Source organism: Suncus etruscus, chromosome 9, assembly GCF_024139225.1.
Source record: "Suncus etruscus isolate mSunEtr1 chromosome 9, mSunEtr1.pri.cur, whole genome shotgun sequence".
In the NCBI taxonomy this organism is placed as follows: Eukaryota; Metazoa; Chordata; class Mammalia; order Eulipotyphla; family Soricidae; genus Suncus; species Suncus etruscus.
The window spans coordinates 104,209,573-104,281,661 of NC_064856.1; the positions used below are offsets into that span (position 1 = coordinate 104,209,573).

A 72,089-nucleotide genomic window follows, 5' to 3' on the forward strand; every position below is an offset into this window, starting at 1 on the left:
TAGGAAACAGAGTTTCTGTCTTTTCAAACATCTTTGGTGATTATTCCTTTATCTTGAATAAAAATGTGAGTCTTACAAAGAGCAGAGTTTGTAGATGAATGTAACACATTCTATTGGCTCTAATGTTCATTATATAGTTCTATATAAACTTAAATAAATATTATTATATTTATATCAATAATGTTATATTTATATTTTATAATAAATTATATTTATTTTTATATATTATATATCTAGAGATCTATATAAACTTAAATAAAATTCTCAATTCCTAATCACCAAGGGCTGCTTATCTTTTGCTCTAAAGAACTTCGGTTCACATTATTGTACAGAAATCCATGTGCAAATTAAAGAAGGTAAATAAATGCCTTAGGGACAAAATTCATGTTTCCTCTCCCTCACTTAGGTGTAAAGGAAACCCAAAGAACAGAGATCATTGGCATTTCTTCCTATCTTTTCATTGTTGTTTTTCCTGCTACAGGGGTGAAGAAATGAAAAATGTAGATTCCCCTCTTCTGAGAGTTGTACAAAACTATAATCCATTTTTCCCCTCCCTCCCCACTATCATCCCAATTGTAGGTTACAGGGACAAAACACAAAGATAATGGTCTGAAAGGACCTTCTTTGACATGTATATAAAACAGAACAGAGTGACTAAAATGACTTTCAGAGTTAGTTGGTAGAGTAGGATGGCATTATCTAATAGGATAAGACCTAGATTAAAAACTTGCTCTGTTCCTAGTTCTGTTATTCAATAGCAGCAATTCTGGTTATTTCCCTTCTATAGGATGCATTGGACACCATTATCTTTAAGCTTCTTTCAGCTGCTCTCAAGAATGCTGAAAATATATAAATCTCTTCCATTAGGAGACTTCTTCATGAGAAAATTATAGTTATCTCTTAGACACAGTAATGGTTCCTGTGATAGACATCTAGGACAGGCTACATATGTTTCAAAGCATATATCAAACCCCATCTTTGCTTTAAAATTTATTTGCCCAGTTTTTTTAGCATATTTGTCTTAAATATTACTGTCTAAAAATAAATAAAATGTCAGAGACAGAGAAAAAAAGGAATATCAAAAGTACTGAAACAATTCATCAAATGGAATTTTCTTTTATTAAAAAATAAGAGGGGGGCCAGAGAGAGAGCATGGATAAAGGCATTTGCCTTGCATGCAGGACAGTGGTTCGAATGCTGACATCCCATATGGTCCCCTGGATCAGCCAGGAGTGATTTCTAAGCATAAAGCCAGGAGTAACCCCTGAGCACTGCTGGATGTGACCCCAAAACCAAATAAATAAATAAATAAAAAATAAAAGAATCAAATATTGGTTTAAGTTTCTGAGATCCTTGGAATTTAAAAATAAATCTAAATAAAATAATTTAAAATTCAGCATCTACATAAACATTTAGGAACTATCCTGTGCAGCAATGATTATTCCTACCCCAAGCATATTTAATATTCTCAACCCAGAAGAACAGTTTTGTCATGGATGTCTTCCCATCTATTCAAAATCAGGGTCCTATGATCAAATGAATGAAAAATTCTTCCTCCACAAAGCCTAGGAAAATACTTCCCTGGTCCTACCTTTCTTTAAGCCTGCGATGCCTGCTGAAGGTCAAGACTCTGAGAAAGTGGCATCAGTTTAAGTGAAATTACACTCCTCGACTACAAGCCTTACTCAGCTAAAATCAGTATGTCTTTTTTATCAGTTTTCCTACACCCAAATCCTGTACTGCTGAGTATTTTTAAAATGCATAATTAGTTCCCTTTTTGGGTAATGAGTTCCTTTTTGTGTAGGAAATGTGAAGAGGTTTGTAATTCTAACAGGGGGAAGGGTATCTTTTGAGAAATAAATAGTTGAGTAAGTAATGACTGTCCAATAGAGGCATTTGTTGCTGATGGTGGTGGTGCCAGTGATCAAATCCAGGATTCTCAAGGAAAGGTTCTACCACTGAGCAATGTTCCTGACTAACTCATTCAATCCTTAAAAAGAAAATATTTCTGATTGTTACCACAGATATCAATAGTGGATACTTTAATGCATGTCAACTTCGTTGACATTGATTCATATACAGGTACTAACTTATTGGGATTTAAATAGGATATCATTGTGAAAAACCCTTTTCATAATGTCATACATTTCCACAAGGTTCCATCTTCCTAGATCATTGTGTTTTACCATTCTAGACACAGTATGAATGTCCTGTTAACATATATATATATATATATATATATATACATATTGTTTTTTGGATTATACTTGGCAATGCTCAGAGGTTACTACTGGATCTGTGCTCAGAAATTGCCCCAGGCAGGCTCAGGAGAACATGTGGGAGGCAGGGAATTGAGCTATCATCAGTCCTGGGCTGGCTGTGAGCAAGGCAAACACCCTAACACTGGGCTATCTCTCCAGCCCCTACAAATATATATTTTTAAAGATGAATGGTAATAAAATGACAACAGAGTAGTTGTAGAGACAAAATGTATTTAAATTACTACCATTCAAAATTAACAAAATAGCTGACCCTGACTAAAGTAAACCTACATGTCAATACAACCATTTAATTTATGCTCTTATTATTTCTCTGAAATTAAGATTCCCTTTTGCTGGGGCTGAGATAGCAGGGAGTTAGCGCGTTTGCCTTGCATGCATAAGGACAGTGGTTGAAATCCCAGCATCCCATATGTTCCCCCAAGCCTGCCAGGGGAGATTTCTGAGCATAGGGCCAGGAAAAACCCATGAGCGCAGGTGGGTGTGACTCAAAAACCAAAAAAAAAAAAAAAAAAAAAAAGATTCTTTTTTGCTAAATAAAAGCAGTCATTTGTATGGAAGATGAAAGCAAAGAGATGATCAAAAAATATAATAGCCAAGAATTTCTCAATCCTAATGAAAAAAAAACATCAGAGAAGCTTATAGAATGTTCCAAATTGTAATGCAAAAAATACATATGCTGGGAAGAGAGTAATATCACAGCTGGCAGAGTTTTTGCCTTGCACATGGTCAACCCAGGTTTAATTCTCAGCATCCCATATGATCCCGCAAGCCTTCCAGGAGTGATTTCTGAGTGCAGAGCCAGGAATAACCCCTGAGCACTAGCAGGGTGCCTCCTCAAACAAAAAGACATACATCAATACACAGCATTGTTAAGTTAACCAAAGCTAATGAAAAGGGAAAAACATTTGTGGTATTTTCTATTTCCATTCTTACTGAGGAAATAAATCATGTATAAAGACACTTAAGTCAAATTATCTTCATATTTCTCAACAGAAATATTAAAATCTAGGAGAAAGTGGCTTGATATGGTGGTAATTCTAAGAGATTAAAAATACCTGCCAGGGGCCGGGTGGTGGCGCTGGAGGTAAGGTGCCTGCCTTGCCTGCGCTAGCCTAGGACGGACCGCGGTTCGATCCCCCTGCGTCCCATATGGTCCCCCAAGAAGCCAGGAGCAACTTCTGAGCGCATAGCCAGGAGTAACCCCTGAGCGTCACAGGGTGTGGCCCAAAAACCAAAAAAAAAAAAAAAAAAAAAAAATACCTGCCAAAAATAACTCACAAAATTGTGATTCAAATCATGAAGGATAAATAAAAACATTTATTGATAAGCAAATGCTTATGGATTTTATTGCTCCTGATACAGTAGAAATTTGAAAGGGTTTTCCTTTAAGTAATAGTTATTGGAATGGATATTTTGCCATAGTATGTTCTTAAGTAATTTTATAATGTTTCTCAAACTGTTTTTAATAGAAATGGTGATTTCTTAGTAATGGGTGTGATTGCAGTAGAATTGACCATGCTATTGGCTTCTATGTTTAGTTGACTTTTAGAAATTTAGTCATAGGCTGCAATTTCTTTTTTCTTTTTTTTTATATATTTTACTTAAACACTTTGATTACATACATGATTGTGTTTGGGTTTCAGTCATGTAAAGAACACCACCCATCACCAGTGCAACATTCCCATCACCAACGTCCCAAATCTCCCTCCTCCCCACCCAACCCCCGCCTGTACTCTAGACAGGCTTTCTATTTCCACATGTTCAACTGTAAGTTCAACACTAGTTACCACATGACCTGGAGCATCATAGAGCGAAGGCCCGGCTCCTCAAACACCACCAGATGCAACCCATATCAACAATATTCCTATCAATCTGAAACCAACAAGAACATACTGTCGATCAACACATGATGATAAAGATAACATCAAAATTGTTGGAATACAATAAATGAAATGGAAATCAAGCACATAAAAGAAAAAACTTCAAACATTATCATCCCCTCTACTCCATCTCTGGTCTTCAGATATATGTGTGCAAAGCCTATCCATTGGGAATCCTGACATGAACCAATGAGGAATCAAGTAGCATTCTCTGAGAGTTGAGACAGTTTAGGCTTATAACCCTGATGGCACCCCAGAAGACCTTGTACTCAAAGACTGGACTCTGGAGGAGAGTGAGGGGCAGGAAAGGAACGTTTTGCAAAGGTGAGAAGTACAGAAAGGTCATAAGTTCTATAAGTACAGTGTTTGGTGAGCACTGTGAAATTTCCACACGTCAGTGCAGTGACCTCTCAATTTGTTCTGTGGTTCATATTTTATTTTAAATTCTGTGCTCTACAGGTCAGCACTAGGCTTTTTCTGGGGTTTGCAGAGGGTAGGATGTGACGCTGATCACAATATCTCTTCATAATGTGGCAAGGAAAACAAAGCCAAAATGAATGACTGGGGCTCATTACGTGACAAAATTTTCAGAGTGAAAGAAACTAGCACAGAACCCTAAAGACAGCCAAGTTATTTGAGGAAGATCTTTTTCACATCGTATATCAAACAATGAGTTAATTGTCACATATGCGGAATAATTCACACAAATCAAGGAGAAAAGGGGAAATAGCCCAATCCAAAAAAATGTGTTGAGCATCAAAACAGACACTTCTGCAAAGGAGATATGCAGATGGCCCACAGAAAATTGAAAAGTTGCTCAATGTAACTTGTTATTGGGGAAGTGCAACTCCAAACCACAATAAAGCATCATCTCACACCTGTGAGAATGGCCTAGTAATGGCCACATTATGGAATAAAACAAGTCTTACATGGCGCATGAGGATGTTGATTACTGAAGACTATGAAAGATGAAGAGTGCTTAGAAAAATGAAAATGGGGGTCCAAAAGATAATAAACTGTAAGATGACAGCCAGCAATCAACCCAAATAAAGGGTGTTCCCCATCTTCCTCGTTCTTCTCTCTTTTGTTATGTAAAAGACCACCTGGATAACTTGATCTTCCCCTTCCTGGGATTGGGAATTGGTTTGAATAAAGAAAGGGCAGTTCTGGGGCTGAAGCGGTGGCACAGGAGGTAAGGCTTCTGCCTTCTGTGAGCTAGCCTAGGAGGAACCGTGGTTCAATTTCCCCAAGTCCCATATGGTTCCCCAAGCCAGGAGGGATTTCTGAGCGCATAGCCAGGAGTAACCCCTGAGCATCACCAGCTGTGACTGAAAAACAAACAAACAAAAAAATCCAAACAAACAAAAAAGTAAGGGCAGTTCTGACTTTCGGCAGAAGCATAGAGCATGATAAAAACAAACAAACAAAAAACCAAGGGTACCATCATCAACCTTTCCTGACTTTGATATTATTTTTTCAATGCTACTCTGCTTCTTTAGACCCAGCTGTGTGGGGTTTAGAAATATGGTTCTTGAGGTAAGATCACAACTCGTGTGTTTTTATTTTACAATAAACAGGTTCAATTGTTTGTCCTGCATGGAGCTGACCTTGTTTTCATCTCTAACACTGCATATGGTTCCCCAAGCAACACCAGGAGTGATTGCAGGACAGAGTGTAAGCTTTAAGCACAACTAGATGTGGTGTCAAGACAAACAACAACAACAACAACAACAAAACCTGATTATGGAAATACCACTCATATGCATTTATGTGAAAGATATGAGAAAAATAATTCAGAAGAATATTTAAAAATCCAGATATTCATAAGTAACATTATTATATTTGGCCAAAATATCAAATCAATTTAAGCACCTATGATAGCCTAAGGAAATTGTGGTATTTATTCCCAGTGAAACTTATACTCCCATTTTTAAAAAAGGATGAAAATATGTCTTTGGAGACAAAATGGACAGAATTTAGAGGTTTTACTAAGTACTCTAAGTAAGGAAGTGAAAGATAATTCCAGGTGGTTCCACATATATGTGGAATATAAATAACCAAAGCTATGAGGGTAAAGCACCACAAAAATAACTCCTAGATTCTGAGATCTACAGATGTTACCAAGGGCAAGAGAAAGGGTAACAGAAAGATCGGGGTCTTAGCAAATATGGGGACACTGGTGGCTGTGGTGAAGTCCCTGTATAAAGAGAATAATGTTGAATTTCTAAAATTTAGAGAGAATATAAAGTCTATGGTCTGTCAATAAAACAAAGTCTTAGTTAACATAATAAGCTCATAAATACATGGATCAACTAATTTAGTATGTACTATCTTTGTTTCACTGGTCACAAGGATTTTACATAGTTCAGAGGTGAATTATAAGAGAAAGATGTTTAGGATCTTTCCAGATTTCTTGTTCACTTTCAACAGACAGTTCTATTTAAGAGATATTACAAAAGAGTGTATCTAGAATATAACTATAATGTCAAGTTCATGAGGCCATAGACAACTTGGTGAATTTACTGCTATGTAGTTTGCAGGAAGTAGAGATTCTATAAACATTTGTTGAATAACAATATTATAAAAATAAAAATTTATAATATAAATTTGTACCAGAAAAGTTCTATCTTGAATTTGGAGATGTCTGAACTTTGACTCTTGGGGCAGATAAAATCAGTGGATATTGTGTTTATATTATTTAGAATTCCAAACTATCTTGGTGATTCTGAGCCCATTAGTTTCTTTACTTATGATTTGATTAGTTTGATCTGATGCTTACTGGCATTTTGAGAGATTCATGAAGAGATTTGGATGGTTGAAACCTCAGGAGGGCCCAGTACTTGGATGTGATAGGGTCAGTGGAGAACATTGTTGTTTAGTGTCTTCAATCCTTTTGTGTACTCTTTGTTTATATGGCCCTGGCCCTGCATCCTTTGCCTTTCAATACTTCCAATACTTTGTCAAGTCTGTTGAGCACATATCAATATCCAAGTAATCGTGTCTAATTTGGGCAATGAAGTTGTAGATAGAGGTAAAAGATAATGTTTACAAAGTCGTCAATATAATTTTGGGGCAAAATGTTTTCTAGATAGGAAGATGATATTTATAATATACAACCTTTATTGTCAACTAAAACATACTTCTCAAAAAATTAAATTAGCATTCAATTCAAAGCATCAATTGGCATCACTTTGCATTAGGGAAATCCAAATCAAGATGACAATGAAACATCTTTTCACACCAGTAAAGAGGTCACAAAGCAAAAATAGTAGGAGCAATCTGTGTTAGATTAAAATAATTGTATTATGAAGTATAATATAGTAAAGTGAAATGCCTAAATCACCCTCAACCCCAGAGTCTACAAAAGAAAAAGAGAAAAAGAGAAATATAGGTGGAAAAGAAGATGAGAAAGGAAAGTAATGGAAGAGCAAAGGTCAGAACTTCAGTTATATTGGGGATGTGGGAGAATGGGATCGCTATATATCCAAACCACAGACTAACAACACTAAAAATGTAAAATCTAAGCATAACCACAAAACTTTGTAATGTGCAAGGGCTGGGGTAGCAGTAAGAGTGAGGATGGGGAGATGAAGTTTGGTAACACTGGTGATGGGGGTTGATACTGGTGGTGGGATAAGGTGTTGAAATAGTCTATGCTTAAAACTCAACAATCAATAACTTTTATAACCCACAGTTCTTTAATTAAATAAATAATTAATTAAAGATAAATAATAAAATACAAATGGGAAATTCCAAATTGTAATAATCAATTCAAAGGCTAATATTTGGATTGTAGGCACAGGCTAAGTTAAAAAGCAAATCTACATTGTTCACAAGCACGCTCCTATTTAAAAACCAAATAAGTTAATTGTTATTTTACCAATCTAATGAAGTGTAAATGACCAAATTTTATAATTCAGACAAAATTTTTGTCCTATGGGGCTGGAGTGGTGGCACAGTGGTAGGGTGTTTTCCTTGCACGTGGTTGACCCAGGAAGGACCTCGGTTCAATCCCTAGCATCCCATATGATCTTCCAAGCCAAGAGCAATTTCTGAGCACATAGTCAAGAGTAACCCCTGAGTGTCACCAGGTGTTGCCCCAAAATAAAAACAAACAAAAATTTTTGTCCTAGTAAATGTATTGTTTATAGGGAACAGACAGTCTGATTTTATACCCAGTTCATTCCAGGGCTTAATAAATATGTAATATGTCATGTATATTACATATGTGTATATAGTATTTTACATATATACATACATACTTATAGTACTTTTACATACATACTTTTTTTGGGGGTTTTGGGTCACACCTGGCAGCACTCACACTGGCTCTACACTCAGAAATTGCTCCTGGTATGTTCAGGGGACCATCTGGGATGTCGGGATTTGAACCATCATCTTTCTGCATGCAAGGCAAATACCCTACTTCCATGCTATCTCTCAAGCTCCTTACAAACATACTTATATCTATGCAGAATGGATGTCACTTGGTGACATCATTTTGTTGACCCAGGCTTCAGGGTTTTATATTTAGAGGTAAATAAAAACTTTTTCATCATTTTCCACATTTTATATAAAAATTAAAAGAGAAGGATTAAAATTCTATGCAAATAAAGAAAACATTTCATTTCAGTAGTAATTAGTGGGGCGAGAATCTATTATTGGGAGCACAATAAAGTAACCATCCCCAAGAAAAAGTGGACAACAAGACCAGGTCACTGACTCCAGACACTTTCTGTAGATTGCCAATCTCACCAAAAATGGTAACTAAGGAGAGTGAAAATGGAGAAGCTCTATTTGATACCAAAGAAGGGTCCCAAGGGTAACAAGTTGTTCTGTACTTTTTCACTGAGTAAAATTGTTATGTTGCTGAAACTGACCATGAAAAAGACCCAACATGGGGACTTAATGATCTGATTTCTCCATCTGAACCTATGGAAATATTGAACACCAAATACTTTAAAAATCAAATATCAAATATACATGATACATCAAATTTCCTAAGTTCCTGGAATTCATATGAGCTGTAACAGTCTCAACAAGTCTGTCAGTGAAAAAATTTGCAGAACCCGAAATGTTTCATAAAGGAAGCCCGATGCATTGTCAGCTTCGCTTAAACTGTATCTCAAATTTCAAAATGGTTCATTTATTTTCACTATTCATCATGCAATTGATAGAATTTGATTTATATACTATTTCTGTGTTATCACACAGTGAATGAATAAAGTCAAGATTTAAATTTATTTAAATATATATTTATTTCTGGACATATTGTAGCTTTGATTTTGTGATTAAAATATTGCACGATGTGAGAAAATTATTTTTTAAAGAACATAAATAATTTTTTTATTGAGGCATAGGGAGTTACCAAGTTTTTCAAAGTGGAGTTTCATGTATACAGTTTCCCAACACCAATCCCATCACCCTGTCCATTTCCCTCCACCAATCTCTGCAGTTTCAACTGTCCTGTTCACTCTCTGGCATTGGTCAAGTTTGTTGCCGCCTGTTGGTTTCATTGGAAATGAATACATTAATGCAGTTACCTCCAAAGACAACTTCCCGGTACAGAAATCATGTGAGTTGTTCTAATAACCTGTCATTGACATCGTTTCAGAATATGTGGTTTAGGTACTCAATACTTGGCAAGAAGGAGCCTTTCAGGTTCTGTTTCTAGTTGTTTCTGCATCAGTGGCTTCTCTGCCAATTGAAGTCAGAACAAGAGGTACCTCCAGGCCACTTGCCCTAGAGCTTTATAAACTCCCTCTATTATCTGAAATGAGTCCCCCAAATCAGAAGAGATAGGACAAGTTTTCTGGTGTTCTGTCTAGTTCACCTCCCTCCACCTTGATATGTCCAGATTCTCCAATTTCTTGTAATAGAAATAGCAATGAAATAGATAATGGAGAGGAGATTAAATTAGTAAATAATTAGACAAAGTCCAAATGAAAACCTTCAAATTTACCCAGAAAGTAGAGAATGGGACGACAATATATGGAAAGAATAAAAAAGCACTCTCTGAAATTAAAGCATATTCGTCAAAACCTATTATCTTGATAATCAACTTTACTCTGTTTTATACTCAATCTCAATGATTTTTATAAACATCTTCCTGTATTCCAGCATTATTTATTTATTTATTTATTTTTAACCATATGGCTGTGGTTTACAGTTCTTGATAGATGAGATGGAGGCATACAATATTCCAACTCCAATCCTATAAACAATGTCATCTTTCATCACCAATGTTCCCATGCTCTCTCTCATTTCCCCTCCCTCACCCATGGCCATGCCTGCCATCTTGTAGATCAGTGGCCCCTGGCTCTTATCTTCCAATTATTTCCCTTTCTCATCTTCTTTTCCCTCACCTCAATTTTTCCCCTTTTCTGTCCTTCCTCCTCCCTGTTTCTGGGGTCCAGAGTGATCTATATTTAACATACTTCTTTTCACTACATTACATTTCTTCATCCACTTATTCTATTTACCATACCATCCTATATCGTCCTGCAACAAACACTTTTGTATATAAACATAATGTCTCTTATTGAGTAAATGATAAAGGGAGATACATGTATCAATTGGCCTCCATCAAGGATGAAATAGGAAGGGAATCCAACTCAAAACGAATGCACAAAATAGATCTTCGGGTCTGCTTTTAAGAAGAGATTCAAGAAAGTCACTGAGATTCAGATCCAGGATCTGTTTTCTTGTTCATTTGCTCCCTCTTGTGGCTCAACTCAATATATCACTTCAATAGCAAGAAAATAAAGCATTTTAATTAGGAAAGTGCAGTGAAAATATTCTAGTTTCATCCTGACCCTCCTAGATGTAGCCTGGAGACGATGGCCATAGGTAATTGATTCTTTTATTATATTTCAGGAATAAAAACACAGTGTCTGTTTATTATTGGGGCTGATTATTGTTTACTGAATACTTGACTAAATAATAAATGTATTCCTGTCACAGGAATAGCTAACAATATGCTATCAGGGGTCTCAAACTCGCGGCCCGCGGGCCGCAAACGGCCCTCCATACAACATTTTGTGGCCCTGCCCTAGAGGAATCTTTTTTTGTTTTGTTTTGTTTTGGTTGTTTGGGTCACACCCCACAATGTTCAAGGCTGACTACTGAATTTGCACTCAAGGATCACCCCAACCTTGCCTCCTGTGGCCCCCAGGTAAATTGAGTTTGAGACCCCTGTAGATGTTTAGTTGGAACAGTGGAAATAAACTACATCTACTAATTGTTAAGAAAGAAAAAATACTGCCAACAATCATTTTGAAATAGAGGCTATGGATAAAAGATATGATTTTAGAGAACAAAATAAAATCTAAATTAGTCAAAATGTTCTGGAAAACAATGCCTTTGGGGGAATCTATTTAGGAAAATGAAATTGGTTCTATGTTATAATAAGTACTATAGATGCAAAGAATGTCTTTCTGGCTTCTATTGAACACAAAGAAACTGCTGGAATCATTCTCTACCTAGTATATTAAGTTTATATATATATAAAATCTGCATTTTAGAATTTTTTTTGTTTTTGGGCCACACCCAGTGATGCTCATGGGTTACTACTCCTGGCTATGTGCTCAGAAATTGCTCCTGTCTCAGGGGACCATATGGGACGCCTGGGATCGAACCCAGGTTCATCCTGAATCAACCGTGTGCAAGACAAATGCCTTACCACTGTGCTATCTCTTTGGCCCCTGAAATCTGCATTTTAGAATCATAGAAAGTTTCATAAGCAATGTCATGCATCACTCAGAAGACACTTAGAAATATGGGGCCGGAGCCATGGCGCAGGCAGTAGGGCGTTTGCCTTACACAAGCTAACCTAGGACAGACCACAGTTTGAATCCGTGGCATCCCATATGGTCCTCAAACCAGGGGCTATTTCTTTTTCTGGGAGGAGGCACACCCAGCAGCGCTCAGGGGCCACTCCTGGCTCTACGCTCAGAAATCGCTTCTGGCAGGCTCAGGGGATCTTTTGGGATGCTGAGATTCAAACCACCTTGCATGCAAGGCAAACCAGGATGATTTCTGAGTGCGCAGCAATGAGTAACCCCTGAGTGTCACTGGATGTGGCCCAAAACCCAAAACCCAAACCAAACCAAAACAAACCAAACAAAAACAAGATACACTCAGGAATAAAGAGAGACATTCTGGAGGTAAAAGTAATGTAATAAGAATAATTTAGGAGAAACCCAGAGATTATAGATGCTTATACATCTGCTTATTACATCTGCTTATAAATGTTGCTGGTGAGATCAGAATCCTGGCGAGTATGAGCGCTTACTAAATACCATCCAGGAGTCAATTCGGGGGAAATAACTAACTTTATTTTAGGAGGAAATGAGATAATTTTAATGTGTCTCAGCCAATCAAGTCAGGGAAAAGTAGAGTTGAGCTGTAAGTCAGCCAATCAGGTTAGAGACAAATAGAGTGTGAGCTCTGTTTAGGGGAAAACAGATGTAGGGGATTAAGGAAAATGGTGTGTGCTCTGTGTATTTACATGAGCTTTGTGTACTCCATGTGTTTAGCTACACTGCTATTCTAGAGGTGAAAGCATGGAGGCCAAATTGACTTACTTTTTATTCAAAACTTTTGGGTAATCTTTGGCTTGAATAAAATATACAGAATTGGATGAAAGGCAGATTGGCAAGACTAGGGTGTCAGTGGTATAAGCCATTAGTCATTCGCAAACTTGGCTCCAGTATGCCACTGCAGGAAGATGGGGCCAGGATGAAAGGCCCAAGGTATCCTATCTGCCTCTTAGAATGCTATAACAAAGCAAAGAACTCCAATCTCCACCTTCCTCGCTGAGGGGAATGCAATGGGCAGCCATTGCACAGAACTGCCAAATTCTCCTTGGGGTATCTCAGGAACAGAGACCAGGGCTGTTTCATTATCTACCCTTCAACCAAACCGCAAACAAAAACATGGATCTCTTCTAATGAGTGGTGTTGATTCTGTCAAAAACAGAAAATCAATAGTGCATCAGAGGAATCCATCTTTTATTTGCAGGTCTTTTATATGCAGATTTAGTCCTGGAATGCTGCCTGAGATAAACAGCTGGGTGTTTCCTTGTAACCTTAGTTGAAGGATCAGTACTGGATCAAAGGTCTGAGATCTCTGGAGTATTTCCTGTTGAATCAGAAAGATAGAATTCTGGGGACCAGGTCTGAGAGAATCCTAGAATTGAATTCTTCTAGGTGTAGGCTTTCAGTATAGGACCAAAGATTAAACAATATTGGGATGTATAACTCTAATACCCAGTCCTAATTCAGCCTTCCTTGGTTGACCAGTTAGTTGTTCATTGTGCAGGAAATAGACCAACACTATGCTGTCATGGTCACCATGGATATAGGTTCTATGCATTCTAACTGGACACAGAGAGAGGAACCAGGGCTTGAGGCTCACTGATAGTTCCATGGGCCAGAATCTCAGAGAATGGATCCCTCTGAAGCCTTGATCATGACTATGCTTAATGTCACTCCAGGAACATGGCGGGAACTTCATACATACTGGCTGAGTAAGAGAATTAGTTGTGGATGCATATTGAATGGACTAGTGGTCAAGGATAGTTCTAATAGATGAAGGGAAAAATGAATTCTAACACATATACCAAAATAAGCCCTTAGACATTTTTAATCATGTGTTGAGCAGTGATTTGAACACCTGCTAAGTCCTCTTGATTTCTTTTCTCTTTCCTTATTTTCTGTAGGGAAATGGCTACTGACTTATAATCTAAATGGGAGAAACCACAATCTTTGCAATGACAAGCAAACCATCTTTGTGTTTCTAAATGTGAAGTGTTTTATCATATATTTAAAATATGAAGAAAGCATATTAATATAAACTAAAACCATTTCTTCATTGGATAAAAAGAACATCAGTTTGTCTAGAGAATACAGCTGCCGAGAGGAAGAAGTTCAATAATATATTTAGTGGCTTCATCCTCATCCAAGATAGGCTTTGGATTTCAAGACATTTTAACAAGTAGGATGAAGATAGTTTTATATTTGATGTATATTGTGAAGAAGAAATGTATTTATCCTTTAATAGGCACCTGGTAATTTTCAACGTTACTTCTAAAGAAAAAAAAATCTACTTTTACAATTGGAGCAAATGCAATGGATATTAGAAAATTTGAGTCAATTTATATGTCTCAGATAATGCTAAATGGATATTATTTTTGAAAGTTGTAGGTATAATTGAGCATACACACATGTGCCTAAACTTAGACGGGACATATACTGTTCATCACAGTGTACAAGTGGAAAAGCAACACAGGTCCATGACATTCCATCACGGATTTGTGAACTTCTAAAGGTTAACCAGCAAATGGCAGCAAAGTGTACTTCGAATGAGCATTGTAAAAACTGTAGGCTGAATTACCCTGTATTTTGTTTGTAAACTCTGCTCAGCTTCATTTAAGATAGATAATCCAGTACTGTGCCAAGGGCCTGTCAGTGTGAGGGATAGATCTCAGCAAAAAAAAGCCAACTTAAAATTCAAGTACAGACCAAGAAATGGCCTATGTGTCGCACGCAGGTCACTACTGCTAAGCATTGCTTACACATGGGTGCCATTCGACAAATGCCACTCTGCTATTATTCCAAATGTTACTATACACAAGGTTCCCCTTTAATGCTTGCATCTGGAGAGACAACTCTCATCATCCCATTTGACACAAAAATGAAAATTACTTTCAGGTAAGGAATAAAATGCATACACCCAGAAGAAATTGTGAAAAACAAAAAGGCCTTTTCTATTAAAAAAAAAAAAAGCTTGACTGGGTTCTCAAAGAAGATAAAGTGATGTGCATGATACATTATTCAGTAACAATTTTCCAAACTACAGTATCAAAGAAAGGAGAGAGTGGAGAGAGTGGAGAGAGAGAGAGAGAAGAGAGAGAGAAGAGAGAGAAAGGAGAGAGAGAGGAGAGAGAGGAGAGAGAGAAGAGAGAGAGAGAGGAGAGAGAGAGAAAATGTCTGCCACAGAGGCAGGCAGGAGGGAAGGCAGGAGGGAAACTGGGGCAGTGGTGGGAAATGTGCACTGATGAAGTATATTGTACATTGTGTGATTAAAACTCAATCATATACAACTTTGTAACTATGTATGGTTCACTAAAAACACATGGTGATTCAATTAAATAATTTATTTATTAAAAATAAAACATAGGAACTGCCTCTGCTGCAGCTGTGAAACACCTCACCTGGAAGAGCTCCTGACAGCATGTCAACAGAGGTGAGCTGACCCAGCCCACAAAGGGCAGAGCCAAAGATGCCTGGGTTGTGCTCCGTGACCTCACACATCTCCTAGTCACTGAACTTCAGCACAACACATAGAAACCACTACACTATAAGTGTGACAATGGGGAAGCAACATAGGCCACACCATGCATAGAGAATGAAGATAGCAGCTCTGATAACATGAAAGTGCTGACCAGTTTTGTAACCTCTCAGATGAGGATTTAGAGAAGAAACATGGAGGATTCTAATAGAACTCAAAGAAAGCATTGAATGAACTGAATGAACCACAAATAAAAATCAAAGAATATAAAAATATAAATGGGGGCCTGGAAGGTGGCGCTAAAGGTAAGGTGTCTGCCTTGCAAGTGCTAGCATAGGACAGACTGCGGTTCGATCCCCCGGCATCCCATATGGTCCCCCCAAGCCAGGGGCGATTTTTGAGCACATAGCCAGGAGTAACCCCTGAGCGTCAAATGGGTGTGGCTGAAAAACCAAACATATATATATACATACATATATATATACATACATATATATATACATACATATATATATATAAATATATATATATATATATCTGAAAAAAATCTAAATAACAGGACTGGAAAACTTGATAGGTGAAATAAAAACCTCACTGGAAAGCAACTCCAACAGAGTAAAAGTGGCTGAGGACAGAATAAGTGAACTGGAAGGTGAGATGCATAATAACTCTATACAACAGAAGAGATTGGAAAAAGAGCCTTAAAACAAATAATCAGACAATGGAAAAAAATCCTCAAAAAATGTGAACAGATGAAAATAGAAGTCTTTGATAAACTCAACAGAAACAACAGAATCATTGGAGTTCCAGAGACCCAGGAAGAAAATCTCCAGGAAGAATCAACAGACAAGGACATCATTGCAGAGAAACTCCCAGAGCTAAAGAATGCATACAACCAAATCCTGCATGCCCAAAGAGTATCAGCTAAAAGAGATCCAAAGAAAAGTACTCAAGACACATCCTAGTCACAATGACAATCTCACAAATAGGGATAAAATACTGAAAGCAGCAAGATCTAAAAGGAAAATTACATTCAAAGGAGCATCCTTAAAATTTGTATTAGAACCTGTTAAAAGAAACCCTCAAGGCCTAAAGGCAGTGATGGGACATAGTGACAAAACTCAATTAAATGAATGCTTCACCTAGAATACTACACCATCCAGATTCACATTCAGGTTTTAAGGAAGCATACATAGCTTCATGGATAAATAACAGCTCAGAAACTTTACAGGCTCAAAACCAACCTTAAAATGAAAACTGAAAGGTCTATTTTAAGATAGACCAAGTGACACTCCAAAATCATACATAAAGATGACACTAACTTCCATGACAATTATTTCTTTAAATGCCAAAGAATGAAATGCTCCAGTTAAGAGACACAGAGTGGCAAAATAGATTAAAAGGCTGAAACCAACATTTTGTTGCAATGCAAGAAACACATATGGACGATCAGAGTAAACATAGACTCAAAATCAAAGGTTGTAGAGAAATCATCCAAGCAAAGAACTCCCTTAAAAAAGCTGGAGTGGCCATATTAATATCAGCTGACACAATTTTTACTCAAAAAAGTTACAAGGGACAAAGATGGACATTTCATACTAATCAAAGGATATGTAAAAAAGGAAGAAATCACACTCCTAAATATATATGCACCCAGTGAGGGACTAGCAATATATGTAAAACAATTGTTGACAAATCTGAAAGAAGATATCAATAGCAACACAATAATAGTGGGAGACCTCAACACTGTCCTGTCATCCCTTGATAGGTCAACTAGGCTAAAATCCAACAAGAATATACTAGCTCTGAAAGGAGAAATGGAATAAAGTATATATATATATACTCCAACCCCAGAAAACTGGATACACATTTTTCTTCAATGCACCTGGGGCATGTTCCAGGATAGATCACATGCTGGTCCATAAAACATACCTCCATAAAATCAAGAGAATAGAAATTTTATGAACTACTTTCTCAGATCACAAAGCACTGAAATTAGAAATGAACTACAAAGGAACACAGAAGAAAAATTTTAACACCTGGAATTTAAACAGCTTACTACTGAACAACCAGTGGATCAGAGGTGAAAACAAAGAGAAAAACAAAAAATTTCTGGAAACAAATGAGAATGAAGACGCAAATTATCAGAATTTGTGGGACACAAAAAAGAGATACTAAGAGGAAAAATTTTTATAGCTTTACAAGCACGCATTAGGTAGGAAAAATGGGCCTACATAAATAACTTAATAAAACAGCTTATAAAATTAGAAAGTGATCAACAAAATGAACCAAAAATAAGTAGGTAGAAGTAAATAACAAATATTCAAGCAGAAATCAATGAAGTGGAAATCCAAAAAAACAATTTAAAAGATCAATGAAAGCAAAAGTTTATTCTTTGAAGAAATAAACAAGATCAACAAACCACAAGCAAAACTACAAAGAAAAGCAGAGAGAGAACGCTAATAAACGGAATCAAAAATAAAAAGGAGGAGATCACTACAGATACTACAGGGATTCAGAGGGTATCATAGAGTGCTTTGAGAAACTCTATGCCACAAAACATGAGAATCTGGAAGAAATGGATGAATTTTTGGACTCATAATTTTTCACGGCTGAAACAGGATGATCTAGCATATCTAAACAGACCTATCACTACTGAGGAAATTAAAATGGTAATTAAAAGGCTTCTCCAAAATAAAAGTCCAGGCCCAGGTAGATTCACTAATGAATTCTTTCAAACCTTTCAAGAAGACCTACTACCAATCTTTTTCAGACTCTTCCAGGAAACTGAAGAAACAGAAACACCCCCAAATAGGTTTTACAAAGATTTAACATCACCCTGATACCAAAAACAGAGATGCTGCAAAAATGAAAACTACAGACCAATATCCTTTATGAACACATATGCAAAGATCCTCAATCAAATTCTAGCAAATAGGATCTAATGCTTCATCAAGAAGGTCATACACCATGACCAAGTAGATTTTATTTCATGGATGAAAGGATGGTTTAACATACATATCAATATAATACACCATATGAACAAAAGAAAAAAAGCCATGTGATAATATCAATAAATGCAGAGAAAGCATTTGATAAGGTCCAACACTCATTCATGATAAAAATTCTCAATAAGACGGGAGTGGAAGGAACTTTTCTCAATATAGTCAAGGCCATTTACCACAAGTCAATGGAAAATATTATACTTAATGGAATCTTTGATAAAGGGGCAAGAAATGCAAAAAAAAAAAAGGTGCAAAAATGTCTTCTTCAACAAGTAGTGTTAGGACAATTGGTCATCCACATGTAAAAAAAACAAAAAGCAAACTCAGACCTCTATCTAACACCATGCATAAAGGTCAAATTCAAATGATTTAAGACCTTGATATCAGACCTGGAACCATAAGGTATATAGAAGAACACTTAAGTAAAACACTCCACGGCATTGAGATTAATGATGTTACCTCCACTGCGGAAACTGTCCAAACAAGTGGAAGCAGCAATTAAAAAAAGTGGGACAACATTAAACTGAGAAGTTTCTGCACCTCATTGGAAATAATGACTAAGATACAAAGAAAAAAAGGTCTCCCACAGAATGGGAGAAACTATTCACCCAATGCTCATCAGATAAGGGGTTAATATCTAAGTTATATGAGGCACTAACAGAACTTAACAAAAAAATATCTAACTCCATCAAAAAAATGGGGAGAAGAAAGGAACAGACACATCCTCAAAGAAGAAATACAGATGGACAAAAGACACATGAAAAAATGATCCACATCACTAATCATCAGGGAGATGCAAATCACAACAACAATGAGGTACCATCTCATGTCACAGAGACTGGCACATATCACAAAGAACAAGAACAATCAGTGCTGGTGGGGATGTGGGTATAAAGGAATTTTTATTCACTGCTGGTAGAAATGCCATCTAGTCTAGCCTTTCTGGAAAACAATATGAAGATACCTCAAAAACCGTGAAATTGGGGCCAGAGTTCTAGGGCACAAGCAGTAGGTCGTTTGCCTTGCACGCTGCAGCTTACCTAGGATGGACTGCGGTTCTATCCCTGGCATGCCATATGGCCAGGAGAGATTTCTGAGCTCATAGCCAGGAGTAACCCTTGAGCATCACCAAGTGTGGCCCAAAAAACAAAACAAAACAAAACAAACAAACAAACAAAATCAACCCTAGAAATTGAGCTTCCATATGATACATTTATACTACTCCTAGGAATATACCTTAAAAGCACACACAAAAAAATACAAAAATGCACTCCAATATTCATTGCAGCTTTATAATAGTCAGAATCTGGAAACATCCCAAATGCCCAACAACAGATGAGTGGCTAAAGAAACTGTGGTACATATATTATAGAACACTATGCAGCTGGCAGGATAAATAAAGTAACGAAATTTTCCTATACATGAATGGACATGGAAACTATTATGCTGAGTGAAATGATCAGAGGGAGAGAGGTAGACTCAGAATAGTCTCACTTATCTGTAGTATTTCAGAAAATTAAAAGATAGTATGGTAATAATACCCAGAGACAATAGAGATGAGGTTTAAAAGGACCAGCCCATGCTGTGAAGCTTACCACAGAGAGTGGTAAGGACAGTTAGAGAAATAACTACACCAACTTTTATCATGACAATGGTAGTGAAAGAGAAATAGAATGCCTGTCTCAAAGACAGGCAAGGGGTCGGGGAGGAGGAAGATTTTGAGCATTGATGGTGGGAACATTGCACTGGTAAAGGAAAGTATATTTTTATGACTGTACCCCAACTACAGACATGTTTTTAATAATATTGCTAAATAAATATATTAATTAAAAATTTAGAAAATGAAAAGTAAAAAAATGGAAAAATAAATAATAAAAATAAAATAAAAGCTGTTATAAAGAATGGGAGGAAACTAAGAATTTTATGAGGAGCTAAAAATTGCACTAGAATTATAAAAAGATTTTAAGCCATTACAGAAAATATAAAAACTTATATATATGTTATATAAAAAACTTACATATATAAAACATATATATGTTATAAAAACTTATATATATTATGTAAAATATATATAAGAAAACTGTTGATGTTTGATGGGTTTTTCCCTCCTTCGAGGTAAAAGAAAGGCAGAATTTTCCTTCATGTCTAGAGAGAGAGAAAGAGACTGCGGTGAAATCATGCAAAATGTTGAGTAAAGAGCTTCAACATTTGAATAAGACATTAACTTCCCTCTACACAATCTGAGGAACCAAATGAGTCACCACTTGGAATTCAGACTTTGGTGGCCTTTGTGTTTTTCTATTACAGTATAAAAATTACTCTAACTTCGCAGGTTTAAGACAAGTCACTTAAAGGGCTTAGGGTTTGAGGTAACTGTATCCTTTGCTTCACAATCTCACCAGGCTTAATCAAGGCCAAAGTTTGATATCAAATGAGTCATGACTGGGGAAGGAGCCACTTTCAAGCTTCTACACTTGACATAATTCAATCCCTTGCAGTTGACTAATGGGCTCTTTCCATGCTGCCCACTGGTTCGAGGTCAGAACTATTAGGTTATTTGCTAGAGGTCACTCTCAGTTTCAAAAGGGTATCAAAAGTCCTTCCCACAAGGAGCTTCCTAATATGGCTGCTTGAGTCCTGAGACCACCATTGTGTGAGAAAGGCGTGCCTAATGCTACATCCTTTAATAATGTAACCTATAATCCCGCACTTCTTGTCATCTTTGTCCTCTTCTCTTTATTTAAAGAAAATAACTAATCTTTATTCTAGTCAGCTCAAAAGGATCACCAAGATCCAGGAATCATGTAAGTCTCCATAGAACCTGTGTATGCAGCTGAGCAGAGTAGGTCCTATTGGAATGGTCTGTCCAACCTCACAGATAGTCCAGGTGAAAGGCAATGGCGATGTTAATGGTTTTAGAATTTGCCCCAGTGCCTCCATTGGAGCAAGGAGAATGAGGGACAATATAACAGGATATTTCTTGCATGACATTCAGGACAGGACAAAGAATACATGCAACCAGTAGAGTTCATACAGTAAAACCTTCAAAAAAGAACCAGATAATGAATCCCAACAATAGTCACAATCAATCACACCCCACTGTCTGATATCTGCTATCAGATGGGAAAGGGACTAACCAAGAAAGATATTTGCTGCCCCTCAGCTTTTCATTCCAGCCTTTTTTGTTGGTTTGTTTTATTTGGGGATCATGGCTAGTTGTGCTGAGGACTTACTCTTGACTGCATTGAGAGGTCACTCCTAGGAGGGCTTAGGATAACATATGTGGTGAAGGGGTCAAACCTAGGTCAGTGTTGTGCCTGGGAATAATCTTGGTACCTTGATGGAAACTGAAAAGTCAGAAATGTGTCTTCTTGGGCCCGGAGAGATAGCACAGCGGCGTTTGCCTTGCAAGCAGCCGATTCAGGACCAAAGGTGGTTGGTTCGAATCCCGGTGTCCCATATGGTCCCCCGAGCCTGCCAGGAGCTATTTCTGAGCAGACAGCCAGGAGTAACCCCTGAGCACCGCCGGGTGTGTGGCCCCAAAACAAAAAACAAACAAACAAAAAAAGAAATGTGTCTTCTTACAGATTAGATACTATGGCATGTCCTAAAGACCCCTGTTCTGCTAGACAAAAGTTCATCTTCTCCAAGTGCACTTGGGAAATGTAAAATTTTGCCTACTCCACTACCCCTCTTCCCAGTACTTTCCAGAACACAAGTTTTCTTGGAACTCTAATAGCTCTTCCTCTAACTCCAACCCATGACAGTCTTCCTGAGACATGGCTACATCTCTTTGGACAAGGAGCCAGAGACAGAGAGTGAAGAGGCAGATAAAGGAATATTCACTGGCCAATGAGTTGCCACAAAGTACTCTACTTTGTCAGAACAAGAAATATGAGAAGATTAATCAGTCCTTCCAAATTTATCATTGTTCATCAAAATTACCTGCATTCATATGAATAGCTGTCAGGACTTTTTGTTTTGTTTTGAGGTCACACCCATCAGTGCTCAAAGATTACTCCTGGCTCTGAGTTCAAAAATCGGTGGACACAATGGAATGCTGGGGATAGAACCCTGGTAAATAGCATGCAAGGCAAATGCCCTTGCGTGTGCTATCATTCCAGAACTCTCCTTTTTTAAATGAACTTCTCATCTTTTCTCCTCAATTCCCATACTCTTATTGTGGAATTATGATTATTAGTTCCAATTTAGTAGAATGAGAAAAGTCAGGGAAAGAGGAACTGGTCAACATACTTACAGGAAAGGGGAAATAGCATCCAATCATTTGCTTTCACCAATCCTTTCTCTGTTATGAGTTATTTCTATTTCGTGTCTTTAACCAGATATTGAAATTCAGAAAGAGGAAGCCTCTATCCTTTTCAGATATCTAAAGTAAATTCAGCAAAAGCTCAGATGCTGTGTAATCACAAATAATCTCCTGAGAAAGTGACGGGAAGCCTCAGAGGAAAAGAAAAACCAATAGCACTGTCTTCTATAGAAATAGCCAGTGTGAATTTTTACTGGCAGCTCCATAGAAGTGAACTTATCCATCAGCTCTAGCACAAAAAGCTGGGCTTCACCCACAGGTAGGCACCTTAATTTGAACTGTGATATTTGGGGAAAGTTCACCATCTCCTGAACAGATAACCAGGGATTTTGATTCTCATGTTGTCAATTGTTGGTCCTTTTCATGAGTCAATTCCATTTACTGGGCTCATTCCCCAAAGGATAAATTGGGTGAAGGATTCTTGGGTTTCTTTCAAGATTGGAAGTTACTCTTTGGGGTGTGTGTGTGTGTGTGTGTGTGTGTGTGTGTGTGTGTGTGTGTCTGCATTTCCTGGTATATTTGGTCTTACAATAGCAAATGGTCTTATCAGAGTATAATTAGATTGATTACTACATTTGAATAATAACACTTATAGTGAATTCTGTAAGAAAGAAAAGTTTGTGCATGGAAGTGATTCTCCAGTTGTCCATGAATTTTACTTTTCAAAATTCTAAATCACTCCAAAGTTTTACTCCACTTGATGCACTTAAGGGGCAAAGCATATCTTGCACTGTGGAGTTTGAACATGCTAGCATTCATTTCTAAAATCTTAAAGGGGTCTTCGATGTGCAAAATTTTCCCCAAAGTAACAGTATGTGTCTATAATGAAGTACCACAACGTTAAATGTAGAAAAATGGTTTCTAAATGTTATCCATTTATTGATTTAGAAAATATTTATTTATTTAGAATATTGTTTCTAAATTTTATCAATTTATTTATTTAGACTTGATTTCCTTTAATATAATAAAATATACGTACCGTGATGGGGCTGGAGTGGTAGTAAAACAAATAGGGTGCTTAATTTGCACACAGGTCAATCTAGGTCATATGGTCCCAGCTTCTCAGGAGTGAGCCCTGAGTGTAGAGCCAAAAGAAAGCCCTGGGCACTGCTGTGAGTGGCTCAATTTCACATAACATGAAATTTAACATTTTAATTCATATTCAATATATTCACTTTTACATGTAGCCATCAACAGCAGCAAATGACATATTTTTTTCATCTCCCCCCAAGCAAACTATTTCCGTCAAACAATTTCTGATGTTTTTCCCCACAGCCACAGCACACATACTCTTATTTTAAGTGTCCTTAAAGTTGAGATCTCCTGATGAGTTCCAAGAGTCAAATCAAACAGTGTTTGCTCTTTTATAATGGGTTTATTTCACTTAGCATTTTGTCTTCAAAGCTTGTTCCTTTTATATCCGGTTTTGACCATTTCATTTTTAAACTCGATTCTTTAGTGTCAAAGATGTCTCTAGAATAATGTTGAGTGCAAATATGATCTTTATATGGCATGAATAAAATGACTGCTTATGCAAAATTTTGAATGTGTATAAACAAAGAGATTATGAAAGATTGGGAAGACTATATAACTTGCATAAAGAAATATTTAATGTTCAGGAGCTGAACTTTAAACTACTATATTTTCTTCAAAACATAAACCATTTTATTGCATTTCCTAGTTTATACATTCCTAACCAAAACAATAAGGAACTAATACAAGAAAAATCTACATGGTAGTAGAGAGAATAATTAGCTAGAAGGTATGAACCAGAATTCCAGAATTTCTCACTTAGAATCAAGCTTATCCTGTAGTCTTTGTGTGAGAGATATGGAAAATTCTAGAATTAAGAACAATAAAGGTTTTTTTTTATTTTGAAGTTGAGCTCAGTCATTTTATATACCACCCTTAAATTGACCACATACAGGATTTATTTCTAGTGGTTGTTGTCTAATCTTTTGCCATGTTTCTTTATATCCTGAATATGGCGTAATTGACTGACATTTATCTCTTTCTGACTGACTTCATTTAGTATGCTGGCATCCACTCCTAATCAAGCTGTGGTGAGCTGCAAGGTTTCATCTGGTATTCTGTTGTGTATATAAACCATAATTTCTTTTTTTGTTTGTTTGGAGGCCATTTGGCAATTTGCCATTTGCCCATTTGCCATTTGCCCACTGGCCATTTGCCCAGTGGCCATCAGATGTTACTCCTAGATTTGTGATCATGAATCACTCCTGGCAGATTTTGGGGACCAGATGGGCTGCTGGGGATCAAACCTGGGTTGATCACTGCAAGGCAAATGTACTTCATCCTGTGCTATCACTCCAGCCCATGCTTTAGTTTATTTATCTACACATATGTTGCTAGGCAATTAGGTTAGTTCCAGATCTTAGCCATTGTAAAAAATGCTGATTTCATAGGGGTTTGCTTTATGTCTATCCTACTGGGACATGAGCCCTGGAGAAGAATGTATACCCAGATTTTGGAGGATGGAGAGATCCATAAATATCTGTAAAGTCCTTCTGTTCTAGTTAGTCTTTTAAATTTGCAGTTTCTTTACCAAGTCTATAGTTGATTTGTCCTATGATGAGAGTGTGATATTAACATTTTTTACTTTTATTGTGTTGCTGTTAGTATTTTTCTTCAGACCAGCTAGTAATAATTTTACACAGTTAGAGTAGTAAATCTTCTTTGGTGAGTAGATTCTTTGATCATTATGTGTTCTCTCTTTTATCTATATATCTATATATCTGACCTTTCTTGGACTGAAGATGATTGTGTTTCATATAAAAGAATTTTCCCTCTTAAAGTAGGGAAGTTGGGATCGGATAGACATTGACCTCTGTGCAATATTCCAGGGTTGACATCTGTTAGTGCTTGACCACAACATTGGCATCTTGACCACAACCTTGGCATCTTTTCCACCAGTTAGGATTCAGATGACCACTGTTGCATGAGATGCTGAACCTCCAAACAGACCCTGTATCCACATTAGTGTCTACCTTAGACCACTTCTGGTGTTCAGTAAGCAGCCAGTTCATAATTCATAGCTCTTACACCTGATTAGTCGTAGTGCCTGGCCAAAGATGTGATGGTTCCACTAGAATTTTGTAGGGCAGTTAGATGTGAAGAAGAGGAGGTGTCCTTGTTACCAGTGAAGATGCTACAATGTTGTTGCTTTCTTTTCTTTGGGAGCCTCCCAAGTGATCCTTAATAATCTCCTAGTCCCTCACTGGCAAAATATGCCAGTGTTTCAATTCAAGGACCTGAGGATTCAAGGCCCACTAGACATTCACCCTAACTACTACACTATCTCTTAATCTCCAAACTAATATTCTCATTGAACTGTTAACTTTTTAAAACTCACTTGTACTTATTGTTCTCTGAGTTTCTAATGTACAAAACAGATTTAAAAGAAACTAAACTACAGAATTCTTAGGATTAGAGCTACATGACCTGAATTGTGCCAGAAATAAAATAACTGTTCACAATTGCAAATCTTAAGCCAATGCAGGTAAAGGAGTTATTCTGGTTGAACAGCCCCTACAAGAAAGGAATGTGAAGTTGTATTATTCCACATCTTAATGGAAATAAAGTAATAGCATGATGAAAGACTGAGCAGTAAAGGAAGGGTATGAAAGTTCAGTCCTGAGCCACATGGTAGCAGGATATATGACATGTGATAAAAAGGAGTGGGAAGGGAGCTGGATGTTGGAGAGAAAGTGAGATGGGTGTATTTGGGACTGTATTTGGGTTCATTTCTCAACCATGGAATCCCTCCAAATGTTTTCCATTTCTCCCAGTGGTTATTCAGGCACCACAAGTTACTGACATACCTGCCACTGGTCCTCATCCTCAATTTTGCTCTTAAAAAACTGATTTTCCCCAGAAAGTGGAGAAAAATCATAATTTTATGCCAATTCTGATTCCTACAAATTTCAATTCTCTAAGGCAATCTTGAATCATAATTGAGTTCTGCTACATCTTCCAGAGCCATCATCATCCTCCTGTTCCTAGAGCCCAAGACCAAGAGTAGCAGTAATACCATCACACCAAAATACATCATGAGTGAGTCAAATAAGAAACACAGCTCCCTGAAAGAAGATAACCTGAAGGACTTGACTAAAATTGAATCCACTGTTCTTGGGGTAAGACGGTCTTCTGTTTGGGAAAAATCAGGCAAAGCATTGGAGACATACACAGACTACAGATCAATAAACAATCTGGGAAAATCTTCCCTTTTTTATTTTTCTTTTTTTCAATTTTCTTGTTTGACTCCAGGCTAACTGGGACCTGAAATGGGGCTTCATTTTAGGAAAGCTGTAGTCAGACCTTTCTGTAAAATGAAACTGGTTGGTCTTTCCTAGCTGATATAATCTAGCCTTCAATCATTTTATCTTTAACACAGGAAAGATATAAGTTGAAACATTTTATTCACTATGACTACCGCAGTTTTTTTTTCCCCTTAAATTCCCAAGGCTGGAGCAATAGCACAGCGGTAGGGTGTTTACCTTGCAAGGTAGCAAATCCTGGACTGACCCCAGATTTAATTCCCAGCATCCCATATGGTCTCCTGAGCCTGCCAGGTACAATTTCTGAGAGCAAAGGCAAGAGTAACCCCTGAGTGCCACAGGGTGTGAACCCCCCAAAAGTAACTCTTTAAACATAAGATGAGACCATCAAAATCCCACTCTGTTATTTCTTTGGCTTGGATCACTTTCAAACAACAGTCCTAAGTCATCAGATTTCATATCTAATCACTAGCTGCGTGAGTTAAATTATATCCATGTAGTTCTGAAGATGGCTTTCAAAAAAAAAATACCCAGACTATTTATTCCCATTTTGGGAAGGCTTCCTCTACGATTCAGAGTCAGGCAGCAGCATAGTCCTCTTTATCTCCCTCCCTCCACTGTTCTTATACCCTCAATGTCTTTATCTATCCTGCAAACAGAACCCCAATTCACTCTTGCATGATTCCTCTCCAATCCTGACTCCAAAGCAGGGAAATAAAATCAGTAGTTTTGCCTCTCATGATGCTTATAGATTCATGTTTTTTTTTCCTTTTTCTTTTCAACTTTCCCTCTCAACTCTTTTTTTTTATTATAATATAATTTTATTTTGATCATAGTGGCTTACATATTGGTGTCAATAATATTTTAGGTACATATTCACATAAAATCAGGAGGGATTCCCATCCATCACCAAATTGTTCTCCCTACCCGTCCGTTTTTGTCTTCCCTCCCATTTCTTCTTCCCTCACCCCCAGGGTGGCTAGAATATGTGGTCCCCTCTGTATCTAACCTATTACTTAGTAGTCTTGCACCTGTTTGGTTTTGAGGCCTCCCTTATTTCCCCCTCTAACTGGAGGCAAGACCAGCTATTTCAAGTTACGTGGTTTTGCCTGAAAAAGAAAAAAGTAATAAATTGGGGTAAGAGTCTAATACCCCGAAAATGGGCGGAATCCTTCTAGTGGCTCTCATCATCGATTTGGGAGGTGAAAAGAAAGAGAAGGTGAAACACTTCACCAGTATCAAAAGAAGTGTTAAGTATCCATTGAGGACTCCAGCTTTATCGATAAGCACCACAAAAAACAAACAAAAAAACAAAACATCACAAACAAAATAACAACAAAAACAAGCACATAAACAAAAAAACACACCATGGTCTTGAAATAAGAAACATGGCATAGCACATAACGAAAGAAAAGAGAGGAAGAGAAAAAATAAGTATAACTGGGGACAACAATTTCAATAATCACACCCAAAGAGAGAAATCGACCAAAATAGATAGGTAAATGAAAATAATAATAATAATAAATGAAGGTAAAAAAATATATATATATATATAAATAACCAAGGTTTTGTGCTTTTTGTATTTTTGTTTTTTTCCCTCCTGCCCTGGCACAGTAAATATTGGGGTCATTTGAAAAGAAATTCACTTGGCCTAAAAAATATGGGGTTTCTCCGTCCTTGGAGTATACTGTCATGGGGATCAACTCTAGATTTTGCTCAGGATCATTTACTCTCCCGGTGGCGTTTTTGTGGTTGGTAGACTTCTGCTCTGTCCAGGGTGATACAATCAGAGCTCTGTGTTTAGAGGTCTCAGTATCTGCACAGATCCTGAGATGGGATTTGTGATGAAGTCAGTCTTCGTGATTCTAGAGGTTCTGTTACCTCAGTGTCATTTTAATCCATCTTCTGTGGTTGGTGGTCTTGGGCTTTGCACTGAGCCTAGGATGGCACCTAGGTTAGCGTCTTTCTTTGTGCTTCCAGAAGCTCCATTCCGTTACAATTGTCTCTGCAGGACCTTTGGGACTGGGGATCATGCTTATTGTGCAGGTCATAGTTCAAACCCTAAACTAGGGCTTTTTTATTGGTCCCAAGATGTGTACAGTCTGGCCGTGGTTCTATCAGCCAGTCATCTGTAAATTGCGATCTTGGCTTTTGGACCTACCAAAGGGTGCCAAGTCTTCTGGTTTTGTCTTGTCGTTAGCTGGTAAGGTAGGCTAATCAGCTCTAAGGTCAAGTTGTTCACATTTTCCTCGTTGTCAGGATATCATGTTAGAGCTGGCCCTTGTTGTTGACCCCGCAGTATTAAGGCTGTCCTGGATGGGATTTGTTTCCTGCAGCTGTGTGAAGAGCTGTGCCGTTTCTATGTCTGGGATCCAGGGTTCAAGGCTGGATGAATGGTATCTAATCACCTGAGGTCTAAGTTGATTCCACATGACATATTTTCAAGGTAGGAGATATCCCTGTATTATTAACAACTGTGAGTTCCTATCTCTATTAGATAAGAGCTCTTTTCTCTATGTAAGATTTCCCCTTTATTTAGTGTGCCTTTGCAGGGAGAAATGGTGCTACATTATATTGTCGGTGTATTTGGGGGTGGACAGAGGGGATAACAGAAACAGGTCACATCCCCAAAAACGATAAAAAATAAAAAAAAGAATAAAAAATAAAATAAAATAAAATAAAAATAAAATAAAATAAAGGGAATGACAATGTATATGCTCACAAATGTATATGTAGGACAGGCATTTGAAAAAATAAATTAAAAAAATAAATAAATAAAAGAAAAAGAAATAAAATGAATTAGCGAAGCTTTTAAAGGACCAAAGTGGTGCAAAAAACTACCTTACATTTGGGGGAAAGCCGGTAAAGATGTGGTGTATTACAGGTCTTATGCCTATGTTGGAAGTACAGTTTTTCCCATTGCCTTTTGGGTTTTTCTTGTGGTGTGTGGGTTCCCAGGCATCTTTCTATCCCACCCCCTGGCCTTCTTCAGTTTGGTAAAAATTTGTGGTAGGGAGGTCTTGGAAGAATTCTTGTATTGGGGATACTTTTGGACCTAGGCCCGGTTTCAAGAAACAGTCCACGTTAGGGGGAGTTGGTAGGGAGGGCCACGCAGCATGAGTCCGCAGGGGAGTTGGCTGTCTTTTCTTGCAGGAGACTAGGTGTGGGTTTGACTGGGTGTCCCCTCGCCTGGGTTCTGGGTACTGGTTCGTTGGGTAGGAGGTCGATCTTGATGCCTAATAGATTAAGGACTGAGGGTGAAGAGTTTTAATATGGTGGGAGATCTGGATGGGATTGAGGGGTGAAGGGATAGTTAGATTTCCGGAGGGGAGAAAGGGGAAGGTATATGGGAGGGATATGAAGGGAGAGAAAAGAAGAAATACCTTATAAAGAAAGGGAGAAGAGAATGGTAAAAAAGTAAAGAGAAGAATAGAAAAGAGAGAAATGAAGAAAGAAAAAAAAAGAAAAGAAAAAAGAGAAAAAAGAAGAAAGTAGTGAGAAGAGAAGAGAAAATAGCAAGGGAATGCTGGATTGGTTTATTTGTGTTCGATGAATAGAGCCTGTAGTTTAAGTCCGTACGTCGCAGTTACTGCCTCGGTGATCTGGCTGGTCACGTGCTTCAATTCCTAAAAGAAGGTATAACCTAGAGATAAAGTGTATGTTAAAGGTTTTTCTCAAGGCTATCTCGTAGTGCAAACAAGGTATGGTATCTCGTGAAGTATCCTGAGTTGCCACCTTAGTTTGTCCGCCCTTTGTATCCAAGGGTGCCTGTGGACAGAAAAGCTGAGAGGTTATTTAAAATATAGTAAGATAAAGGCATTAAAACATAGTGTTAAGGTATGTTTCCATTGCAGTCAGTGATTTCCCGTGGTGTTCTATACTTGTGTTCTTGTATGCGATCTCTAAGGGATTATTGTGGGCCTTTGTTGTAGAAGTCTGATTACATACCTGTTCTCTCTATGCTGCTGTCTCTGTTGTTGCTGTTTTCTTTGTGGTATACTGTGTAGTCAAGAGTTTGCGTTGTTCCTTTTTCATGTATTTTGAACACTGCTCCCAAGTATATGTTGACTATTACAGTGCTCAGAGTTTCTACCCTGTTAAACCCTGTTGTTTGATTGTTAGGTATTAGTTGTGTATAAAATATATGTTCTAGGTGCTTCAGAATAGTGCTACCATTCTGTGTTTATCTTTTGTCTTCTGACTTACTTCGTTTAACATAACATGATCTAGGTCCATCCACGTTGCTGCAAAGTCTGTGATTGTATCATTTCTGACTGCCATGTAATATTCCATTGTGTATATGTACCACATCTTAATGATCCATTCATCTGTTGTTGGACATCGAGGTTGGTTCCAAGATTTGGCTATTATACTGATTGCTGCGATAAATAGTGGGGTGCATATGTATTTTGGGATGAATATCCTTCCAACTTGGGGGTATATGCCTAGGAGGGCAATTGCTGGGTCAAATGGCAGCTCAATTCTGAGTTCTTTGAGCACTCTCCAGACTTTTCTCCATAGATGTTGGACTAGGGGGCATTCCCACCAGCAGTGGATGAGAGTTCTTTCATACCGCATCCCCGCCAACAAAGGTTGTTTCCATTATTTTTGATGTGAGCCATCCTCACTGGTGTAAGATGGTATCTCATTGTTGTCTTGATTTGGATCTCCCTGATGATGAGTGAAGGTGAGCATGTTTTCATGTGTTTGTTGGCCATCCTTCTGTCTTCCTCAGAGAAGTGTCTATTCATTTCATCTTCCCATTTTTTTATGGCTTTATTTGGTTTTGGGGGGCTCAGCTTTCTGAGTGCTTTGTATCTTCTAGATATCAGCCCTTTATCTGATATGTCGAGTGAAAAGATTTTTTCCCATTCTGGTAACTGTCTTCTTGCATTAAGTAGGGTTTCTTTCGCCATGCAGAAGCTTTTTAGCTTGATGTAGTCCCATTTGTTTATATTTGCTGTTAATGTTCTTGCCATTGGTGCTCCCTTCTCAAAGACCTTTTTGATATATAGGTCTTCGAGTGTTCTGCCTATTTTATTCTCGATAAACTTTATAGATTCGGGTCTGATTTCAAGGTCTTTGATCCATTTTGAGTTGACTTTTGTATAAGGGGTGAGGTATGGGTCAATCTTCATTTTCGTACATGTGGTTTTCCAATTGTACCAACACCATTTGTTGAATAGACTTCCTTTGTTCCATTTCAGGTTCTTGCCTCTTTTATCAAATATTAGTTGGCTGTATATCTTGGGGTTTATGTCTGGGAATTCTGTTCTGACCCACTGGTCTGAGGTCCTGTCTCTGTTCCAGTACCATGCTGTTTTGATTACTATGGCTCTATAGTATAGTTTCAAGTTAGGTAAGGAGATGCCTCCCAGCTTTTTGTTTTTCAGTATGTGTTTGGCTATCCTGGGTCTTTTGTGGTTCCAGATAAATTTTGTGATTGATTGTTCTATTTCATTAAAGAATGGTGTCTGGATTTGGATAGGGATTGCATTAAATCTATATAGTAGTTTGGGTAGGATAGTCATTTTGACTATGTTAATTCTACCTATCCATGAGCATGGGATGTTCTTCCATTTCTTTAGGTCGTCTTCAATTTCTTTCTGAAGCGTTTTGAAGTTTCCCTGGTATAGGTCTTTCACTTCCCTTGTAAGGTTGATTCCTAGGTACCTGATATTTTTTGATACTATTTTAAATGGTATTGTATTTTTAATCTCTCTCTCCTCAACTTCGTTGTTTGTATATAGAAACGCTACTGTATTTTGTGTATTGACTTTGTATCCAGCCACTTTGCTGTAGTGGTTAATTGTTTCTAGGAGTTTTACTGTGGACTCTTTAGGATTTTCGATGTATATCATCATATCATCTGCAAATAGAGATAGTTTGTGTTCCTCTTTCCCAATTTGGATTCCTTTGATTCCCTTCTCTTGTCGGATTGCTCTTGCTAGGACTTCTAAGGTTATATTGAATAATAGTGGAGAGAGTGGACAGCCTTGCCTAGTTCCTGACCTTAGTGGGAATGCTTCTAGTTTCTCGCCATTAAGTATAATGTTGGCTGTAGGCTTTTCATAGATAGCTGTAACTATCTTGAGGAAGGTTCCTTCTAACCCTATTTTGCTGAGTGTCTTTAACATGAAAGGGTGTTGGATTTTGTCAAATGCCTTCTCTGCATCGATTGATATAATCATGTGGTTTTTGTTTTTCTTGTTGTTGATGTGATGTATAATGTTGATTGATTTGCGTATGTTGAACCAACCTTGCATTCCTGGTATAAAACCCACTTGGTCATGATGTATGATCTTTTTGATGAAGTGCTGGATTCGGTTTGCTAAGATTTTGTTGAGTATCTTTGCATCTATGTTCATTAGTGAGATTGGTCTGTAGTTTTCTTTCTTGGTGGTGTCTTTGCCTTCTTTGGGAATGAGTGTGATATTTGCCTCATAGAAGGAGTTAGGGAGGATTCCTGTTTTTTCTATGGTTTGGAAGAGCCTATGGAAAAGTGGCAGTAAGTCTTCTCGGAATGTTTGGTAGAATTCACCTGTAAATCCATCTGGTCCTGGGCTTTTGTTCTTAGGGAGTTTTTTAATTACATCTTCAATTTCCTCTGAGGTGATTGGTCTGTTTAGGCTTTCTAGGTCTTCCTTGTCCAGTCTCGGAAGAGGGTTTTTCTCCAAGAATCTGTCGATTTCTCCTGGGTTCTCTATCCTAGCTGAGTATAGTTGTTCATAATATGATCTTATGATATGTTGTATTTCTCGGGGTTCTGTTGTAATATCTCCCCTTTCATTTGTGATCCTATTGATTTGGGTGTTTTCCCTCTTTTTTTTTGGTGAGTTTTGCTAGGGGTTTGTCTATCTTGTTTATTTTTTCAAAAAACCAACTCCTGGTCTCATTGATTTTTTGTATTGTTTTCTTCGTTTCTATGTTGTTTATTTCTGCTCTGGTTTTTATTATTTCTTGCCTTCTGGTTGTGGTTGGGTTTCTCTGTTGCTGTTGTTCCAATTCTTTGAGGTGATCTTTTAAACTGTTGGTTTTGTTATTTTCCTGTTTCTTGATATAGGCCTGTATTGCTATGAGTTTCCCCCTAATTACTGCTTTTGCTGTGTCCCACAAATTTTGACATGTTGTCTCTTCATTATCATTTGTCTCAAGGAATCTTTTTATTTTTTCCTTGAGTTGTTCTTTGATCCAGCTGTTGTTGAGCAGCATGTTGTTTAATCTCCAGGTATTAGTTTTTCTCCATTGCTTCTTCTTGATGTCAATTTTGATCTCTGTTGCATAGTGATCTGAAAGGGTACTTCTAATGATCCTTACCTTTGTGGTCTTATATAGGTTGGCTTTGTATCCTAGGACATGGTCTATTCTGGAGAAGGTTCCATGTGGGCTTGAGAAGAATGTGTATTCTGCTTTTTGGGGATAGAGGGCTCTATATAAGTCTATTATCCCCAAATCTTCTAATTTTTCATTTAGAGCTCTTATTTCTTTGCTATTTTTCTGTTTGGTGGATCTGTCCAATGGTGAAAGTGGAGTATTGAGGTCCCCTACTATTATCACATTTCCCTTCATGTGTTTCTCCAGGTTTACGAGCAGTTGCCTCACATATTTTGCTGACTCTAGATTAGGTGCATAGATATTGACCAGGGTTAGTGTTTCTTGGTCCAATGTTCCCCTGATCAGTAAGTAGTGTCCCTCTTTGTCTCTGATCACTTTCTTGAGGTTGAATGCAATTTGGTCTGATATAAGAATGGCTGTCCCTGCTCTTTTTTGTTTTCCATTGGCCTGAATAATTACTTTCCATCCTTTTATTCTAAGCCTATGCTTATCCTGTAGCTGTAGGTGTGTTTCTTGCAGACAGCAGAAGTCCGGTTTATTTTTCCTAATCCAGTTCTCTACTATGCGTCTTTTAATTGGAGAGTTTAGGCCATTAACATTTAGGGAGATTATTGAGAGAGAGGACTGTTGTGCAGTTGTGTTGTGTAGGGTGGCTTTTGTTACAATCGGGGGTTTGGATTGTGTAATTCATCTCTGAGTAGGTCGTTTAGGATCGGTTTTGTTTGCACAAATAGCTCTAGTTCGGTCTTGTTTGAAAATGTTTTTAGTCTGTTCTCCCATATGAATGATAGTTTTGCTGGATATTGGACTCTAGGTTGGAAGTTTCTTTCATTCAGTCGTTTAAATATGTCATTCCACTGTCTTCTAGCTTGAATTATTTCGACTGGCAGATCTGGTTTGATTCTTATGTCCCTACCTTTGTACTTGAGGTGTTTTTTCTCTCTTATTGCCTTAAGAAGTTCCTCTTTCTCTTTATTTTTAGCCATTTGGATTACTATATGTCTTGGTGTTGGTTTATTGGGGTCTATTTTATTAGGGACCCTCTTGATTTCCTGGATTTGCCCTGAAGTTTCATTCCAGAGGGTGGGAAAGTTCTCTGCTATTATCTCTCTGACTACTTGTTCTTCCCCTTTCCCTATTTCCTCCCCTTCTGGTATACCCACGATTCTTAGATTGTTTCTTTTGTCCTTGTTCATTAGGTACTGGACTTTTCCTTCCAGTGCTTTGCCTTTTATTTCTTTGTTGGTTTCTTGGTCATTTTTTGTTTGCAGTTTTCCTTCGAGTTCTTCAATGTGTTTCTCCAACTCTGTGTTTCTGCTAGTAAGGCTTGTTATTTTGTCTGTTAATTCCTTCACTTCTTTTTGTATGGACTCTCTCATACTCTTTAATATTTCTTCTTTAATTTGGCTAATTTGTTCCTCGATAGATATCTTATACTCGGTAGCTAAGGTTTCTCTCATTGCTTTTATTGATTCTTGCATTTCCTTCCTCATTGCTGCTTTTAGATCATCTTCCCACGAATCTGTGCGTTTTGGCGGGCTTGGAAACTTTTTAGGGTTTGTCTCCATATCTTCAGAACTTAGGGTTCTCTTTGATTTACCCATATTTCTTTGTGTTTAATGGTGTGCTTTGGAGTACTGTTCCTTCCAATTTCAGCCTGTTTTGATCCCCTGTGGTGTGGGAATGGGTCCCCTCCCTGAGGGTGGATCTAGGGGTACTGTTGGGTGGGTTTGCTGCGGTTTGGCTCCTCCTTTGCTCTTTCTGTGGCCTAACCCGACGGGGGATGGGGCGTGGAGGGTGTTCGCACAGTCGGCGTGTATGGGCGGGGCTTCCCTACCTTTTCTGGGGCAAGTGAAACCCAGCCGGACTGGCTGCAGTTCGTGGGGCCCTTCCCGGAGCAAGAGAGACCCAGCTGGAGCCGGCGGCCTTTTGCGTGCTCAGCGTGGGTGGGTGGGGCTTCCCTACCTTTCCTGGGGGCAAGTGAAACCCAGCCGGACTGGCTGCGGTTCGCGCGGCCCTTCCCAGAGCAAGAGAGGTTCCCTCTTAACTCTTAAAAGCCTAGCATTACAGTCTATCTGCAAGGTCATCTGCTCACTTGAGGTGGGGGGGGGGGGAGAGAATATCTGAATTATTTTTTACCCTAGTTACTCTTTACATGTTTGTACATTTCAATACATTTCTAACACTAGGATATAATAATTATTTCAAGCAATTGTAAGCAGTCATGACCTTCAAAGATTTTTTAAGGTGAATTCTAAAATATTATGTATAATTGAGAACTGATAGTATTCTGAGTCAAAGTTGCATACGTATACCTTAAACTATGTCTTTAGTTTGGAAAAGCCTGTGAATAAGTATGACATAATACCATAGTCTATGACATTAAGGTGTCTGGGAAAACAAAAACATTTGTGTCACAATCTGGCTTAGCATTTCGTGAGAGTTGGCAAAAATCACTTTGGGTGAAGTTTATGGCTACGGTCATCAGTAAATCTAGCTCACCACAGGCGGGTCTAGAATGTGGTCTGGGTACGTGATTTTACAGAAATGTGGTGGATGGGAGTATGCTGTTCTGTTTTCTGGTTCTCAGCTTGCAATTACGCAAACTGCTGATCACATGATCAGCTCAAAACTATACTCTAGTGATTTAAGCATCCTTGGTGATCGGTGTCACTGATGAACGGGAAAGCTGTCAATAATTATTTGCATTGTGCCATTATGTTATTTGTCCTTTTTCCATCACTATGAATAAAGCCTCTGTCTTCCAATTAATGATAGCTTTTGGCAAAATAGATCTATTCCTCTATCATTTGTTCCAGAAATTGTCCCCTTTCTCTTTGCAAATTTTTCATAAATTCCACACGCATAAAACTGTACTACAATTTCTCCCAATAACACAAAGCAACAGCAGCAAAAAAAATATTTTAATGGGACACACTTTCTGTATAATCCATGTTTTGCTACTTAATCTTGTCAGCAATACTCTTAAAAAATGGTAAGCTTGAACATCTCCAATTATTCCTTTTTTTCCAATGATTCTTGGATGATATTTTTTTAAATCATATTCACTAAGACTCATTCCTTTTTCTACATTACTCCCTCAATTCCCCAATCTGTGTAACTTTCTTGAGCTGATAGAAGTTCTTTAAATTGACGACTCTCCAACATTTGATTCACTTGACTTATTGAACATCTTGAACAAACTTCTCCTCTTCCTTATGTGCTACTTTTTTTTGTTTGTTTTGGTTTTGGTTTTTGGGTCACACCCGGCAGCACTCAGGGGTTACTCCTGGCTCTATGCTCAGAAATCGCCCCTGGCAGGCACAGGGGACCATATGAGATGCCGTGATTCGAACCACCATCTTTCTGCATGAAAGGCAAATCCCTCCATGCTATCTCTCCACCACCCCCTTTTTTTGATATACTACTTTTATATACCTTTAATATCTTTTTGTTTTTATGATCCTAACCTTAATATGAGCCATAAATATAACATCAATTCCATTCACTTTTTTGTTTATCCCAATGGCAACACCATCCAATAACATTGACTTAAATAGTATATCTGCTTATTCTTTGTTTTTAAAGATCATATTCCTTATGGTTTTTTATATTTTTAGTAAAAAAAATATTTTACTAAAACGTAAGATTTACAGAAGTTTCCAGACAAGCCATAAAAAATGATCATAAGCTTTTCCTTGAAGGAAGGACTCTACACTTCACACCAAAGTCACAACCTTATTAGTGAGGGCTGTGGTGTTCATTTAATGTTCCCATTTTGGTTCAAACAATCAAACTTGTCCATCTACAGTGTGTAAATCAAGTTAGACTTAGATAGTATATTTTAAAGAACTGGTTAGCTACTTTTAACCAATACAATAAGATCACTATAATAAGGGGGGAAAAGAGTCAATAAAACTTAAAACTACTTCCTCTCAAAAAATAAAATAAAATAAAGCACCCACGCCCTTTCAGCTAACTTTACAACTACCTTCATTTACAGTGCTCTATGCTTAAACCAGGATGGGGAAAATGAATAAAAATATTGAAGAGCCACTGCTTTTAAACATTTCACAACAATCCAGTTGTTATCTCTAGCCTCTGTTCATGCTTTTTACAACAGTGAATCAGGACAAGACATAGATTTCCTAATGTGCATTTAATCACCAAAGGAATGAAGAAATCTGGGCTTTTATTGTATAATGTTTCTAAGCTATAGGCCTTATTTTTTCATATTTTTCCAATTGGTGATGCCTCTAGACCAAAATCTATTCACATCTACCTTGGGATGTATGCTGTTGCCATACTTTCCAAACAGAGATCCTGATCTCCTAAATTTGGGGGGGTCACACTCAGAAGTGATCAGGGTTTACTCCTGGCTCCATGTTCAGAAATAGCTGCTGGCAGGCTCAGGGGACCATATGGGATGCCGGGATTTAAACCATTGTCATCCTGTGTGCAGGGCAAATGCCCTACTGCTGTGCTAACTCTCTGGCCCCCATAATTCTTTAATTTCAACTCATAATTCTAGTTGCCCAAGCAAAAATCCTATGAGACGAACTTTATTACTTTTTTTTGGTAACCCAAAGGATTAAATCCATATAAATTGTTAGAAATTCCTATGGGTTGAATCTCCACCTTACGTAGAATTCACCCACTCCTTACTACCTCTGTTAATCACATCTGCTTTCAAGTCAACATTATCTCACTTATAAATCATCACAATTCCCTTTTTCATTTTATTTTTCATAACCATTCTATTGATCCCACATAATTTTTTTATAATCTCTGCTCAATGTGCCAAAGCAATAGTACAGTGGGTAGGGCATTTGCCTTGCACAAGACTGAACTGAGTTCAAGCCTTGATGCCCCATATGGTTCCCTGAGTCAGCCAGTAGTAGTGCTTGAGTGTAGATTCAGGAGTAACCCCTGAGCACCAGTGGTTGTGGTACCAAAACAAATAAAAATATACTCAAATAAGAAGGATAAAATGTATTTTAAGGTATAAAGAAGATCGTAAAATTGAGTGGTTTAACTTTATCCAGTGGACTTCTCTTTCTATTCAAAATGAAGGACAAAGTTAAGAGAATTAATAAAGTTTTCTATAGTTCACTCTGTGCTCCCATAATTTCTCAGGACTCATTCATTTCCTATTACTTTTATCTGATTTTATTCTATTTTTTGTGAGGTTTCTCTTTTAAGGGATACAATGCACATTTGTTCAAGGGAAGTCATTTTCATTCATGTTTATTCCTCCCTTATTTGGCATACACAATAAGTATATTAAATAAATAGTGATGACACCAATGGCTTGATTTTCCCAACTCCTACTATTTATACACTGCATATTCATTAAAAAAATGTAAGAGTGAGAACTCTAAATACAATTAACAGGGTTAAAATCTCTATTTCTTTACTTGGCCATTTGTTCAGAATTGTACAAGTTACTTTAATTCTTGGTGTTTTGCTTTTCTTCATGAATAAGTTAAGATGAACAACCAGAAAGAAGCAAATATTTAACAAATGAAATATGTCCCTATAATCATTGATGCAATAAAAATATAAACTATTAAAACCCGCATAAGTGCAAAAAGATAGTTAAGGGGTTTCAATATATGCATTACATATTGCTAACTCATGTTTGATTTCTGGCACCTCACAATTCACCAAGCATTGCGGTGTGCATCCATGGAGACCATTAATTCCTACTGGTGTCACATGGATAACCCCCAATATTTAAGAAAATACTGCATCTGAGACTAATGCATCGTTGGAATTTTGTGTTGACCAAACACTCAGGCTGACTAAGTATCAGTGAAATAGGACCTGAGGTTTCATAAACATCCATTGGAAACTCTTAAAAATTAAAACAAAATAAAATGGCATCCATTGATAAATAATACAATTGTGAGGGCCGGAAAGATGTACAGTGGGTAGAGTGCTTGCTTTGCACATGCCCAACCTCAGTTCTTTTTTCTTTTTTTTTTTTTTTTTGAGGAATTTTTTAAATAATTTTTATTGTGACCAATGTGAATTACAAGTCTTTCACACTATATTTAAGGTACAGAGTGACAGTGAATCAGGGCCATTCCCATCACCAGTGTTGTCCTCCCTCCACTTCCGTTCCCAGGATGCATCTGAGACCTCCCCACTTTGCCCCCTGGACTGCTAGTGTAACAGGCCCCTTTGTGTGTAGTTTATTATAGATTAGGGATATTGATTCTGTTGTCATTAACATTGGGTTTGGTGTTTAGGTCTGATCATTTTCTATTTCCACCTAAATTTCAAGTGACTCTTTGCTCCTAGTATCATCTACCCCCCCCCAATTTATGAGACTTAACATGATAATTCAAGTTCTGTGGTTCTGTTGGAAAACAAAACAAAAAACAGCAATGACAAGAAAACACAAAAGCAACAAGAAAAAAAAAACCAAAACAACAATAATAAGAAAGAAAAAAAGAAAAATAAAGGGAAAGAAAAAAACAGGGGAAGGACTAGTGTGGCAAGAATTTCCCAGCATATCATATAGTACCCTGAGCATCACCAGGATTAATTCTTCTGTGCAGGAGTAATCTCTGAGCATTGCAGGCTGTAAACCCCCCCCCACAAAAAAAACCCTAAAATAAATACGAATTATGACACTCAAAATGGCCTTTTTATCTTATTTCAATTGAATAATTATATTTCCTTGATAAGATCACTTTATATAAACCATCTAGCTGTAGATAAAACTGTCATCTATTTCTTCCAGAGACAATCAAAAAATGTCCAATATCTTTTTTTCCAAATAAAGCTATCTGTCTATATGTTTACTCTGATTTTCTAGCTTAATAATCATATCATAAAGAGGTTAATTTTCACATAAATTTTACATAAATTTCATATACATTTCTCATTTCACACTAAAAAATCTCTTATAACTTACAATGTGCATTTAAGTACTCACTTTTATCTATTTTGAGTGTGTTTTAAGTCTTTAAGACTTCTCACCTTAACCTGAGTTGTGGCCCCATTTGGGATCATTTAACTGAATATAGGCGTCATTTTTAATAAAACTTCTAAATGATTGTTTACTAGTAAATGTTTTATATGCATCCCTATTTTATATACTTACATACATACCTATTTTCTATACATGTATATTATGTAATATTATGCTATGTAAAAGTGTCTTGGTCTGCAAAATGGGAAAATGTTTAAGAAGCCTCATAACTAGAATACTCCTATTTCTCTTCCAGACTCTTCAAATGATATGTTGCCTGTTGCTCTCAAGTTTGGGGGCTATTTTGTTTTCTGCTCCCCATACTCCCTACTTCGACACAGCTGTTTCCATCATTTTGATGTCCGGGTTCCCATTTGTAGGAGCTCTGTGGGTAAGAGAAAACAGGTTTCCAAGACCTGTGCTTTATGAATATGAACAACATGATACGTCATAGATAACTGAGTGACTGAGCCCCAAAAGATAGGAAGACAGGAAAATAAAACTCAGCCCTTCGAGACACCCTCTGTTCTTATTTCTCATCAAATATCTCTAATTCAGGGAAGCCAGAGAAACTGCACAGCAGGTAGGGTCTTTGTATTGTACATGTCTGACCATGTCTTTTTGGTTTCTGCATCCCATAGGTTCCTCTGAGCCCACAAAAAGTGATTTCTGAGTATAGAGCCAGGAGTAAGCTCTGAGAACTTTTGGGTGTGGCCCCAAAATAAAACAGACAAAAATTATAATTTAGAAGAATATCAAAATTACCTAATCTGTCCTCCCACTGGCTAGAGAAGGAGACAAAAGAGAAAGAAATCCCAATGGGCCAACACCATCTCTTACCTGATATTATAATGCACTCTTACAAAGCAGAATTGTGACATCCTTTGGGGGAGGGTTGATAAAGCCATTTTATTCCTTTGCTTTTAAGAATCATCCTTTTTTTAGTAGCTTGAAGCCATTTAAGAAAATTAAAAATGAAGGGCCTGAAAGATAATAGAAGTAAATGGGACACTTCTCTAGCTCATAGCTGGCTCATGTTGAAAATTCATCAGCAATATATTATCCCAAACCCTGCCAGGAGTCATTTCTGCATGCAGAGTCAGGAAGAAACCCGGAGCACTGTCAGGAGTGATTCAAAAAACAGAAACTTTTTTGAAAATTTATTGTCAGCACACTTGTTAATGCCATTGGTTCTCAGAGAAGTAAGCTGAAACGATAAGGTTTATGAGGGCAGATTCACTTTTGTTGTGTTTGGATGTAAGTCTGAACTGTAGAAAATGATGTTTTTACTGAATTTCAACCACTTTCACAAAAAGCCCAGTGGATCTTTTTCTGGAGAGAACAGTGAAGCTAGACTCACATTTTCCTCAAAAGGTAACACAATTTTCATGTAAAAATGAGAAAAAAAACACATATTCTGGGCTGATGAACTATATCCATGCACCACCTTTGTATGGACATAGGATTTATGAGAATGTGTCCTAGGCAGTCAGATAGGATGCTCTCCTTCAAATCACAGTGTATCCTTAACTACTGTGTCTAATCAGTAGTTGTGACTCCCACAATCTCTTATGGAATTAGCTTGCACCAGACCCCCCCTCTGTGATTTCTCAACCCCAAAACCACATTCTTAACCAAGGTTTCAGCTTCTCAGAACATCCTCTTTCTACCAGCTGTTCCTTTATGTCACTGATTTCTGGAGTATTGTGATAGTTTTACATATGTCCCTTGTACCTCTCACTTTCCTCAACCCCCAGTCTTACTCAGCCCATTGATACCAATGTTTTGAAGTCCAATGTGTTTCTGTGCTTTACACTATCAATGTTTTCCCTCAGTGCTTCTGTTTTACTATTACCATTTTTTTTATTCCATCTTTCCTTTCATTGAATTCCTTTCATTCCTTTCCATCTTTCTCAATCTGCTCTCTTTGAGGGAGCATCATCTCCTCCCTCCCTCCCTATTTAATTTGCTTCTTCAGGTCTGAATGGTTCTCACTAACTGTGCTTCAACCTTTTCTTTAAAGCCAATGTAAGGACCCTAAACATGGGAACTGAGCCTGTTGAGATGGGCTCATCCCAGTCCTCCATTGTTCTCTCCCTAAAGTTTACCTTTCTTATTGCTTGAGTTATTGAAAGGAAAATGATATTCATCTTTTCTTTCCATGAAACAACAAACCTGATTGTTTTTCTCTTTTTTGAATAGTTTGGCATTACCGGTTTCCTCTCAATTATCACTGGAAAAAAACCAAGCAAGACCTTTGTAAGTATGAGAGCCATCAACGTTCAGCTGATTGTAGTAAAATTAACCTCTGGGTTGATTCTTCCAATTTCAAAGTTCACCTTGACTCTGTAGGAAACTATAGATTTAAGCAGGGTAGATAGTCCCAAATTCTCCCCTCTGGTGAAGTTCTTCTCCATTGGCAGATGAAGGAGTAGATATTTGTATTGCAAATGACTATTCTTTCCCCAGTAATGCTCTTGTATTCCATTGTAAACTTAGAGAAGACTTAACCTCTATTGCTTAAATGGTAGAAATTTAAGAATATAGCATGAATTACCTACAGTTTATGATCCTAACCATGAATAGGGAATACCCTCCTTATTTAAGGCCATAAATTTTTTTAAATGTTACTTCTGAGTAAGTTGATATTTCCAAATGGCATAATCAGAGGAACATGATTATTTTCTATTATTAGCTACTAGCTCCTATGACCTTAGAAACAAGAAATTATCAGATTATTGTGACTTCTCTAACAAAGGTCAGAAGAACATGGGGCTCTATGTACTTTGCTCCTCTTAAAATTCTCACTCACTAACCACACACCCATAAAGGAGTATCACATCCTGAACCAGGAAATCCATATCTAATTAGCCAGGAATGAGGATACCAAAAGAATTATCTATATGACAGGGCAATATTCTTGATGCTAAAAGCTAAAGTCTATATCTCAGAATTAGTAAGCAGCATTTTAAAGATTACAAACTATTATATACTCTCGAACTGAAACCAGAAAACATATTCTGATCTCCCAGTTCTTCCATCAACCTACTTCATCTATATGCTTGAAAAAGTTTCTTCCAACTTGGTACTTTGATTTTCTCCCTCAGACAAGGAAGAAGGCAAATCAGTAGCACTCAGGGGTAGCTTTCCAAATGCCCATAATAATAGTAGAGGAGAAAACTATATTTAGAATGAGATAACAGTGTAGGTGGGCTTCTCATATGGGGCACAGGATAATATATAGATTCCACTGTCTATTAATTTCACTTTTTCTTCAGACACTTGATACTCAAAGACAGAAATACAGAACCAAGGGAGAAGAAGGCAGAGCCAACACCCTTTCTTTCCCCAAAACTCTAGATCCCACAATATCTTTCTATATTTCAAAGAGAAAGGAACATGGATGGAATAGTTGGTTGTTGGTTCTCATAGGACAAATAGAACGCTAAGAAACCTTTTAACTTCTGCAATGTGTTTCTGCCTTTTTGTCTGAATCTGTATCTTCATAGAAGAAGAAGCTATAGATGGATTTTTTCCCAGGAGAAAATAAAGCCCTTAAAACAGTAGAACAATTTCAAGTCTGTTAAAGAAGTCAAAGGAGTTCATTCTTTGACTTAAGTAGCACCCCTCTAGTTCCATTTACTCCAGAGAGTGGAAGAACTCAAGCTCCTCTCCCTGAGGGGAAATTATTCATCAATATTTTCAATTCAACAGATATATTGCAATGACTACATGACTAGATTCAGTTTCCTGGGAATAGTAAGACTAGCATGCCAACCACAAGGGATCTTTTGAAGCTCTACATTTTCACTGCACACAGGTTCACTTCTGTATACTGGTTTTTTATGAAATCTTCAGCTGTAGCACAAATACGAGTTCAATAACTCGTGTGTGTGTGTGTAGACCCTCACTACTTTCTTCTCCATGTAGATACCTGAATTTATACATAGATTTTGTATCCCAAGCCTTTAGATATTTCTGCTATCTGATTGGTTTGGTTACACCTTATGAAATGAGGGGTATGACCATCAGCTTATGCATGTTTTATGCAAATTGGACCAATTGGATCCTCTCAGTAAATGATGACCAATAAGAGGTCTTAATTATCTAATGCCCTCTCCTTGTTTCCCTTGTAAGACTTGGTTTAGTGAGAGAAAAGGAAAAACTAGAGCCGGAGAGATAGCATGGAGGTAGGGCATTTGCCTTGCATGCAGAAGGACAATGATTTGAATCCGGCATTCCATATGGTCCCCCGTGCCTGCAAGAAGGGATTTCTGAATGTAGAACCAGAAGTAACCCCTGAGTGCTGCCGGGTGTGACCCAAAAAAAAAAAAAAAAAGAGGACAGGGGAAAGTAGATGATGCTGGAGTACGCAAATGAGAGTGATAAAGAGACCAGTGGAGTAATATTGCCCTAGACGTGGGGCAGGGAAGGATTGGGAGAGTGACATTATACTCTATACTCTATACTCTATACTCCCAAGGCGAAATTTCTCTTCCAGGTCTTGAGCAGCCTGATCTTAAACGCTATTAATGTTCTGGTGGCTGCCGTAGGCATCTTCCTCTTTGCTACTAGCCTGAAAGCCCTGAAGACTGCCTCTCAGCAGTGTAACTCCGGAAAGAATTTTCTGTCCTCAGAGCCTTCTGCTTCCTACAATTATTCGATATACAAAGAAAAGGAGTGCCTCATCATTGGCTCCAGTCTCACTGTAAGTAGTTTGGGGTTGAATATGGAGTCATGTGGAAGATGACTGTCACCTATCCACCTGTAGCATCAGCTCTGCTTATTAAGCTTCCTTCAGTCAACTTAGTCTCATAAACCTTATATTTTTAAACTATATTTGTCACCCCATCCCTGTCTCCTGCAGGCAAATGGTGGGAAAGAGTATTTTAAAAGGTTTTTCAGGGACTGGAGAGATAGCACAGCAGGTAGGGTACTTGTCTTTTATGTGACTTACCTGGGTTTGATCCCCTACATCCTAGATAATCCCTCTAGCTCTGCCAGGAGTTATTTCTGAGAGCAGAGGCAAGAATAACCCCTGATCATCTCCAGGTCTGGTCCCAAAAGTCAATCAATAAAATTTTAAAGCAATCTTTCAGACTTCTTTAATGAGAATGAGGAGGAATCATAATTTCCCTGAGCATTGTTGAGAGCAACCCCTGAGTGCAGAGTCAGTAGTATCTCCTAAGTGCTGCCAGGTTTAACCCCCAAATATTTTTAAAGATAGAGAACATTGATAAAAGGTAGACATCAGAAAATGAAATAAAGATAAAAAATTAACTGCATAAGAATTAGGAACATTGGGGCCGGTGAGGTGGCACTAGAGGTAAGGTGTCTTCCTTGCAAGTGCTAACCAACGAAGGACTGTGGTTCGATCCCCCGGCGTCCCATATGGTGCCCCTAAGCTAGGGGCAATTTCTGAGCCTTAGCCAGGAGTAACAATGAGCGTCAAATGGGTGTGCCCCAAAACAAACAAATAAACAAACAAAAAAGAATTAGGAACATTATAATAATTTAAAATGACTATCATGGAAAAGTATTTTAAATGTTTATCAATATAAAATAATATAATGAAAACAGGAAATGTGATGAAAATGTTTGATGTACATCTAATAAGTTCCAGCAAAGGAAACATGGAAGAGGGCAAACATATCCAAAATCTGAGAATATTTTAGAATTAAGAAGATGATAGTTCTGGGGCCGGAGAGATAGCATGGAGGTAAGGCGTTTGCCTTTCATGCAGGAGGTCATCGGTTCGAATCCCGGCATCCCATATGGTCCCCCGTGCCTGCCAGGAACAATTTCTGAGCCTGGAGCCAGGAATAATCCCTGAGAACTGCCGGGTGTGACCCAAAAACCACAAAAAAAAAAAAAAAAAAAAAGAAGAAGATGATAGTTCATGCTGAAGGAATGTCCTGAAACCAATACAAAACAAATCACACAAATCCACACCTTAGGTACTTTGACGGTGCAATAACATTACACATCAAAAACATCAAATATTGGGCATTTTTATAACCATGTTACTTCAATGACAGTAGAGATTAAAGAACGTTTTTAAATTCATAGCAGAAAACATCATGAGGGAACTGAAAATAGCAGAGGCAAAAAGAAAATAATACAAGTAATTTAAGATACATGCAGATTATTTAGATTATGGGCTAACAAGTTTGTGAGATGAAATGTACTTTTTCTTTTTTTTTTTTTTTTTTTTTTTTTGGTTTTTGGGCCACACCCTGTGCCGCTCAGGGGTTACTCCTGGCTATGTGCTCAGAAGTTGCTCCTGGCTTGGGGGACCATATGGGACACCGGGGGATCGAACCGCGGTCCGTCCAAGGTTAGCGCAGGCAAGGCAGGCACCTTACCTTTAGCGCCACCGCCCGGCCCCTAAGAGTATATCTAGCCTCCCCGTCGGGGAATCGAACCCCGGTCTCCCGCGTGACAGGCGGGGATACTCACCACTATACTAACGAGGACGCGCCTGAAATGTACTTTTTCTATCCTGTTGTCAAGAGAACTGAGTGAAATGGGACTAAAGATGGTTCCAGGAGTGATATGGGACTAAAGAGAGTTCTCAGTTCATCACTGTCTGCATTGCTAGAACCTCTGCCTCTCCCTATCCTCTGTCAGATAGGACTATTGACTATCCTGTGACACCTACCATGTGTGTCCTCATTGACAGAGTGTGCTGTTGGTGATGCTTCTCTTCACTGTTTTGGATCTCCTTCTAGCTGCTTATTCCTCCGTGTTTTGGTGGCAATATAACTACTCCACGGACTCAGAGGTGAGTATCTGGCAAGTAACATGATACCTGCTATGTCTGAGTTGAGCTTTGAGAACCCAGGTCTAGAAAGAGAGGTCAAACATTGGTCATGGGCATGTAAGAGAACATTTCAAGCAATGATTCCTCCAAGATGACACTGACCAGCTGGGATAAGTTGATGCCTACTGGGCACCAACCCAGTTAAAGAACTGCTTCATGTGAAGGGAGATGATTTTAGAAATTGCTTGTCCCAAGACGATATACTCGAGCCAGGCCTTGGAAAGAATCACCTAGCTCATGAGCTGATACAGACTAATGTGTGAAGATTGGAAACTGTATCTCCTCATCCATCTTTTGTTCAAAGTCTTCCTAGGAAGTCCCCAGAGCCATATTGCTTATGTGATGAGATTCTACTAGTAAATCTCTGTTCTGTTTATAGTTTCTTGTGTTCTTCCTGATTTTCTTTTGTGTTTTTGTTTGGTTTTGGTTTGGGGGGCCACACCCAGCGGTGCTCAGTGGTTACTCCTGGATCTGCACTCAGGGGTTATTTCTGGCGGTGCTTGAGGGACTGTATATAATGCCAGGGATTGTTTTGCCATGTGCGGACAAATGTCGTACCCGCTGTGCTATCACTCGGGACTCTTCTTTTTTTCGTTGTTATTTTGTTTTGTTTGGGGGATACACATGATGCTCAGGGGTGTTACTCCTGGTTCTGAATTCAGTAAGCTTGGGGAACCATGTGATATGCCAGGGATCAAACCCAGGTAGACTACATGCAAGGCTAAGGCCCTGCCCTATGTGCTATTGCTCCAACCCAAGGGTCCTCTTATCTGTTGTTTGTTTGTTTGTTTGTTTGTTTGGTTGGTTGGTTTTGGTTTTGGTGCCACACCTGGCTGTGCTCGAGGCTTGTCTTTTTTCTGTGCTCAGAAATCACTCCTGCCAGGCTAAGGGATGCGGGGAATTGAACCCAGGTTGGCCTCGTGCAAGGCAAATGCCCTACCTGCTGTGCTATCACTCCAACCCCCCTCTTTTGTATTTTTAAAATACATCTTTCATCTCCTCTAAAAGCTATCATTAAAGTAAAAGAAATTGACAAATGGGCCAAATATTTAAGATATAGCTCTAATTTATGATTGAATTCTGGTCTTAGTAAGAAATATATAATCCAAATTTTGGAGAGTGATGATACTTGTCTAAATGAATATTGACATACTAACATATACTATGTAATATTAGAGTAGCTATGCTATACAGTATTTAGATCACACATTGTACATTTGTATAAAACCCTCTAAAATGAAAATGTTAAATCTAATTAAAATGAAGCTATTTTATTTTTTCTAGAGTACCCTTCCCTTGCCTTGATCCCAAGATCTTATTCAAGATGTCAAAAGAAAGTGTTCGAGATCATGGATCTGAGAAGTTCTTGATCTTTCAGAGAAAGGAGGAAATCAAAGCAGTCACAGCAGAACATAACAAATAACAAACCTCTTCTGCAATGTCAACTATTTTAGTCATTCTGAAAGGAAAAAACGTATTTTCTATTTTATACTTGCTCAGTATACTCTTGAAAATAATTCCAAAAATTCTGGATGAATACAATTCAATTAACCACAACATGAAATTGCAAAGAAATTGGTGAACTTCTCCAGAAAAAAAACTGAACTTAAACTGATTAACCTAGATTTAAATAGGATGAGAAAATTAGCACTATGATATTAATGTGATATATATGTCAACCCAATTTTTGTACCTTTATGCTCATGTAGCTTAAATATTAGCTGTTAAGGACTTTAAGACATTTAAAATTACTCTGGCTTCATTTCAGTTAACTGAGTCAATCATATGTCTAATATGACTGTGTTATATCTCATTATAGTGACCTTATTTTTTGTAGGAAATGAAAGATTATAACTTATAACAACTATCTTTCTTATGTAGGTTCTAGACCAAGAAAATTTTATGTAGAAAAATAATATCAGTTTAATTACTGTTTTAAATTAAACAACACAACCTCCTAATAACCTCTTCTTAAAGAGGTTCTTAATATTGTTCCTCGAGTTAGGCACTGGGACACTATTCCAGAGGTAAATGTCTGAAAGAAATGCAGAAATTCATATGTGTTTCCCAAATGACAGCATATAAAATTAACCCTACAGTGGTAGGGCATTTGCCTTGCACGCAGCTGATCCAGGATGAATGGTGGTTCGAATCCTGGCATCCCATATGGTCCCTCGTGCCTGCCAGGAGCAATTTCTGAGTGCAGAGCCAGGAGTAATCCCTGAGCACCACTAGATGTAACCCCCCCCCCAAAATAATTAATCCTGGAAATATATCCATATGATAGTCTTCATATAGAAACTATACACATGGTAGAAGAGACAAAATTTGCAGTTATCTTCAGTGGTCCACTGCTACACAGCATTTAGTTTACAAGAGGGTAAACTCCATACATAGCCATAAATTAATTATATTTTGGTCACCAATAAACCAAAAGCATAAGATGGTAATCTAATAGGCTGAATCTTATGGGTCTGGTGTGCTATATCATTTAATTTTTGTGTAATTACACTTTATGACATTTGCATAGCAACAAAAACAAATTTCCAAGCATGTATTTTGTCATTGGGTAATACTTAACTATATGTGAAACCATAAAGATAAGTTCCAAAAACACAAAGTTCAGAGATAAAGAATGACTTGTGAAAGCATGCATCTTATGAGCTCATGTAGAAAAAGTAAATTTTTTGTTTATTTTTAATTACTTGATTCACTGTAGCTACAGAACTGTTGTTATTAGAGTTTTAGGCATTCTATGTTCCAACTCCAAACTAACCACTAGTATCAAAATCCCTCCATCAAAGACCCACTGTTCCTTTTCTCTCCTGACTATGCGACCTTAGCAAACTTCGTCTTTTAAATTGACTTTCAATAGTTTAGGTCACATTCTTACACTTGTGTTGACTTTTATGACTTCTAAGTACATAATTATCTGATGTAATATCACCAAAATATCAAGGCAAGCAAAACTAATAACACTGTTAGAATCAAAAAGATAATTACTACTTTTGGAGAAGATAGATGGCTGGTTGCCCAGGGGATCTATAAGCTCCTAGAAATATCTCTTTTCTTTTTCTGGATGCTGCTGGTACTTTGCATACATGACTCGTGCTTTTTTTTTGTTTCTATCTTATAATTAGAAAAAAAAATTTAATTACTTTTAACCTCTTTCTTCTATTTAGTTATTGATTATTGAGTCATCCTCACTTGTCCATAGTCAACTTCATTTACAAAATCATTCCCCCACCAAAAAATTTTGGTGACATTCTTGACTATTTTAATATGCTTGCATGCTATATCTAATCTATGAGTAAAGCTTGCTAATTCTAACTTCAAATATACCAAGTCTTATTATTTCTCATCTCCTAAATGTACTGGGTTGTCATTTCCTCTTCACACTGTTGGTTAGTCAAATCAACCCAAAGGGTACCTATTCCACCCAGTCTACAGAAAAGACAGCAGGATATATTTTTTAAAAATGGGCCAGACCTGGACTACTCCTGTCTCACCGTTAACTTCAAACAGTGCTCAGGGGACTAGAAGATGCCAGAGATTTATTTTAACCCAGGGCTCCTGCATAAAAACCATGTGCCCTCATCTATTGAATTACGTCTCTATCTCCCAAATGCAGATTTTTGTTATTGGATTTATTTAATGTAAAATATGACCATAATGAAATAAGGAAGCAGATTTCTCTAAAGGAACAAACTTCAAGGACCAGGGAAACTTTTCACTCTGCGGGTGGTTTCCTGTGCTACAAGTAGCATTGTGGCATAGCTGCCTACTAAAAGGCACAGCTACACAATGACAGTCAATGGTTAGTTTTTGTTTGCTACAGAGCACTGTCATTCTACCTGTCGTTCCCAGAGAGACCCAGCACACACTCTAAGATCCCTCACCTATGTGGTAATAATATCCAGAGAAAATAGAGACAAAGGCCTAGAGGACCAGACCATGGTAGGAAGCTTGACACAAAGAGGGGAGAGGTACAGTTAGGGTAGAGAAAGGACCACTATGACGATGATAGTTAGAAATAATCACTCTGGACAAGAAGTGGGATAAATGCAGGAAGACGATAAGGTTATATGCATTGATAGCCTGTGGGGGGATGTCGAACCCCTTGCTGGTGGTGTTAAATTCCTCTGTCCTCCTCTTAGAGGAGACCCCAGCAACAAATCCCCCACAAATAAACCACTCCAGTCAGAGAATTTAAGGGACCAAAGGTTCGGCAACAAAAGCTTTTTTCAGTCTCCGGACCATTCAATCGGACCATTCAATCTGTCTCCTACTCCAGCAGAGAGTTCTCAAAAAAGCCTTTCTAGCCTCCCCCTCAAGCTTTTTATTCTTTCTTAATCGCCCCCACCTGGAAGATCCAGGTGGGGCGACAGGCAAAAATTACACAATAGCCCATTCAGTAACAATATTAAAAACCAGTGTCTAAAAGGAGAGGTAGAAAGAGAGAGAGAGAGAAATGCCTGCCCTAGAGGCAGGCAAGGGATAGGATGGGAGGGAAACCAGGAACATTGGTGGAGAGTAATATGCATTGGTGAAAGATGTTGTACATTGTATGAATGAAATTCAATCACGGACAATTTTGTAACTGTAAATAAAAAACTGTAAAAAAAACTATTTTGTGATTGTAAAAAAAAACTGTATTATGAACAACCTTGTAACCATAGGACTTAAGTAAAGTAATAATAATAATAATAATTTAAAAATTACCTCATCTGGTAGCCCCCAGGGAAAATCTATTGCCCACTTCTCTCCTTGCATGAGTTTGCATCTGTTGCCTATCCTTTAATAAACCTTTGTCTTGGGGCCAGAGGGTGGCACAGGCAGTAGGGCTGACCCCGGTTAGATCCCCCTGAGTCCCATATGGTCCCCCAAGCCAGGGGCGATTTCTGAGCACATAGCCAGGAGTAACCCCTGAGCGTCAATGGGTGTGGCCCCCAAACAAAAACAAAACCTTTGTCTTATCTCAGTCTCTGTCCTTTTTCTCATTCATTGAGTAAGAAATCAATCACTGTAAAGGCTCCACATGCTGTACCCCACTCTAGGGAAATGGGTTGAGGGGGGGGGGAGAGGGGAGAGTGGGGAGAGAGGGGAGAAAGTGGAGAAAGGGAGGGGAGAGGGGGAAGGGAGAGGGGGAAGGGGGAGGGGAGAGAGGAACGGGAGAGAGGTGGAGAGGGAGAGAGGGGGAGAGTGGGTGAAACAAAGTTGTAAACAAACAGATACAAGAAAATAACGGATGATCTTTGTTTGGGTAAAACCAAGTCATAAGTTGCAAAACTAACACATCACAAAACCTAAGAGCACTCCTACACCAATTACAGTACAGTTTTCCCCTGTACTCCCTTCCGTGTCATCCCAAACATGATATAACAACCTTTGATGTCCTTAAAGGATATAGACTCTCATTTTCTTCCATAACTACTCTCCTCTTTCTTCTCTCTACACCAATAATTTTGATCTTTTACTGTCATTGGTCATAGTATTTCTTGAGAAAGTTTACACTTGAAGGCCTTTCTATCTGGAATGCTTTGCTCCATTATTTCCATTGCTTGCAATTCTTTCTTCAAAACTTAGCCCTAAAAAATTTTTGGCTTAATACAATTGTCTACCACCTTTCTCCCTCACACCTTCTTGTTGCTTTCTCCATGGCACTTACTACCATCTGGCATGTTATATATTAAATTTGCTTATTAATTATATGTCTCCTTCACAAATCTGTTAGCAGCATTAGATCATGTGACTCTTCTTGGATAAAATTTTAATTTTTCAGCTCCTGATTGTGTATTTCAATATATTAAAGGGGTGAAGAGGAAGGCTCTTGATGTCCTCCGTCATCATATAAGTCAAGAAATACTATAAAATTGTGTTTTGTGCAGGAAATACTTGTATGCATTGTTTGCCATTAATAGTCTCTCCAGAATACCTGGAGAATTATATTCAGAGTTTTCCAAAATTTATAGATAAACTTGTGACTTGCAAACTCTCCAGTGCTTTCTCCCATTTTAGCAAACTTACAGTAAAATATTAATCTTGTTGGTCTGATAAAAAAAACAACCTTGTGGAGGAAAGGACAAAGGTGATCTTTTGAGATCTGATGACAATCTCTAACTTCCAGTAAGTATAACCCAGGACCTTTATACATAACACATCAGTGATATAAACTCTGCAAACAACTCAAATGTGCTTGGAAATGAATTTTCCCCAGTCCAGCCTCCATGTTGCCTCAATTACAGTCATGTGAACCCATGAGCAGAGTCACCCAGCTCTCGGTGCCCCACCTCCTTATCCTTATCTACAGGGCAAGATAATAAATATGTGTGTTTTAAGTGACTAAAGACATTTCAGCAACAACAACAAACAAAAATGTACAAACTAGACTGGTTCATGTAAAATGAAAGGGAATGAACTGAGTTCAAATTTTCAGTTTTTCACCAGCAGTAACTATGCACCCTTCTCACATTATCCTCATTTTTTTTCTTGGATGTTTGGTCCCCCTGTAGGGTGTGGGGGGGGGATGGAGGGGGTGTCTGTGACTGAGGGCTTTTCCAAAGCTGGAAATGGATATGGATGTGGGGTTGAGATTCTAAATCTTGAAGGGATGTTTGGAAGGGAGGGAGAAAGGGAGAGGGGGGGAGAGAGGGAGAGAGGGGAGAGAGAGAGAGAAGAGAGAGGGGAGAGAAAGAGGGGAGAGAGAGGAGAGAGAGGGGAGAGAAAGAAAGAGGAGAGAGGGGAGAGAGAGTGGAGGGAGGGAGAGAGAGGAGAGAAGAGAGAGAAAGAGAGAGAGTGTGTGTCACATTATCCTCATTTTTAAACTATTAAATATATGTTGGGGCTGGAGAGAGAGCACAGCGGTAGGGTGTTTGCCTTGCAAGCTTCTGACCCAGGACTGACTGGTTGGAACCCTGTATTTCATATGGTCCCCTGTGCCTGCCTGGAGTGATTTCTGAGCACAGAGCCAGGAGTAACCCCTGAGTGCCACAGGGTATGACCCAAAAACTAAAATTGTGTGTTTGTGTGTGTGTGTGTGTGTGTGTGTGTGTGTGTGTGTGTGTGTGTTAAGAGAATCTACTTCCCAATATTCCAATCACATGGCCTTACAGCAAATGGGGAAATTGAATAAATGGCATATACTTATGGTTAAGTGTTACTTTACTTTTTAGTCTCAAAGAAGTATTTTATGGAGGTTGAAAGAAAAATGTCCACCAAAAGACCTTGCAGGCAGTATCCCCATGGGACATCTGCCATTTTACCTCTCCAGAAGATTGACTTTGTCCTCTCTGTCTGATCCACATATTAAATTATTAGAGGGTCATCTTGAAGAAGAGTCAAAGGTAGAAACAGGGATGGGGTTGAGAGGCAGAGTTAACAATTATAATCTTGTTGAAATTACAAATGCTGATGCATTTTTTAGGCCGGAGCAGTGGCACAGTGGTAGGGTGTTTGCCTTGCACATGGCTGACCTAGGACAGACTGTAGTTCTATCCCCTGGCTTTCCATATAGTCCCCCAAGCCAGGAGTGATTTCTGTATAGCCAGGAGTAACCCCTGAGCATCCCTGGGTTTGGCCCCAAAACCAAAATAAACAAACAAAAGATACCCATTTCCTATGCTTATATTATCATGGCAAAAGAGGGGATTTGGGGATAAGATCAGGTGATCTTATCTGATTGAGTCAAATAAATCATCAGAATACTTATAAGAGGGAGGGGGGAGAAAAGAGGCAAAGAGCTACAGTGACAGAAACAAGTTCAAAGAAATGTAGCATAACTGACTTAACAGTTGGAAAGAAGGCCATGAGCAAAGGAATGTCACCAGATTCTAGAAGCTAGAAAAGAATGAAGATAAATAATTTTCTGGAACCTCCAGAAGGAATCCTCTATGATAACTGGATTTTAGTTCAAACAGACTCTGCTTGACTTCAGGGCTGGGTAAAATCCCTTATCTATATTATTTAAAAATGAGTGACATGCTCTTAAATGTAAGATGAGGCCCAGTTATTAACCCAAAACAAAGGCATTCCCCCAAATTTCTCCTTCCTTTGATATGTAAAAGCCAACTGGATAGGTACTTTTGTCTCTCTCTTGACCTTCCCCCTCCTGATTTTGGGAAATGGTTTATAAAAGAAAGAGAAGTTCTGGCTTTTAGCTCAAGCAGAGAGCACAAGGCAAAAGGCCATTTACATCATGATCATTCTTTCTGACTGGCTTGGTTTATTATTTTTTCACCCCTACCCTGCTTCTTCAGGCCCCTCTGCATGGGGTATAGAAACATGGTGCCTGGGGTGATATCTCAAACTGTGGGTTTTATTTTACACTTAAACAACTCAAATACTCATCCAATCTTCCAAATATAAGTAAGACAACTGAGTGATAAGTAAGACAAACTGACATGTTCGGTTTAAAATGTTACAATTCAGTGATCACTAAATAGGCAAAACTGTTGGTAACCACTAGAGTTTAGGTTTGCAGTTTAGGAGAGCAGGCTAATCAGCCCCTCAAGGGCACACCACCTTTTAATGATCACAGCCCATATTACATAAACTTCTCTTGGTGTTTCTGATGCTCAGTTAATTAGTCTTAACATTGGAAGACAGAGCAGGACAGGTCTTGTATGCTACCCACCCCAGTTCAATAATAGTGCTGGGTATTAACTCTCAAACACAGAGTCAAAAGTATTCCTTAATCATCACCAGCTGCCCTCCATCCTCACCAAAACTAGAAAACAGATTTGTGCACTCTTTTATTTAAATTGCTACTCCTACAATTGTGAAATAACAGTGAATAGGGGTCAAGGGGATTCAGATGTATTGTTGGTGCTAAGAACAGAATAATATCCAAGCCACAGAGTCAACAATGATTGAATCATTAGACCAAAACTTTAACAGCCAAATTTCAAAAATTGGCCTATAATGTTGATAGGCTGGGGACAAGGGTGGAGATATGAGATGGACTCAGAACATTGGTGGATGGAGATTGATACTGATGGAGGAATTGGTGCTGAAACATCATGTCTAAAACTCGGCTATGTAAAATTTTGTAAATTACAATGATTATAAATTACAAAATTTTAAAAATATTACTCCCAGTAATATTAGTGTTTATAATCTTGATAGACACAGCTACCATTCATCATTGCTAACAAATTGTCTCAAATCCTCTACCAATTTCCTAATATCATTTCTAGTTTATCTTATCACCATTCATCTCCACTCTGGCTTGGAAATTTCAGTTTTATAATCCAAGTCAAGGCCTTGTCACCATTTTATACTCTCCATTTCCATGTTTTAGTTCTCTGGATGCTACATAGAATAAAATCACCTGGCATTTTCTCCTTCTCCCGCTGATTTATTTTGCTTGACATGGCACTTTTCAGTTCTATTCAAATTACAAATAGAATATGTGACCTAGTAAGACTGATGCAATGTGGTGGCCCAGCCCTGCCCTGCAAGTAGTTGTGAGGTGAGCATGCCCTAAACTGCTGCGAACTGTTTTATCCTGATGAGATAAAAAGTCCCTAAGCATAACCTTAGTGGGTTCTTATCCCACTGAGAGTCAAGCAGGAGCACGAAGAGGCGAATATGGAATAATGAATTATGAAATATGAAATAAATGAGACCACACAGAATGCATGGGGACTTGCATCTAGAAAGACAAAGACAAATTTATTTTTTGAGCTGGGTAGCTTTTAAGGGTTGAGCTTTGGAATGCGGGGTGTAATTTTTGAGATCAAAGAAAGTGGAAGATGGTTAGGGAAGCAGAATGAAAGAGGTGGCTAAAATCTGCATATTAAAGAACCAATATTGAAGGTGAAAGGCAGTTTTGTTGTGGGTTAGCTTTGTTTTGGGTAAGCAGGAGAAAACAGGTAATTTTCAGGGAAGTGGGAAGAGAGAGAAATGTTTTAGAGTTTTGGGGAAAACTGAAAATTGCTTTACTATGAGCTAAGTTTTGGGAAAAACATGATCTTGGCGCCAAGGTAGTAGAGATCACAGAGAGCTGGTCAGTGGGAGACTTTTGGCGGGATTTGTACTGTGCTTCTTTGTTAGAAAAAATTATTAAGGCCTGATTTCTAATAATGGTCAAAAATAAAGAGAGAGATAGTTACAGCCACGTTTTAGAATTATGGCCAAACAATCCATGCAAAGGGTCAACTGATTTGACTGCTCTAAGCGGGCCTTTTTGGCAAATAATTCTTTTTCAGGAGTGCAACACTCTGATGTGTGTGCCCTTCCTGAGTGGGGTGTAACACTAAACACCATTGTAGGACCCAGCGAGATAGACATAATGAGATCATGGCCACTCTTTTCCACAGATACACATTTCTTCTACTCTTGAACCCAAGCACAACATGTAATAAAAAACACCACACTGCAAAAATTACAATGTAAAACCTGAGTATGCTTAGCAAATTAAGATAGTAGCTCTGAAGACTCAACAAGTTCTAGCCATCTGTGTAGTCTCTCCAATAGGACTTTAAAGAAGAAATGTGGAAGATGTTCAAAGATCTTAAAAAACTATGAAATGAACTGAATGAATGAATGAACTGAACTACAAATAAGACTCAAGAGGATATGAAAATAGAAATTAAAAACTTTAAATTGAAATAAGAGGCATGAAAAAACTTGGTAGGTGAAATGAAAAGCCATTGGAAGGCTTTATAAACTGATTAACAGCTGCTGAGGACAGAATCAGTGAACCAGAAGATTAACTGCAGAACACCTCCACTCAGCAGAAGAGGATGGAAAAGAGCCTTAAAATACAGCAAAGTGGAAGAGTTTATATCTTCTCATAGCTGCATATTATTCCACTGTGTATATAAACTATAATAATGAGAACAATGAAATGAGGCCAGAGTAACAATATAGCTTGTAGGTCATTTGCTTTGCAGACCATTTTCTGGTATTTCATATGATTCCCTGATCCCATCAGGAATGATTCAAGTCTAGAATATAACCAATGTCCCAAATCTCTCTCCTCCTCACCCCATTCCCACCTGTACTCTAGACAGGCTTTCCACTTCCCTCATTCATTCACATTGTTAGGATAGTTCTCAATGTAATTATTTCTCTAACTAAACCCATCACTCTTTGTGGAGAGTTCCATGTCGTGAGCTGGACCTTCTAGCCCTCCTCGCTTTTGTCTCTGAATTAGTGCAAAATTATCTTTTATTTTTCTTAAAACCCATAGATGAGTGAGAATATTCTGCATCTATCTCTCTCCTTCTAACTTATTTCACTCAGCATAATAAAATTTCATGTACATTTATGTATAGAAAAATGTCATGGGGCCAGGAAGGTGGCACTAGAGGTAAGGTGTCTGCCTTGCAAGCGCTAGCATAGAACAGACCGCGGTTCGATCCCCCAGCGTCCCATATGGTCCCCCCAAGCCAGGGGCAATTTCTGAGTGCATAGCCAGGAGTAACTCCTGAGCATCAAACGGGTGTGGGCCAAAAACCAAAAAAAAAAAAAAAAAAGAAAGAAAAAAAAGAAAATTTCATGACTTCATCTCTCCTGACAGCTGCATAATATTCCATTGTGTATATATACCACAGTTTCTTTTGCCATTCCTCTGTTGAAGAGCATCTTGGGCATTTTCAGAGTCTGGCTATTTTAAATAGTGCTGTAATGAATCTAGGTGTTAGGAAGGGATTTTTGTATTGTATTTTTATGTTCCTAGGATATATCCCTAGGGTGAGATAGCTGGATTGTATGGGAGCTCAATTTCCAGTTTTTGGAGGAATCTCCATATAGCTTTCCATAAAGATTGGACTAGATGACATTCCCATCAGCAGTGAATAAGAGTTCCTTTCTCTCCACATCCCCACCAACACTGCTTGTTCTCATTCTTTGTGATGTGCACTAACCTCGTGACATGAGATGATATCTCAGAGTTGTTTTGATTTGCATCTACCTGATGACTCATGATGTGGAGAATTTTTATGTGCCTTTTGGCCATTTATATTTTTTCTTTGACAAAGTGTCTGTTCATTTCATCTCCCCATTTTTTTGATGAGTTTAGATGTTTTTTTCTTGTAAAGTTCCATCAGTGCCTTGTATATTTTGTATATTAGTCCCTAATCTGATAGGAATTGAGTGAATTGTTTCTCCCACTCAGGCAAATGTCTTATCCTCTGTATAATCTCTCTGGCACAGAGGATATCTCTGATGTTACTGGCCCTTTCTTTACATTTATAATAACTTTCTATTTCCCATAAGAGAAAACAATGAACCCTATATTTCTCACATATGGTACATTTTTTTGGCTTTTGGTTTCTCCACCTCTCTCCCTCACTTTATTTTAAAAATACTCAGGCATTATTTTCTCTAGTAATATCATATATTACTATACAATATTATATATGTCATATTATATTATGTTATATATTATTTTTATATATTATATTTATATAATATACCAACATATACAACACTGTGCCACCATCTTTGTTTCCCATTTAGAGTTGATCCTTTTCCTACCCCAAGAAACCATTAATGTTTTCTGGCCCTCTTTTTTGGGGGAAGGGCAAATGGTTGGGGGTCGGCCACACCCAGTTGATGCAGGATTTATTCCTGACCTTATTATGCTAAAAGAGCACATTCGTTGGTATTCAAGGGACCATGTATGGTGCTATGGATTGAACTGTAATTGATCTGTAAAAAGGAAATGTTTTATCCTCTGTACTATCTCTCTGATCTATCATCTTGCTTTCTAAAGCTTATTCTTAAAGAAAGTCTTTCAAAAATTCAAAATAAAATGGATTGAATTTTTGGCTAATGAATTATAATTGTGGTAATGAGAAATATATTCCTTCTGTGCAGGAGCCGAAGCGGTGGTGCAAGTGATAAGGCGTCTGCCTTGCCCGCACTAATCTAGGACGGACTGCGGTTCGATCCCCCCAGCGTCCCTTATGATCCGCCAAATCAGGAGTGATTTCTGAGTGCATAACAAGGAATTACCCCTAAGCATCATCGGGTGTGGCCCAAAAACCAAAAAAAAAAAAAAAAAAAATCAAGGTGAATGCTTTGTGTCTCTGTTCTTTCATGAGGCTTACTTTGCAGGAGCAGAGTGAGGCATATACCCAAATATTTCTGCCAGTAAATAAATTTCTAATAGCTTGGGATTCAGAAAATAGTGAAGGAGAGGAGCAGGAGTTTCAAAAATGAAGAACCCAGGTAAGAGCCATAAATAAAGACTGGAATCTGGAATACTGCAAAGAGACTTGGTGACCTGTGGCCTCATGAATCATTTATTTCCCTGCAGATTTTGCTTTGAGCACTGCAAACTATAGAACTGTTGTGTATGTAAATATTTTAGGGGATTAGTATGTTGCTGACCCTAACCTGATTGGTGATTGTGCCCTACCCTAGGGTGTGATCTGGCATTCTGTCCCCACTCTAGGGTAGTACCTGATTCTGCTTCCACCATTGGTTGGTATCTGATCCCACCATTGGGTGGTACCTGATTCTGGGGGATAAAAACAAGGTCTGTGGAAGGCCGGGGCTTTTTGCTGGAACCGAGGCTGAGTCTTTGGACTTCAGTCTTGTCCACTGAATAAAGCTAATATTTCCACAAGCCTGACTGTCTGCGAGCTGTTTACCCGCCGTTTCACCTCAGAACCGTTGGCTAGACAAGGTGGCAGACGCGTGCTCCGAGCTGGAAGAGAAAGGCCTCATCCTCCATCCCTCTATCAGTCAACCTCTTCAGGGGCTGACTTGCAACCTTTAGTTACTTCCATAACTCAAAAATTCCCTCACTCCCCCCACCAGGTTACTTATCCTGGGAATCACTTATTCTAAGACTGTTAGGAAATTATTTTCCCCCTAAAGTGATATTTTCCTCTATCCAAATCGTATTTGCACTAATGAATTTTGTTTGAGACATAACTTCCCTTTCATTCTTGACTATCCAAATTATTGGTTCCTCTATTTATCTTATTGAATATCCATCCTGGAGCTCTACTTGAAGAAGTATAGGTAAGCCAGTTGTGCAACCATGATAACAGGAAGATTATGGAATTCTTAACTATAAAATCAGCACAAACAGTTATAGTATTTGCTTTAAAATGTAAAGTAAAAGACAAACTTGTTAAAGTTATTTACCTTAATTAACAGGGATTTCTGACCCAATTTTATTGGATCCTAAACTTTTGGGTGGAATAATGCTTATGTTCTGAATGTTATACTGACCATCCTTACAAATTTCTTTGAATCAATGACAATCAAATACATTAAGATAATGAGCATCCAAAATTTTAAAATAATACAGGGACTCTCAGACAAGAAAGAAAATAAACATATAAATGGAAATTATCATTTTAGGGCAGTATGGTAAATAATGACACAAAAACATACAAACTACTTATGTAAACAGATGAGTCAATATTTTCCTTAGAGGCATAAAGAAATAGAAAATGCTTCTGAAAGATAACTTTGAGCTACACAAAAGCATTAACTTATTCACATTTGACTATTTGTAACAGACCTTTAGCACCTAACCTTTAGTGCCAGAGAACTCACTTGTGTGGAATTCAGAATAAAGTCAGTTGCTAGTCACAAGTATCAGTGGAGTAGAGTCAGACACCTTACATATAAGGTGATTATGAAGACAGAACATACAAGCGGCCATGAGAGGAAAAAGAGAGGCTGCCCAGATGCATATCCAACCTGAACTTTAAGGAATGTCAGGTTAATTGAGAAAACATTCAGAGAAAAAAACAGGGGAACAATGTCAGGCTTAGGAATATTATGCTGCTTACGAAGGAGAAATATGAACTAAAGGCTCAAAGTCTGGGAGAACATTTTCTATTCATAGAATTATCTAAGTTCAACAGGGACAGGGTGGAAGGAGGAGGCTGAAGGAATGCCAGGAATTGGTGCTTCTTCCTCGTATTTATTTTTATTACTATATCATATAAGAATTTTTGTCACTTCCTGTTCTTCAGTCATCTTTCTTTCTGATAGTTTTATGCTTTTATTTCCATTTCTCTCATGTCATTATTATATCATTTAAATGAAGACCTGCCAATATTTGCATCGCTAAAATTGTTAATGTCAAATTTGTTCTTTTTATTTATTTATTTTTGTTTTGTTTTGTTTTGGAGGGATCATACCCGGTGATGCTCAGAGATTACTCCTGGCTACGTGCTCAGAAATCACTCCTGACTCAGGGGATCATATGGTATACCAAGGATTGAACCCAGGTCTGTCCTGGGTCAGCCATTTACAAGACAAACGCCCTACCACTGCATTATTGCTCCAGCCCCAATTTCACCTTTGTTCTTACTTGCAATATATGAATAGATAATAGCTTACCAAAAGCAGTTATTACTTTTTCCAGAAGTGTGATGCTATCATACATCTGCGTGTTTGTTAAAGTTACATAATGATAGCTCATTGCTTTTACTTTTTTCCTCTATGTAATTTTGAGAATTTTTAGTGTTAAATTATATAGTTAAATAAAAGACCTTTTTATTTTCTTTATCTTTTTCTTCGCTATTTTTATTTCAATTGCTGCCCTGTTTCTTTACTATTTTTTTTCCTGTCTTTCTCCTTCAACAAAAGTACTTCTGAGGAGATTTGTTGATGCTATTTATTTAATACATACTTTCTTTTCAAGTTCTTTTGTGTTTCCTTATGACAGTAACTCAAATCTGAAAGTAAGTTTGAATAATATAATCTAAGACATAACACATTGTACCGGACTATTTTGTGTTATACTATGCTATGCTGTATTGTATTACGTTATATTATGTTGTATTGTGATATTCTGTGTTATTTTGTTATGTTACACTGTGCTATGCCACACTATATTATGCTATCTTATGTCACATTATGTTGTGCTGTGTGGTACTAAATTGTTCTGTGCTGTGTTGTGCTTAACTGTGTTGTGATGTTCTATCCTATACTTTTATGCGGCACTCATCTGTTGTTCTGTGCAGCGCTGTGCTGCCATGTTGTGGTCTTCTGTATTGTGTCCTTCAGTGTTCTGCTATAATGTAACATACTAAGTCATACTTGTTGACTTCTTCATATTGTATTTTATTGTGCTGTGCTCTAAAATCCCCAGAATTGACAACTAAATAGATTAGGATTAATACTTTGTTTCTCAAAGTTACATCAACTGCAATTTAACTTATAAGAATGTTTTTGTTTGAAATGTGTGAAAACAGTGTGGATAGATCCTTTTGGGCAGGTCAAGAGTTCCTGGGGCTACCTGGACTCTGTGGAAATAAACTCCTTTCCATTCCACCCACTTTGGCTGCAATCTCAATTCTTTGGCTACTCCCTAACATAGGTTTCATAACCTAGGTTTCATTTCCTGTCTGCACATATGGTTCCCTGAACACCACTAGTGGTAACTCCTGAGCAAAGAGCTAGAAATAGATCTGAAGCACACTGAATGGTCACCAAACTATCTATCTATCTATCTATCTATCTATCTATCTATCTATGATGTATCTATTATAGTAAGCTCGTGATAAGCAATATTTGGTGACTAAGGTTTTGAGATATACTTGAGAAAACATCTGATGAAGTTTTATAGTTTTGGCATTGGGCTTTTTTTAAAAAACATATTTGGCGATTCTCAGGACTTAGTCCTGGTTATTACCCAGGGTTCACTCCTTATGGTGTTCTCAGGGATCAATCCTTGGGGTGCTCTGGACTGTAGTGTGGAGTATCAAACTGGAGTTGGTCACATGCAAGGTAAATGCTTAATCCCTGTACTATCTCACCAACAAAATAAATATTTTAAAGTTAGACTAAGATTTTATATGTATGGAGTCATTAAATCAGTGTGACTTGATTTAATTATTTCAATTAAATAATTTGTGGTCTTTAAATAAAATATGAAGTATGATCCCCTTAAGAAAACCCCAAGATAGGGACAGTCTCCTGAGTAAAACAGGAATAGTTTGTCTTAGAGAATAAAGAATGCAAATGTGTACCCCATGTGGGTTCTGAACAAGGAGAGATGCCATTTTGTTAAATTTTTTTTTTTTTTTTGGTTTTTGGGCCACACCCGGTAACGCTCAGGGGTTACTCCTGGCTATGTGCTCAGAAGTTGCTACTGGCTTGGGGGACCATATGGGGCACCAGGGGATCGAACCGCGGTCCGTCCAAGGCTAGCGCAGGCAAGGCAGGCACCTTACCTTTAGCGCCACCGCCCAGCCCCTTAGATGCCATTTTGTAAAGGCCACATGTCAGGCTTCTCTTAGGTTTTGAGCATGGAGAGACACCACTTTGTAAGGACCACATGGTATAAACCACATGCTAGGTTTCCTCAAGTGTATTTTAATTAACACTGCCCCAGTCTACCTGGCCACACCAGGTAGCCTATTACAAGGAGCAGTAGGGAAGGTACCCCTAGACAACAACCAAGCATTTTAAAGATCATCATAGAGCTAGAACCTTCATATATTCCTTCCCTATATAATCTTATTCATGACCTTGGATGGGGTTCATCTCCTTCTAGAGACAAACCTGACCAGTCAGTTTTGGGGCTGTTGATAGACAGATTAAAGTTTTGGTCAGCTTTACTCCAATTGTGTGGTCTCATCCTTTGACTTCACACCTAAAACCAGGAGGAAATATATTTGCTAGAATAGTTTCTATAGGACCTAGAAGTCAGGAATCATGACTTCATGCTATGTGTTTTATGTGTTTGCTGATTGATTATGACTAGTCACAGCTAGGTAGAGTCCAACCTTTGTTCTTAATGTACCTGTCAACTGTTCTTAATGTACTTGTTTACTTAAAGGACCAGTGTCTGAAGCCAAGGACTCAGGGTGAGGAGAGGAACTGTCTTCAATAAATAGCGAACCTAGCCCTTTGTTCAGGGTTATGAAGTCTGACTTGAAACCTAAACAAGCCATATCATCTGTCTGTCTCATTCTTTGAGACTGACTCTATTAAACAAAAGTGGAAGGAGTCAATCTTTTTTTTTTTTTTTGGTTTTTGGGCCACACCCGTTTGACGCTCAGGGGTTACTCCTGGCTATGTGCTTAGAAATCGCCCCTGGCTTGGGGCGACCATATGGGACGCTGGGGGATCGAACCTCGGTCCTTCCTTGGCTAGCGCTTGCAAGGCAGACACCTTACCTCTAGCACCACCTTCCCGGCCCTGGAAGGAGTCAATCTTACTGGTTTTATTGTAGTAAATCACCACACTCTAATAACTAATTACTAATAACTATGACCTCAAAATAAAACACTTATTTTTGTAATTTGGGCCACATCCTGTAGTGCTCAGGTTACTCCTGGCTCTTCTCAGAAATCACTCACAAGCTAAGTCCCCTGTTTATGTCTCTGTATGTCTCTGGAGCTGAGAGTTGCTGTGTCCTGCTTCAAACCCCACTTCGAAAAGCTATGCATTGCAAAACATGCTCATTGTAGCCACTAATTCAGACATCACCTCTGATTAAAAAATCAGCTCACATTATTTTATATGTTTTTGTTTTGCAGGTTAAAGTTTTTTTTAAACAAGATACTATTTACAGTCCCACGGGAGTGGGGGCGCGAAAAATGTTTTCTTCTTCCTAGGAGGGCATGACAGAAAATAATTGAGAAGCACGGCTTCAATCTGGCATTTTCTTGCTATCTAAATAGCATGTTACAACGTCTCTTATAAGCAGCTTTCCCAATTTTAGACCTGCTTTCCCAATTTTCTAAAGTGTAGCTTTCCTAACTGTGAAACCTAATCAATACTAGTGTTAGCTTTGGACTCAAGATCCATCCCATAAAGACCAGAGGAGGTGAAGTAATGCAAAAAAGCAAAGGAGTTTATTCCAGCATGTTGGAGCCACACCTCTCAGGCAGGTAACAACCCTGGCCCAATTTACATCCTTACTTTTATATGCAGTTTAGAGAATTTTAGAATAGGCTAGGTGACCATTGTGGGGATTGGCTACACATTACATCATTGATTATTGGACACCGGTGATTGGTCAGACCTAATAAGGACTTTCATGGTGGTTGTAAACAGGATGTAAACAGAATGTTGGCCTAGAGGAGAAGGGTAGTTATTCAAGCACCCACTAGATAGATTCTAGATATATTTATTACCTGCATACTATTTGGGTGTCTGCAGGTTCCTGGGTGCTAGTTCCTGGATGCAATGAGATTGTTTCTTGCATTCCTTAGTTTATGACCATCCTGGTATGTTCCCATAAGTTTCTGGAACTGGCTGTTTTTCTGGGCCTAGTCCTTGTCCTCTGCAGGTTAAGCCTTTCTTGTCTAAGAGAAGCAGCAGTTCAAATTCTAAACTTACATTCAAATATTCCCTTCTAAAACTAGAGGCACTTTAAATATAGGGCTTGCATCTGAGTAATAGATCAAAGCGTGTTTATGACATTCTATTTACAGTGAGATCTTTAGCTTTACCCCTAAATGTTTCAAAGACCAGTTTCCTTATTCATTATCTAGCAGCTAAACTGTCCAATCTAGAATTTTGGGTGCAAGTGCTTAGCACACTGATTGGAAATACATTTTCATAGTGCTTTCTGCTTTCCAAATAGTGTTGTAATAATCAATCCAATAGGGGAAAAGAACCAAAGAAGAACAATTATCTCTCAGATCTTTCAGAGGACATTATCATCAGGGAAAAACCAACAAGAAATTCCCTGCTTTCTAGGAACATGTAAAAACACAAATAATTATAAAGAACTAAGTAGTTTTCCTAAGAGTGAAAAAATTTTCCCAAGCCTTATATAAATAGTGGAAGTGATAAAAAGGAAATAATAAGAGGAATAAAAATGAAAAAGTGGAAAATATTAACTCTATGAAAGCATAGCTAGAAAACATTCATGTAAGCTTTTAGGAAGATATCATTGTTTGAAAGCTAGAAGACCATGAAATAACAATGAGGTATAATTCAGAGAAGATAATGGAAATGTATAGTATAGTATCCTCAAATATTACAAGATGAGAGAAAGATGGAGAAAAATAAAATCAGTGCTGATCAATACAGATTATAGGGGCCTTTGAATAAACTCAAACTCTAAAAGGTCAATTGATCCATACCATCAAAAATAAGGTCAAAATTTATTTATATCAACTTGGGCTTATTTGGGAGGAATCACACACAGCATAGCTGGCCACAAAAGCTAGTTCCCCAAGATAGACTCAGTATACAGAGCCTACCTCCCAAAAAACGACCCCTGACTACTTTGATTCCTATCACTCTATGCCATATATTAGGAAAGCTCTCTCATTGTCCAACTTATGAAATTCTCAACGACCTAAACTTGAACCTCAACCTCACAATCACCCACAATTCAGAAATTAGGTATTTATCATTCTTCTCACCAACCATTCAAGAACTTTAACAGAACCAATTTTCAATAGAATTTTAAATGGGTAAAACATAAGCATGTTTCCCTTCTTCTCAAGGGCAGTGTCTCTCAATCCAATTGTGGCTTCCTTCTGACCTTACTTATTTCTGAACCCACCCACACATCCACTATTCTATAAATTAGCTACCCTACAGTGCACTAAGGGAAGAGAAGGATCACAATGACCATAATAGTTGGAAATAATCACTCTGGACAAGATCTGCATGCTGGAAGAAGCTAAAGTGATATGCATGATACTCCTTCAGTAAGATTATTGCAAGACACATTGTCTGAAAGGAAAAACGTTAATAGAGGAAAAAAAAATCTGCCACAGAGGCAGATAAGGGATAGGTGGTAGGGCAGGAAACTTGGGACTTTGGTGGTGAGAAATGTGCGTTATATAACATTATATAACTGAAACTCAATCATGAACAACTTTGTAACTGTAAAAGTAAAAATAAAGTATTATGGACAATCTTGTAAACCATGATGTTTAATAAAATATTTTTTAAACCTTAAAGAATATGGGCTGGAGTGGTGGTGCAAGCAGTAAGACGTCTGCCTTACCCACACTAACCTAGGATGGACTGCAGTTCGATCCCCCATATGGTCCCCCAAGCCAGGAGCAATTCCTTGGCGTATAGCAAGAAATAACCCCTGAGTGTCATGGGGTGTAGTCCAAAAATTAAAAATTAAAAAAATATTTTAAAAACCTAAAAAAATAAAAGTATACCCCCAGTCTGATGCCTTCGCCTCCCTTTGATACAACTTTCAAGCTTATGAGGTTAAGAAACTTTATTCTACAGTACTTAGAATAGGTGAGTTCAAGGATTTTACATTTCTGTTCTTAATGAAAGCTAGTTCTTATTCAAACTGTAACCTAACCATCTAATAATCCACATAAATCCTAAGAAAATGGCATTTTTCTAAGCTGCACCAAAATAAGCTTCTCAAAAACTATGTGTATTTCTGAGTAAACTGACTGCAGACCATCTGAAAGGAAAGAGGAGAATAAGAAAAGAAAAACAAAAAAATTAGTATAAGTTTTTTTGCAATCAGAACAGATTAATGATTGTCTAATCACAGTCTCATGTTTCTTGTGAAATAAAGAAAATTAAATAGGAATAATAAATAGGAAATTAAAACATTTAATCTATGGTCCTGAATATCATATTTGGTGGCAATCAGAGGTATTATAATACCTTCAGAAATACAAACATTCTCCTAAATGTTCAAATCCTTGAACACAGGCTCTCTCTCTTCCCTCACTGAGACTATTAGTAGGATTCCTGGCTACATAGTTCTAGACAAAACTAAAAACAAAAGGAACTAAGAGAACCAGACAGATGAGGAAAAAGCTGTATTTGTAGATTAAAGTAGCATTTCATTTTACATACCCAAGTAAGGGATTGCAAGGACCAGGCCAGGTGAACAGACCTGAAGCAGGGGCACTGTGAGGATTAAGAAAACAAGATAGACATAAGAGAGGCAAGAATGGGGCCAGGGGACTGCCTGTCCAATACCATATTTATTGGTTTTTTTTTTTTTTTTGGTTTTTGGGCCACACCCGTTTGACGCTCAGGGGTTACTCCTGGCTATGTGCTCAGAAATCGCCCCTGGCTTGGGGGGACCATATGGGACGCCGGGGGATCGAACCGCGGTCCTTCCTTGGCTAGCGCTTGCAAGGCAGACACCTTACCTCCAGCGCCACCTACCCGGCCCCACCATATTTATTGTTTAGAACCAGCAAACAGAGGAAGAAGGGCAAGCTTTAGCACACAGTTACCTATCTATCTTAATCTAGCCTAGCTATGCCTTTTCATATCAAAGGAGCCTGGAGTAGCTACTGCAAAAGACTAAATATCTTATTGTGAGAGAGACAAGACCCAAACCAACAGAGCATTTCTTAAGGGTGCCAGCTTTCCAGTAATTAGTAATTCAGGGTCCCTAAATTATCTTTTCAGCCTCTTTTCTCATTCTACCATCTTTCTAGCTAAGCATGTCTATTTTCTGAATGTCTGTATATTCAAGGGACTCTGGACTCAATCTTCTAGTTACATGTTCTATGGCACCAAACCATAGTATTGGGTCATTCCTGCAAACCCAGCAAGGCATATGGCACAGACTCGATCTTAGTCTAAATGTGAGCAAATGAGACATTTATAGAAGGCTACATGCAATCCTCTTTACTGCCTGAGTTCACGCGTCTTGAGCCTCTCTGCAAGGACATTTCCTTCTACTTACTCACTTCTAAAAGTGAAGTTAGAAGGTAAAAGTCCTACCATCCCCTCTTAGAATGTCTACAGCCTCTGGGGACCCACCATCCACACCTGCTTGCAGGGTGGAGATTGCAAATTTCTTCTAATTAAGGTCCTGTAAAGTCCGCTAGGCTGTCCCGTGGGGTCCTTTTAAAGAAGTGAAACCTCCTGGTAAGGTAAAATTCTTTCTGTATGTTCTTCAGCCCATGTAAGTGTATATTAAACTAAAATCATTGATGCCAAGCCCATGGTAGCAAAAGTCACTGATTTCCTGTCACCTGATATCTATCCCAGTCCTCAGTGTTACCTCTCTCATTCACCCTCACTGAGCCTGAGAAAGTAGCAGTGGAATTGAACTCAGCTACAAGGTTCTAGAACAATTCCTACAGCTGTTGGAGACTCAGGTAGGAGATCCATTCTCTTTGTTTAAATGAGTAACTGGCATGGCATAGGGTACTAGTACTATGGTTGGAGATTTGGGGGCCCTTGGCTTTAATTCTAATGCTTCCCTGGTCAGGTTTTTGGATAGTGTCACCATATGAGGAGGGGTCATACTAAAGTTTCCTGTCTTCCCTGTCTCTCTCTCACCAGTTCCACTTCATGCATTTACACAGGAGTGTGTCATTCTACCATTCTAGAGAATTATTCAATAACATCATGCACATTAAATTTCATTTTTATGGTGCAGGGCTCAAATCCAAGTACTATCATTTGCGATTCATTAAATGTCTATGAGTACCCAATTATGAGAGGGAGCAGCAATAATCATAGCTGCTATGGTTTAAGGACTAAGAGGGCAAAAACCTCGAAGCTCTTAGAAGGGCACAGTACAAAAAAAAAAAAAAGAAAATAATCCACTGTGGCTATAATTAAAATTAATCCATTTCTCTTGTTTTAAAAATGCTTTGGTATCCAGAAGAGATTCCCATAAATGCAATTTCCCATAGATAGCATTAAGCATAGCCTGCCTCGAATTCACAGAGAAATCTAGAGTGGGTGGTCACGTATGACAAAAGAAACTTTTAAAAAAATAATTTAATCTCTGGTACACCATATGGTTCCCCTGAACCCCTTGAGGGGTGATTCCTGAGCACCGAACCAGGAGTGAGTTCTGAGCACAGATGGGAGGGGGTTAATAGGTCAATTTAACAGGTAGATTTTAACATTCCATAATGGTTTCTCATGAAATGACATAACCTCCTCATTATCAGGTGAGGTGAAATTCTGATTTCCTTCTCCAATAACTTGGTCATTGGCAGAGCTGGTCTGAAAACT

At 38.1% G+C, this 72,089-nt stretch overlaps 1 protein-coding gene and 1 non-coding gene across 2 annotated transcripts; one reads left to right on the forward strand and one right to left on the reverse strand.

The window, feature by feature from the left end:
• Positions 1-8,922: 8,922 nt before the first annotated feature.
• Positions 8,923-57,246, forward strand: MS4A7 (membrane spanning 4-domains A7). The gene is made up of 7 exons (XM_049780852.1): positions 8,923-8,984; positions 26,781-26,937; positions 41,655-41,789; positions 43,601-43,657; positions 45,900-46,106; positions 48,081-48,182; positions 57,151-57,246. Exons 1-7 carry the CDS (start codon positions 8,923-8,925, stop codon positions 57,244-57,246), a joined length of 816 nt encoding a protein of 271 aa, XP_049636809.1.
• TRNAD-GUC (transfer RNA aspartic acid (anticodon GUC)) lies at positions 47,803-47,874 on the reverse strand. The gene has a single exon. It is a non-coding gene; the product is annotated as a tRNA-Asp (tRNA).
• Positions 57,247-72,089: the final 14,843 nt, after the last annotated feature.

Coding starts and splice junctions, on each gene's coding strand:
- MS4A7 (XM_049780852.1), top strand. CDS start 8,923: ATGGTAACTAAGGAGAGTGAAAATGGAGAAGCTCTATTTGATACCAAA. Junction 8,985..26,780: donor ACCAAAGAAGGGTCCCAAGG/GTAACAAGTTGT, acceptor TACATCTTCCAG/AGCCATCATCATCCTCCTGT. Junction 41,790..43,600: donor CATTTGTAGGAGCTCTGTGG/GTAAGAGAAAAC, acceptor TTTTTTGAATAG/TTTGGCATTACCGGTTTCCT.